Raw genomic sequence first — 72089 nt, 5'->3', positions numbered from 1 at the left:
TGCATTAGACAGAACCACGTACAGACTGTCTTCCACATACCCTCTGGGTATATCGGAAGCCCCCTAGGCTCCCATGAAACCTCGCCATAGATAAATTGTCGGTCGTCTTGCGGCTATAGTACACTGAGAACAACACTCAGAGAGATTACTCGCCCGTACGATAGGGTAGTCGGGTTGTACGGCTAAGGGTACGGTCGATCCTCCTTAGTTAGAGCCTTGAAACATTGGGCCGAGTACTACTACCAGACCCTTATGTATATTGCGATCGGTAGCACCTGACACTCCTCAAGACCATAGTTCCCTTTTCTATCAGGGGATCACACATCATCTCTTCCAGATCCGCTTGTGCAAAGGGGTGCAGCAGTAGCAAACATCAGTCCCGCAATATCAAGTTCACAGATCAGCCATTCCGATCTATTAGATCCATCAAATCCGCAGAAGCAGTCTATTCCGCCGCCCAGAGCTATCAGATCCGCCGCCCAGAGCTATCAGATCCGCCATTCAGATCTCAGATCAGAATCAGGACGACGAGCTGAGCACGGTGGTACCATTCACTTCTTAGTGAAAAAAAATTTAGGCGGTCCCAATTTTCAAAAAAATTAGGTTGGTGTATGGTAGAAACTAGAGCTCAAGCGATGGCCAATGAAAGGATGGACAAACTTGAAGAATCAGTGCAAAACCTTCACATTCAGCTTACCGGACTATGTAGCATGGTCGAGAAAATAGTCCCGAAGGGCAAGGAGCAAGCCCACGAGGAGGCGTATAATGGCAATGAACACAATGAGTGTGAGTCTAGCCACTCTCCTCACGTTTGGCACACCCACCAACAACCCAATCAGCGACCTCCCAAGTTGGATATGCATAAATTTAACGGTTCTCACCCGTCGGCATGGATAGCACAAATGGAGCAGTATTTCAAACTGAATCACATCTTCGATGATGAGACTCAGCTTATGTTGGGGAGCATGTACTTGGACAATGAAAGGTGGCAATGGTGGGAATGGCATCAACGTTGCACTGGACCTTTTAGGACTTGGACCAAATTCACCAAAGCTCTTCAAGACCGCTTTGACCAGGAATCATCTTTTTTGGGTCGTCTTACTAAGCTCCGATAGACTGGTACAGTGGATGAATATATTACAGCTTTTGAAACCTTAGCCTTCCGCACTTGGGGTCTCTCAGATGTGTTCTACACGGAATGTTTTATCAGCGGTCTTAAAGAAACTATCAAAGCCCAAGTCCTACTGCACCACCCTCCCACATGGACGGAGGCTTGCAGGGTAGCTCGTAACGTGGAATGTGCATTAGTAGCCCAATACAGTCGCCCAAATATCTACGCTAAAGGTCGCCCCCCACAGGCTCACAACACGACTCACACACTTAAGGTCCAAAAGGTGTCACCTGCAGAAATGGCCGAAAGAAGAAAGCAAGGCCTATGTTACTACTGTGATGAAAAATACTCCCCAGGTCATAAATGCAAGGAGCCCAAATTTTTTCAAATTGATGCCACTGACTACAGCTCAACAGAGGAAGATCCACCACTGGAGGAACATGAGCCGCTAGAAGAAGACACCCAAAAGGACAATGTCTCTGACAAACCAGTTATTTCGTTGCATGCTTTGGCAGGAATTTCTTCCCCTCAAACTCTCAAAATCAGAGGTTTTATTAAACATCGCCCAGTAGTAGTCTTGATTGATAGTGGAAGTACACACAATTTCATCCATCAAAAAGTTGCAGAAGTAGTGCATTGTTTTGTACGAGCAGTTTCTAACTTCCAAGTTCAAATTGCGGATGGAGGCACAATGAAATGTGAAGGCCACTGTGAAAATGTCAAACTTCAAATGGGGGATTATCAGTTGAAAACCCACATTTTTGCCATACACATGGGGGGTTGCGACATTGTCCTCGGCGCTGAATGGCTCCGCACTCTTGGGCCAATCACAATGGATTTCCAGGAGTTATATATGAGTTTTAAGCAGAACAACTACACACATACCCTCCGTGGACTCCAGGCGGGAGCCCCCTCTATCATCAGCTCGCATAGGATGGAAAAATTGTTAAAAAAAGGGAAATCATGGAGTTGTAGCTCAATTTAATGCCATCCAGGCAGTCGAATCCAAGCCTCTGCCAATTCATCCTGAGATGCAACAGATTTTAAATAACCATCTGCCGTCTTTGAAAAGCCTCATGAGCTTCCACCCTCGCGAGGGGAACATGATCATAGCATCACCTTGGTTCCAGGGGCCCAACCCCCAAATGTGCGCCCATACAGATATCCGTTCACCCAAAAGAATGAAATAGAAAAAATCATCAAGGAACTTTTGGAAGCAGGTGTCATTCGTCCCAGCATTAGTCCTTATTCATCCCCAGTGGTCATGGTGCTCAAGAAAGATGGGGAGTGGCGGATGTGTCCTGACTTTAGGGCCCTCAATAAGTTGACAGTCAAAGATAAATTTCCCATCCCGGTGGTTGATGATTTGCTGGATGAACTCAATGGGGCTCAATTCTTCACTAAGTTGGATCTTCGCTCAGGCTACCACCAAATTCGCATGAAGGAAGTCGACATTCCCAAGACTGCTTTCAGAACTCATGAAGGCCATTATGAATTCCTGGTCATGCCATTTGGTCTTTGTAATGCCCCCTCTGCTTTTCAGAGCCTTATGAACCACATTCTCAAACCATATCTCAGGAAATTTGTCCTTGTTTTCTTCAATGACATCCTCATCTATAGTTGCACTTGGGCCGCACATCTTCAGCATGTAGATCTACTCTTGCAACTGCTCCGCAAGCATAAATTATTTGTCAAGATGTCCAAGTGTTCCTTTGGCATGGCAAAAGTAGAGTATTTGGGCCACATTGCAGGGCGTGAAGGTGTCAAGGTGGACCCCAAAATGATCCAGGCAATGCAGGAATGGCCTCAACCTAAGACCTTGAAGAGCTTGAGAGGATTTTTGGGTCTCACAGGCTATTATCGTAAATTTGTCCGCAACTATGGTCGCATAGCGAAGCCCCTCACCCAACTCCTAAAGAAAAATTCATTCTTCTGGAATGAGGAAGCACAACAGGCCTTTACAACTCTAAAAAATGTCATGTGTTCCACTCCAGTCTTAGCACTACCTGACTTCACCAAATCTTTTTTCATTGAATGTGATGCTTTGGGTATAGGTATTGGGGCGGTCTTAATGCAGGAAGGGCGACCGTTGGCCTTCACAAGCCAACAACTCAGTGGGAGGAATCTGGGCCAATCTACCTACAAGAAGGAAATGATGGCCATCTTACATGCCGTCGAGACCTAGCGACCTTACTTATTGGGGCGACGTTTCCAAATCCGCACAGATCATCACAGTCTTAAATATTTTTTGGAGCAACGCCTATCCTCCCCACAACAAAATAAATGGCTCGCCAAAATGCTGGGATATGATTATGAGATCATTTACAAGAAAGGGAAAGACAATAGTGTAGCAGATGCATTATCTCGCCAATTTGAGGAGGAAAGTACTCTGCTAGCAATTTCCCTCCCCATTCCAGAATGGATTGAAGAGGCTCGCAGGGAATGGTTTTCACACCCCGGGCTCTCCCAACTCATTTCTCAATTGCAGGTAGATCCAAATTCCACCAAGGGCTACTCGTGGCAGGATGATATTCTTCGCTACAAGGACAGAGTAGTAATATCACCAACATCCACCCTCAAAAGTCGCATTTTGGCAGAATTGCACTCATCTCCCATTGTAGGACATTCGGGCTTTCAGAAGACGTATGCTCACACCAGAAGATCATTTTTTTGGATAGGCATGAAAAATGACATCCTTACTTTCGTAGCAGAATGCGATGTCTGTCAATGCCACAAAGGGGAAACTGTCAACATACCAGGCCAATTACAACCATTGCTCATTCCGACATCAATTTGGACGGAGGTTTCTATGGATTTCATTACAAGTCTTCCAAAGTCAGGGAACAAGTCAGTCATCATGGTGGTTGTGGAATGACTGTCGAAGTATGCTCATTTCTGCGCCCTACCCCACCCGTTTACACCAACTTTGGTTGCTCAATCTTTCATGGATCAAATCTTCAAATTGCATGGCATGCCCACTTCTATTGTGTCCGACCGCGACCCGATCTTCACCAATAATTTTTGGCAGGAACTCTTCAGAATACAAGGCACTCAACTAAAACTCAGTACTTCCTATCATCTGCAAACAGATGGTCAAACCGAAGCCATCAACAAATGTATAAAAACCTACCTTAGGTGTTTCACTTCAGAAAAGCAACACCTTTGGGTACAGTGGTTACCTCTGGCTGAATGGTGGTATAACACCAACTATCATGCCACCACCAAAATGACTCCCTATGAAGCAGTATATGGTCAACTCCCGCCTTCACCTATTTCGTATCTCAAGGGATGCTCAAAAGTACAAGCAGTGGATCAACTCCTACAACACCGCGCAACCATGCTCGCCCATCTTCGAGAGAATCTTCATCAAGCTTAGAACTGCATGAAGCAACAAGTAGACCAGCATCGCTCAGAGCGCCAATTTCAAGAAGGGGATCAGGTCTTTTTACGGCTACAACCATATAAGCAAACATCACTCAAAGACAAGGGGTGTCAGAAACTCTCTCCCAAATTCTACGGACCATATCAAGTACTTCAGCGCATTGGAGAAGTGGCCTACAAGTTGGCCTTGCCACCTACTACAAAAATCCATCCAGTTTTCCATGTCTCATGCCTCAAGAAAGTGATTGGGAACAATTGCAGAATTCAGACCAGTCTACCTGAATTGGACGAAGAAGGGTCCATCTGGCTTCAACCCGAACAGGTCCTAGACACACGAGACAAGCAACTGCGCGGCCGCATGATTAAGGAAGTCCTCGTCAAATGGAAAGACACCTCTCCGGAAGATGCAACTTGGGAACCAGCCACTATTCTTCAGCAGTTTCCGCAGCTTCAGCCTTAAGGACAAGGCTAGTCTTAAGGGGGAGGGCATGTTAGGGTCCCACCCTAACCCCCTTATTTATGTAATGGGATCACGTCATAGTCAAGAGTCAATAAAGCCCATATTAATAATTATAAGTGGTTAATCCGCAATTAATGACGGAACCACAGTTAGTTGCAAATGGGCCATAGTATTAGATAGATGGTATTAATAAAACCCACGGTATTGGCCCGTGGTATTGCATGTATGAGTCATATATATAGGATAGAGACTCCCTGCGAGGAGCATCATGTCTTATTTTGTAATCGAGCTCTGCTCTATTGGAGGTTGCCCCCTCGAAGAGGCAAGTGAACATTACTCTCTGAATAATAAAATCATTGCTATTATGTGTTCTGGGTATCTTTTCTTCGCATATTCTGTATTTGGGTATCATTTTGCAGGTTAAGAGCATAACACATCAGGTAAACCAGGAACACGCACACAACCCTCCCTATTGGCTACTACATCCCTATCCCTCCCACCCATCCATCATCCCAATCTAATCTTGTTGCTTGCTCGCTTTTGCATCACTCCTTTATCTAAGGAAGTTGGTGGGGTGGATGGTGCTTTTTGGTTGTTTCGGGTGGTGTGAGTGAGACCTATCTACCTACTCTATTTTTTTATTCCTTTTTTGTTGTGCGCCTCACGTCCACGTCTCAGTTCATTTACTCAGGGATGAGTGGTCTCAGAAAGGTAGGAGTAGTCATGCACAAAACCATAGGTAGGTCCACCCAACCTAATATAGGGTCCAAAAGCAAAATTTTCTGGGGTGCTGCCCCGAACCCCATAGAGTGGGGTTACCTGCACCCTTCAAACCCCATGTGCCCCCTCCCCGCGCTACACAATCGGTGCAACCAAGGGGCGTCTCCGCCCCCCTTCTAACCCCCTAATTAACTACGTGGGCTAGTCGTGGAAAGAATATAACACAACCCAACATTCTCCCACTTGTTGTTTTCTTTCCACAAGGGGTCACAAGAGAGCTTACCCATTTATATAGCCCTGCAACACCCATTGCTTCTCTACACCAAGAGAAATTTTCAGAGCTCACATATTTTGTCAATGCATCTGCAGTATTCTTCATAGTGTCCACCTTTACCAGCAACACTTTTTTGTTTTCTATCATATCCCTCACAAAGTGATATTGGACATCAATGTGCTTTGTCTTTGAATAATATGCAGGATTGTTTGCCAAGAAAATTTCACTTTGATTGTCACGATATATCCTTATAGCTCCCTATACTAACCCCATACTTGAACACAATCTCTGCAACCAAACTGCTTCCTTACTTACATGAGTGGCTGCCATGTATTCTGCCTTTGTAATTGATAGTGCCACTAAATATTGTTTCTTACTCATCCAACTGACTGCACCTCCAAATAGGTTAAACACATACCCACTTGTATATCTTCTCTAATCTAGATCTCCAGCCTAGTCTGCATCACCAAAGCCATGAATATCCAACACTCTATCCAATCCTGGTCTGCCTTAGTAGCACAAACCATAATCACTAGTGCCACGCAAATACCTGAAAACCCACTTCACTGTTGTCCAGTGCTCCTTCCCTGGTTTTGACATAAACCTGCTCAATACTCCCACTACATGTGCAATGTCTAGTCTAGTACAGACCATTTCATACATCAGGCTACTGACTACACTTGCATATAGAACACTGGACATGTCCTCTTCCTCTTCTTGTGTCTTGGGACACTGTTCAACAGATAACCTCACACCTATAGGAATAGGAACCTTCATCGGTTTACTATCCTGCTTATTGAACCTATGCAGTATTGTCTCGACATACTTCCTTTGGTTTAACCAGAGCTTCCTCTTTGCTCAGTCTCTTTTAATTTCCATGCCCAAAATATAGTTTACAGCACCAAGATCTTTCATGTTGAATTTGGAGGACAATTGGGTCTTCAAATCCTGGATAATTTCTTTGTCATTTTTAACTAGCAACATATCATCCACATACAAGAATAGATAAATAACATGGACACCAATTAATTTAAAATACATACAATGATCTGCTTTGCTTCTGGTGAAGCCAACTCCCCGTATAAATGTATCAAATTTCGGATACCACATCCTTGGTGACTGTTTTAACCCATACAAAGACTTCTTTAACTTGCATACCAGTTATTTCTTACCCTTCACCACAAAACCTTCAGGTTGTTTCATGTAGATCTCCTCTTCCAGATCCCCGTGAAGAAATATTTTCTTCACATCCATCTGTTCTACCTCATAATCAAAAGCAACAACAACAGATAACAGTAATCTAATAGAAGCTACGTTGGCAATAGCAAAAAAAATATCACCAAAATCAATTGCTGGCACCTGGGAATAACCTTTTGCTACCAACCAAGCTTTGTATTTCTCCACCTTCCCTTCTGCATTTGTCTTCTTCTTGAACACCCATTTGCTTCCAATGGGTTTCCTTCGAGCCAGAAACTCCACCAGATCCCAAACCTCATTTTTGTGCAAAGATGCCATTTCATCAACCATGGCCTCTTTCTATAATTTGCCATCCTCTGAATCTACTGCTTCCTTCATAGTTCTGGGATCATCATCAGTAATAGATAAAGAAAAATTTGAATAGAAAGCAGATGGACTATACCTTTCTGGTTGCCTTCTTTCTTGAACTAATTTTCTCACTCCTGGAGTTTGTGGCTCTTCATCTTCTGATTCCTTTTCTAATGTAGAGTCTGATTCTTCCTCCTTAAGCTTAAACTCTATCTTCTCAGGTTCCATTTATTGGATTTCATGTTTAATAACATCTTTCACCTCTCTGAACACCACAGCTCGGTTGTACACAACCTTCCTTGTTACTGGGTTCCAAAGCTTATAACCCTTTAAACCATCCTTATACCCAATAAAGATGCACTTTTCAGATTTACTATCCAACTTGGTTCTTTTCTCCTTTGGAACATGTACATATGCATCACATCAAAATACCCTCAGATGTGAAAGAGAGGCTTTCTTACCAGTCCATAACTCTTGTGGAGTCTTATCCTCCAATGTTGATGAAGGTGATCTGTTGACCAGGTAACACACTGTCTCCATCGCCTTTGCCCAGAATTCCTGTCCTAACACGGCACCACTGAGCATGCTTCTTGCCATTTCCATCAACGTCTTCTTCATTCTTTCTGCAACTCCATTTTGCTCAGGTGTGTATGGAGTAGTCTTCTTCCGTGTTATACCACACTTCTTACAGAATTCTTCAAATTCCTTACTGCAAAACTCTCCACCATTATCTGTCCTCAACACCTTTATCTTCTTCTCTGTCTGGTTTTCCACCAAAGCCTTAAATTCTTTAAACATATCAAAGACTTCAGATTTCTTCTTAAGGAAATATATCCATGTATTCCTTGAGAAGTCATCTATAAATGATACATAGTACACAGACTTACCTAGTGATGGAACCTTCATAGGTCCAAACACATCACTGTGCACAATTTCTAATATATGTTTCGCCCTCTTACCACCAGAGGGGAATCTCACTCGATTCTGCTTCCCATATACACAATTTTCACAGAAATCAATATCCATAGAGTTATTACTCATACCTTCTACCCTACCTTTACCATGAAGTATTTGAAGGCCCTTCTCTCCAATATATCCAAGCCTTTGATGCCACAACATGGTCTTCTCTCTAGAGACCACTATATTTTCAAGTCCACTTTCAGGAACCACATAATTATTGCACCCATCAACAACATTTCTACCTTGCAGCTTGTACAGAGTTCCAATTCGAACTCCCCACATCAATACCAGTGCCCCTCGAACCATCTTGTAGGTATCCTTATTGAAAACTATTTTTACACCTGCATCATCCAACTTGCTTACAAAAATCAGATTTATGACCAATGCAGGAATATGCAGAACACCCGAAAGTGTTCTAACCCTTCCACCTTGCAACTTCAACTTTACTTTTCCGCAACCAATGATTCTAGCCTTCCTGTCATCCCCCAAAAAGACATCACCACCGTCATATTTCTCATACTCGCAAAACCACTCTCTATGGAGAGTGAAGTGAAAGGATGCACCTAAGTCAATCAACCATGCCTCATGATCTACATGTGTACTTGAAGAAGCCAAGTACACATCCCCACCTTCATCTGAGGTGGTTTTCGCCTCTACAGAAGGAGCATCATCAGAGTCCTTTCCTTTATCAGGAGCTTTAGATTTACAATCCCTTTTGTAGTGCCCTTCCTTTCTACATTTCCAGCACACCACCTTTATAGGTTTTCCTGGAGATTTATATCTCCCTCTAGATTTAGATCTCCCATTTGATGACTTATTTTGGTTTCTATTCTGGGACCGTCCTCGTACAGACAAGGAATCACCATCCTGCCTCTCCATATTTTTCCGTCTCATCTCCTCCGTCAGCAAGGATGAGACTATTTCATCAAACTGCAAGGTAGTTGCATTACTACCTATTGCAATAACCAGACTATCCCACGAATCTGGTAGAGAACACAACAAACTGATGCACTTATCTTCATATGAAATTTTAATATAAATAGATAATAACTGACTTACCATAGTATTAAATGTGTTCAGATGTTCTGTCACCGAGTCTCCATCTTTCATCGTCAGGTTATACAGTTTTTTTCGTAGGAACAGTTTATTCACCAGAGACTTAGATTGGTACAAAGTCCCTAACTTGTCCCACAAAGCCTTCGTTGTAGCTTCCCTTAATACATTTAGCAGTATTGAATCTGAGACACACAATTGTATTGTTCTCTTTACCTTCCGCTCCAACTTCTTCCATTCTTCATTGGACACTCCCATTGGTTTAGTACCCGGATCTACCACGATCCACTGATCTTTATCCACCAACAGATCCTCCATTTTGAGTTTCCATAACTCAAAATTCTGACCATTAAATTTCTCGATCTCCATCTTTCCACTGCTCGCCATCTTCTTTCACCACCAAAATCGATCTCGCAGATCTCCCACTGAACAGGGTCTACCACAGGCCCGAGTGAAACCCCTCAACAACAAAGGCATCCCCTTGAAGCCAAAATAGATCTGATACCAAATGTAGGTTTTAACCCCTTACAGAAATTACCTACATACGAATTCTAAAACACAGAAAATAAACAATGCGAGAGGATAACACATAAAACGCATATACACAGAGATTTTCTCCTGGATCCCAAAACCGGGACTACCAGCTTGATTTTTCATTATGTTCCTTTCAATGTTACAATACATATTTATACATGTCGAAGCATCTAATACCATGGACCGAAAACCATCGCGTCCAAAACCATGTGTGAAAAATCATGCACAAAACAATAGGTTGGTCTGCCCAACCTAATATAAGGGTTACCTGCACCCCTCAAACCCCCTGTGACGCCCCCCCCGCTATGCAATCAGCACAACGAAGGGGGGTCTCCACCCCCCTTCTAACCCCCCGGTTAACTACATGGGCTAGTCATGGAAAGAATATAACACAACCCAACATTAAAGGCATAGCATCACCAAATGATTCAATTTGATCTTTGAAAGGGATAATCCAAGGATCTGTGGAATCCAAGATCATGTTGACTAAATGAACATGTGGAGGTGGGAGAGTAAAAGTACCCATTAAAGCAGAGTCTATAAAGAGACTTGTGCCTATGCTCTCGTAAGGAATCTCAGTATTACCCACATAAGGAACATTACCATTGGACGAACCAGAAGAAAACAAAGATAGTTGACAAATCGTGACTATTTTTCCTTCATGAGGAAAACGAAGTACGCAGAACAAATAAGGCACCATCATAATAGGAGGACAGTTAATGACTTTCCAACACGAAACTAACATGATGCAGGTCGAGGCACCATCATCAATAACTGTTTGATGAATCATCTTTCCTTTAATAAGGACCTAGATGAGAAATGAAATTTGATGAGGAAGATGAAGTACATGATTCTCTAGATCGAAAGTAATCAGACTCGAATTAGAAGGATTGATAGCACCTATAGCAGACAGCAGTGACTTCCGCTATGTTGGAAGGATTGAAGAACCTCCAAGGCATACATCGCCAAAGGTGCTTGAGCTAAATACTCAACAATATTTTAATGTTGCACAGCTCTAGCATTCAGATTGAAAGATGACTTCCGAAGAACACCTTTAGGGGGTGGTCAGGTGATGGACTCACTGTTAGGGCACTCTATATGGAGCGGACCCGAAGAGGAGTAGAAGTAGAAGGAGCATCATGGGCTTCTTTCTTCATGGTTTGTTTAGATGTATCTTGATATTCTTTGGTTCGAGTAGCGATCGAGATAGGTGAAGAACCTTGCATCATGAACACTTGGGAACCTAAGGAACTTGGGAACCTAAGGAAGTAGAAGACTGAGGTTGGTCCACCAATTGGGTCTGTTGTGACGGAAAGGGTTCTTTTAAGACAGTGGGAGTCCCTTTTAGCAAGTGACTAACTTCATATTGTCAGGGAAAATATTTAGTGTAATGATCCTCCTCACAAATGAGGCAAGCATATTTTGGCTTTCTACTAGAAGCATCGTCAGCAGAAGATTTAGGAAGGTCCTGTTTTGGGGCATCGGCTGTGGCCTTACCTTTTCCTTTCTTTTCACCTTTAGAGGATTTATCTATTGTGGTATACTGGACAAAATGTACCTCAGAGGTTTTACCAGGACTGGATAACTTCTTAGAGGGATTATTGGAACTAGCGTTCGAGACCGATTTCTGCTTCGAAGATGCTTTCATAGGAGTTTGAGACACGGAACCAATCACACCGTCAAAAAGTGGTGTACCCAGAGACTTCAATGCTATCAAATCTGATGATGGTCTCGGAGCATCAGGTAACATATCATACAATGTGCTAGATTGTGAATATACTAGGTCCAAATACTAAGCACAGGCAATAGCTTGCTCTTCAGTACCACATCCACCCATGGTTCTGTCCTTAGCAATTTTGTTGATGAATGATTTTGTGAACCATTCTTTCAACAACTCATCAACAATCTAAAACTTGATGAGGCGACGCTAACATCTCCATTTATGGATATGATCAGAGATGTGGGTCGCGGTGTCTTGCTTTAGTGACATAAGAAAATGGGTGACAGTTACATAATGAACTGGCAGCTGGAAATGAGTGAGAAAAGCCATAGCGAGAGAGTTGAAGTCACTGTAGGTACCTCGAGGTAATTCGATGTGCCACTTGGTGACAACACTTGTTAGTGCCTAAATCTACCTCGGGCTGAAGGAAGGCAGGTCTAGGGTAACATCAAACCACGTTTACCCTGGTAGCTAGCCCTACCAGGTCGGGAGAGGGCTCTCTCCTTGTCAATCTCAATTAGGATATTGGCAACTAGGGCTTGAGATGACTAAATTGAATGTTGATTTTAGGCTAGGTATAGTAGATTAGGGTTTCTAATTTGATTTTAGGTTTTGGTTGCTGGATCAATTGGAGAAGGCAGATTGGGTCGGGGAAATCAACTCAAGGATACAGTCATGTTCTGTGGGACAAGGTAGACAAGCATTTATGTACTAGAAATGGATTAAGATGGTATCTTAAGATCGCTGAGGAGTTGAGGAGGGCATAAAGATACTATGAATCCTCTTCAAATAGTTGAAAACATTGAAAACTAAATGAATTCCCAAGACAAAGCACTGTAAATTAGTGTATTTTGTCTATTCACCTTGATTCATTTAGTTTAGAAGAGAGAGAGAGGTGTGGATTCATATAAAACATCAGAAAAACTCATTACAAAGAAGAAACAATACATAAAATCACTGTCACAAGAATCCCACAAAAATAGTTGTGAAACCTGGTTTTATTCCTTGCCGAACTACTGATACAAATGTTCAATGAGAGCCAACACTTCTGCCAAAGTCAAACCTTTACAAATGAATCAAAAAGTACATGATATAGGCAAGGAAACTACTCAAGCTAGCTATTAGGGTTGAATCCATGAGAAGAGGGGTGGTTTCAACCATATCTAAACTAGGAACACAAAAGTAGGCAGTGGAACAGCTTGCCTCTAAAACTTAGGAAACTAATTCATTCATGATCAAAACCACTTGAAACTTGATGTATCTACCCTATGAGGTGTTTTTCATCCATATTTACATCAAATACATAATTTACCATGCATGCATTTACCACAGAATGAGGAAAAAGTCAACTTCCAAGAAAACTAGGAAAAATCTGGAAATTTGAGCAAAACTGGCAAAATCAGTTTAATGTGCAGCGCCAAAAATTTAATGCGTAGTGCTTTTTTAGGGCCAGTTTTGGAGGCCTTCCCGGTGTCCAAATCAGGTGCAGGATAGCTCGTTGGAAATATTTTCAAGTCTACTTTCTGGAACAACTTGAATTTTTGAATTTGGAGTCTATTTTCCCCTCCAAAAATTGATTCTCCCAAGACCGCTTCCTGCGTGGGAAAAAAGTGGCAGAGAGGGCACTTTTTGGGTGTTTTTTTCCCTTTTAAAGACCTAGAACATGTCCAAAAATCCTCACTATTTCTGAGCTTTCATATTTTTCCATGCTGCTTCCAAAAATGTAAACCATTTTTCAAGAAGATGTCCCCAACAAAAGCATAGCGCCAGTGGCACTGTGCACCTTTTGGAAAAGCCTGTTTTTTAATTTCAAAAATTCAAAAATGTCAAAAATTTCTCCAAATTTCTTGAAATTTGGCATGAATGATCCTTGTTAAGTGCTTTGATGAGCCAATGATGCTTCAGCCAAGATCTTGAGTTTATCTTTCTCTTTTTTGCTCCTCAAAGCTCTTTTTAGCTTGGCTTTTAGCCTCTTTACCCTTGCTTTGCAAATCTCGTTCCGGGTTAGGTAGTGATAGGCCATATGGCACATAATTTTCTTCTCTTTGTTGGCTTTCTCAAGATTCTTCTCTAGAAGAATCACTGAGAGTTTCCTCTTCCCTCTCATAATCTGAATCTGTCTCCATGCTTTTGGTAATATGAGGGGTGATGAAATTTGAAGTGAAAGCAGATGAGTATGAAGAGATTTTGAAATATGAAGGAATGTGTAATGAGGAAGTGAATGCTTGGTGGAATAGCAATTTTGGTTTATTTTGGGCAATGAGGGGAGTGAATGGTGTTATGGATGTGGAATAAGGGTTTGAGAATAGTGTAATAGGGTTAGGGTTTGGTAAATGAGAGTGGGGTTTGGGCAGTGAACTATGATGATTTAGGGGATAGGGAATGTGACTATGAAAACTCAATATGAATGGAGTAAGAGAGAACAACAAATATCTTTGATAACTTGTGAGAGGTGATTTAGCAATTAGTTAGGGTTTGTGTTTACCATTTAGCTAGGGTTTGCTCTAAAGGAAGCCAAACACACTCAAGCAACCAAGCATAACTCTTCTTACCAAGAAGAAGTGATATACTTACTTGGAACGGGCATCAATTGGTTTTAGGAAGTTTGGAGGTGATTTGAGGTGATTCTGGCTTCTCTAACAGGTGCGCAGCTCCAAGGAACAGGTGCGGAGTGCACTTTTAATGCGCAGCGCCGAACCAAAGATAAACTGTAAAACTACAATAGGTGCTCAACACCGATTTAACGCGCAGTGCCAAGGAACAGCTACACAACGCTAGGAAGATGCTTTGATTTTTTCCCTGTTTTTCCTTCTTTACTCAAAATCGCGATTTTCTCCCTTTGGCTCTTTCAATTATCTGACTTTTACCTTTTTGCGGGTGAACTTATACATTGACTTTTTGCAGTGGCAGGAGTTGGTTTTGTCACCAAGTCACTAGGAGCAATTCAATTACATATTAGGACAATAAATTTACATAAAATTACATCAAGTGATTCATTAATTGCAAATGCTCAATTTCACCTCAAAACAGAGTTTTGAGGTAAAAGAGTTTTATTTAGCATAATAGAAGTAAGCTTATGACTCTATGAACCTTTTTATCTTCCTCGTGTGTCTGCAGACCTTTTTATTCAATTAGGATGACCATGATGACAAACCCTAAGACCTAATGAAACTAAACCCTAAAACTGGTTTTTATAAATGAAATGGAACAGGATGACAGTAAATGACTAAAGAAAATGTGTAAACAGGTCAGCAGGTGAATGTCATGATGGAAATTGACATGAAACCACTCCCATCAGTTGATCCATGACCTAATGGAATGCATCTAATCGAATGAGACACCTAATATGCATGCAAAAGAGCAATTTGATCATTGATGGAAGTGTGAAGACACTGACACTAACATTGGCTCCAATGGGGATGGTAGCTCTTGGGAGGTGCCAAGAACACCGTAGACCTAGTAGCCTTATCCATTGGGCATGGAGTAAAGAACTCAAACTGAAATGCATGACTGAAAACTACAAGAGATAACTACTAAAAGGCAACTCCCATGAAAACTTGTAAATAGATCCATTAAATAATATGGATTCTCTATTTGACTCCAAAAATATTGCATAAGGATCTTGAAATTCATGTGCACTAAGACTTAGCTCATCCAATGGATTACTTTGCTTCTCCTCATACCATGAATGCAAACTTTCATTTAAGCTTTGTGACGAGACTCCTACTGAAAATGACAAAGAAACTGGCTGTTGGATCAAGAATTTTGTAACAATACTTGCTTCAAGCTCACAGGTAGCTAATGGAGAAGGACTTTGACTGCAGAAATCATCCAAAACATCAGCTATTGGATCGTGAAAAATTTGAAAAGACTGTTGTAACCCATTTTCTATTGGTTCCAATGAGATTGCATGATTTTCTACAGGCTGCTCATTTGAAGATATATTATGGAAATTTGTTGGAAATAATACTGAGAGGGGGGGTGAATCAGTATTATCAAGACAAATATTTCTTTTTTCAACTTCAGATAATATACGCTACTTCAGTTAATAAAAACCACGTATATACGTAACTTCAGATAAGGAAAACCGCTTGTATAAAGCAGACTTATAATTTGATTTATCTTTCAGATGTCAGTTATTAATCTGTGAATCAGAAGCAAATAAACAGTACTAGAACCAGTGAAACAGAGCAGAAGACAGTCACACACATGAACACAAGATATAAGGAGGAAACCCAATGTGGGTGAAAACCCCCTGCTGCAATTCGTCTCTATCTTCTTTTTAATTAGAAACTTCTCTTTACAATGTTTTGCACTGGTGCAGTCTTTACTAGTACGCAGGCTGCAACCTGCAGAGAGCTACAACTCTCTCTCGTTCTCCAGCTTTCCTGGAAGGCAACTCCAACCCCCTTAGTTCTTGTACTAGCTTGAGATACTAGTACACAGACTCCTACCTGCAGAAGGCTGCAACTTTCTTTCTGCTTTCAGGGACCTCGTTTCATTAATTTTCAGACTGGATCCACAAGTAATATCAATCAAACATCAAGTATTTCTGCATCAACCAAACCCTTTTCACCAATCAAAAACTGAATCAGATAAACACTTCTCTGTCAGTTGTACCCAGAACACAGTAACTGTAATCAAACACCAATTCTGAACCCAAAACACTGCAACAATAAAATAGAAGCAGCTAGAACTTAAATCAAGATATGTACGCTACTTCACTATTCATCAATCTGCGTGTATACACTTCTGTGCCACAACCAACCTACTTATACGCCTCTTTCATTCACAGAGAAAGCATGTATACGCACTTGCACTTCACTGAACCTGCGTATAGATCTATAAAGGATAATTTATTCTTTTAAACATTCAGACATTAGTTAACTCAGATTTATAGATCAAGAGTGCGCCACATATAACAGATCAAAATCATACAGAGATACCAATGTTCAAGCCTTGAGATTTTGATCCATCAATAGTCCTTATACTTCTCGCGCTCAGGTTCCTCCTTCATTCAGATCTAGATCTGCACCATAACCCAATCACCAGTATTCCAGTTCTAGCCCAATATCAGATATTCAATAAATCAGATGATCTCTTTCCACATGATCTCCTTCCTCTTTTATAGTCTTAGGCCTTCCACAATACCACGGTCCAAAACCATAATAAACCAATACCACAGACCCAATACTTGGAATCAACACGTCTGACGAGGTACCATGGTCCGAAACCATAGGTTCAAATACCAAGGACTAACTACCACGAACCAAAGGTAAGTTCTCCAACATATATGTGCTTTTCCTTGCATGAAAGTGCGTGTATACGCACACGCGCCTTTGAAACGTCTAACCCGCGTGTATACGTGACTTCGCCTAGATGAACCTGCGTATATGTCTTTTCCTTCATTCTGAAAGCCTGAACAGAGATCTGTTACCAAAGAGAGTTGCCATCAAGGACAACACCTGTGCCATAATGCCAACAATCTCCCCCTTTGGACTTGATGGCAACCCAACAGCCTCAAAGACATTCTCCCCCTTTGTCATCAAGGGAAAAGGGTTGTGCTCCCCCTGAGTACCTGGTGAAATTTCTGCCCTGTTGTGCTAACCATGCTCCCCCTGACTGTAGGCAAGATCTGCAAAAGATGTTCTTCAAGAAGAACCATGACTTATAAATCATAAAAGACCTTCCTATCACCAAAAGACTCAATACATACATCCATCACCCATCAAGTGGGGATCATCCACCCAACCAAGTGGGGATACATCAGAAATTTACATATGACAACCAATTGCATCAATCATCTCAGGCATAGTGGGGAAACCAAAATAGGTCGTTACATGACCTTGATAAAAAAAAATATATACATGACATAGAGACGAAATATCAAGACTATGCAAATCACCAATAACTACTATCAGCAGCATCTGACAATCACTGTATATATCAGCAACCATGTTCCCCTTCTGTTCTTGTTTCTGCAGCTGATCCACCTGAACCAAAAACAGCTTGAGTACTAGAACCAAGAGATTCTAAGGTAATGCAAACAATGCATTATTAGAAGATTATTTGCTCCCCCTGAACCTGTGCCTGATGGTCTCTGACAGACCCATATCAGACTCTCTTCAACCAGAGTCTGTCCTTGCTGATTTTCTTCAGAACTCCATATACGCGACTACACCTTCATAAATCAGCGTATGTACGCGGATTCCCCTCATCCAACTCGCATACACCAACTTTTCTTTGAAATAGACAAGCTTCAACAGCAAGATGAAGCATCAACTACTCCCAGCTTCTGTCTGAGATATTCAAAAGTTTCCCTGGGTAGTGGTTTGGTGAGGATATCAGCAATTTGTTCCTTAGAAGGAACATACTCCAACTTGACTTTTTTCTCAAGCACTTGTTCCCGAAGAAAGTGATATTTGATAGGTATGTGCTTGGTCTTTGAATGCATGACAGGATTCTTTGAAATGCTTATTGCACTTGTATTATCACATAAGATAGAGACAGGTGGAGTACAAGTGATTTGAAAATCCTGCAAGGTTTGCATCATCCAAAGAAGTTGAGTGCAACAAGATGCAGCAGCCACATATTCCGCTTCAGCTGTAGATAAAGCAATCGAACTCTGTTTCTTGCTAAACCAAGATACTAATCTGGAACCCATAAAGAATGCAACACCACTTGTGCTCTTCTTGTCATCCATGCTTCCAGCCCAATCTGCACCTGTGTAAGCGTGAAGTGTGAGATCTGTATCTCTAGGGTACCATAAGCCATAGTTTTGAGTTCCTTAAAGGTACTTGAAGATTCTCTTGACTGCCTGAAGATGAGTTTCCTTTGGATTTTCCTGAAATCTTCCAACTATTCCCACTGCATGCATGATGTCTAGTCGGGTACCTGTCAAATAAAGTAGACTTCCAATCATAGATCTATAGGTTGGTTGATGCACTGCTGCCGATTCATCATTCACACTGAGGCTGCATCCTGTAACCATGGGGGTACATACTGGTTTTGAATCTTCCATGCCATACTTCTTCAGAATCTGCTTGAGGTACTTGGTTTGAGACAAGAAGATATCGCCTTCATTTTGTTGGATTTGCAATCCAAGAAAGTATGTCAGTTCTCCAAGCAAGGACATTTCGAATTCTTTCTGCATCACCAAGGCAAAGCTTTGACTCATAGCTTCTTCATTGCTTCCAAAGATAATATCATCTACATACACAACAAGTATTAGCAATTTGTTATTTTCAATTTTTATATAGAGATTACTATCTGTTCATCCTTTTGAAAAACCTTGTTGATGAAGGTATTTATCCAAATGATAGTACCAAGCCCTTGGAGCTTGTTTAAGCCCATAGAGAGCCTTTTTAAGTCTGCATACAAGATTTGTATCATTCCCAAGGATGAAACCATCTGGTTGCTCGATGTATACTTCTTCTTCTAAGTCTCCATTCAGAAAGGCTGACTTCACGTCCATTTGAAATACTTTGAACTTCTGAAAGCTTGAGAGAGCAAGGAACATTTGAATGGATTCAAGTCTAGCAACAGGAGCAAAAGTTTCTTCAAAGTCTATTCCTTCTTGTTGAGCATACCCTTTACAAACAAGCCTGGCCTTGTTTCTAATAACTTCCCCATTTTCATTCAACTTGTTCTTGAAGATCCATTTTGTTCCTATGACATTCTTATCTTTTGGTCTAGGAACCAACTCCCAAGTGTTGTTCTTTTCGATTTTCTCAAGTTCTTCATCCATTGCCTTGACCCATCATTCATCTTTGCACGCCTCTTTTACATTTTGTGGTTCAGTGGAGGAGAGTAATGCCAAATAGCTTGAGGCTTCTGCAATTGTTCTTCTAGTTTGTACACCTGCTTCTTTCTGCCCCAAAATCTAAGATTTTGGATGATTCTTCTAAACGTACCTGGATGGAGTCTTCTCTTCTATCCTTGTCTATCCCTCTAGTGCCTCTTGAGGTTCTTCTTCATCATTTGTCTGATTTGGAGAGTAGTCTTCATCCTCATTGATATCTTCATGATTTACTTGCCTAGGGATGTATCCTTTTTCATCAACCACTACATCAATGCTGTCAACAATTCTTCCAAGTCTTTTATTGTAACACTTATATGCTTTGTTGTGAGGAGAATAACCAAGGAGAATGCCTTCATCTGCTCTAGGTTCAAGTTTGCCAAGCTGCTCATTAGTATTCTTAATATAGCATTTGCTCCCAAAAATTTTGAAATGCTTTACTGAAGGAGTCTCACCATACCAGAGCTCATGAGGAGTTTGAGTGCTGTTCACTCGGACATTTGTTTTGTTGAGAATAACAACCGCAGCATATGCAGCTTCACCCCAGAAGGTTGCGGGAGTTCCAGACTCATCAAGCATAGCACGAGCCATTTGTTGGACTGTTCTGTTCATCCTTTCCACCACTCCATTTTGCTGAGGAGTCCTAGCCGTAGAGAATTCCCTTCTTATTCCATGTTCTTCATAGAAATCGAAAAATTCATTTGAGGTAAACTCCCCACCTCTGTCAGACCTGAGGCACTTAATTTTGTAATCTGATTCATTTTCAGCCAAGGCTTTGAAGGATTTGAATTTTTTGAATGCTTCGTCTTTGTGCTTCATAAGTCCTATCCAAACAAACCTGGAGAAGTCGTCAATGAATAATATCAAGTATTCTTCTCCTCGAGGTGACCTTGTCCTAAATGGACCACATACATCTGTATGGACTAGCTCAAGAGGCCTACTAGCTGATCCTTCCTTCTCAGGAAAGTTAGTTCTGGTTTGCTTACCAAACTGACATGATTTGCATATGGTGTTGTCTGGTATTTTGATATCTGGAAGACCACGAACTACCTGGTATTTGCATGCTTTCCTTATTTGTGAAAAGCTTAGATGCCCCAACCTCTGGTGCCATAACCAGTGTTCATCATCTTTGCTCAAATAGCATTTTTGTTGTCCTTCTTCAAATATGTATAGATTATTTGGAGTTCTTCTGCCTTTGATCACTATTTTTCCTGTATCAAGATCACGAACACTACATCCATTTGATCGAAATATTACCTCGGTTCCTTGATCACACATCTAACTAACACTTAGTAGATTATGCTTCAAGCCATCAACATACAAAACATTTCCAGCTTTGACCTTTTCTTTCAACTGAGCAGTGCCTTTTCCTTTTATGGCTACAGGGGTATCGTTTCCAAAAGACACCTTCTTTCCCTTTTCTAATGCAGTATATGATTCAAGTTTTTCTTTATCCCCTGTCATATGCTTCGAACATCCGCTGTCGATATACCATATATTTTCCTGTCCTTTTGCATAGAAAGCTATCCCACATCTTTCTGGTTGTGGTTCCTTCATTCTCCATGTTCTGGCACTTGAGGTATGTTCCTTCTGAGTTGTCTTCCAAAACCTGTGCCTACATTCAGAATCTTCATGACCAAAGTTATTACAAATAGAACATTCAACTTCATTTTCAAGGGCCGAAAAGTTTTTATAAGTCCTTTTCGTGATTCCAGCCATATTCCTCTGTTTTTGAGCTTCTCTAGTCATGATTGTCTTATAGGCAACACATTGAGCTGCTTTGTGACCAAAATTATGGCAAGAGAAACATTGGCCATTGAAGAAACTCCTACGATTATCAAATATATCATCCAACTGATTGTAGTTTCTACTGACATCCATTATTGAGGCAATTTGGGAAGATTTTACCTGTGGCTGATTGTAGCTTCTGTTTGTCCTTAAGGTAGCTTGTCCTCGATTTTCTTGATAGTCTTTATTTGTTCTTGAGGTAAACTGTCCCTAATTTACCTGATGATTTCTATTAGGCCTTTGCTCGCTCCTCCTTGTTGCATCAAGATAAATTTTGGAGGTAGAAGCTTGAGATGTTTCTCCATTATATCCCAGACCTGTCTTGATTAGTCGAGAACGCTGCACATTGATAATCTCATCCAAAGTTTCAGATCCTTTAACAAATTTAAGATTAATAGCTTTTGTTTTCTCAATCTCCTTTCTAAGACAAACAATTTCACATTCCAATTTTTCAAGATGTTTTTCCTTTTCAGCCAATTGACATTGTAGAGAATCAATAATTGCATTTTTCTCTTCTAAGCAGATTTTGAGATTAGTCATCCCTTCACAAAAACCTTCTACGCCTATAGCATCCATGTAGTCATCATCTTCAAAAGCCATTAAAAGTTTATATTCATTACCTCGTTCATCTTCGTCACTATTTGAAAGACCATCACTATCTTCATGAGTGTAATAGCTTTTCTTAATTGCATTTTGTTTCTTGTTCCATATAATAGGTTCCTTTCCCTTATCCTTATGAGGACATTTGGCAGCATAATGACCTACTCTTCCACAAGCAAAGCATGAAAGGTAACTTACCTCGGAATCGTCCGGCACCCCTTTGAAGATTTTTGACAAAATTTGATTCTTCTTCTTCTTCTGACACGTGTCCTGATTCATAGTATTCTCCTTTGCCTGAAGCCTTGAAGGCAGCTTCTCTCCTGTTTGATGGACCTCCTTTCCTCATTTCATAAGCAGTAAGAATTCCGTGCAGTTGTGACATTTTAAGACTTTGTAGATTCTCCTTTTCTTCTATTGCAGAAACTTTAGATTCAAACCTAGGTGACAAAGATCTTAGAACTTTTTCAACCACAACAGCCTCTTTTATTTCTTCTCCCAAGTTTTTCATACAACTAACAATCTCATCTACACGAAGAAAATAGTTAGCCACACTTTCATCATTATACATCTTGAGATTTTCATACTGAATCCTGAGGGTTTGAAGTTTTGCTCATTTTACCTGATCATCTCCTTCATAGCTTAGGACAATCTTGTCCCATATTTCTTTTGCTGATTTTAACTACATAACTTTCACGAATTCTGATTGAGATAGACATCCAAGAAGAGTATTGACTGCCTTTGCATTTGTTTCATATTTCTTCTTCTCAGCTGGATCTGTAGGGGTAGCTGATGGAAAAGTATACCCTGTTTCTATGATGTCCCAGACTTCTGTACCCAGAGATTGAAGATAGGTAGTAACTCTTACCTTCCAATATACGAAGTTTGTCCCATCAAAAACCGGTGGCCTGATTGATGCTTCCCTCTCGTAGTTGCTCATGATGAAAGATCTTCCTTCAAGCGATCAAGCTTCTTCAGAAGGACCTGCTCTGATACCAATTGTTGGAAATAATACTGAGAGGGGGGTGAATCAGTATTATCAAGACAAATATTTCCTTTTTCAACTTCAGATAATATACGCTACTTCAGTTAATAAAAACCGCGTATATACGCAACTTCAGATAAGGAAAACCGCGTATATAAAGCAGACTTATAATTTGATTTATCTTTCAGATGTCAGTTATTAATCTGTGAATCAGAAGCAAATAAACAGTACTAGAACCAGTGAAACAGAGCAGAAGACAGTCACACACATGAACACAAGATATAAGGAGGAAACCCAATGTGGGTGAAAACCCCCTGCTGCAATTCGTCTCTATCTTCTTTTTAATTAGAAACTTCTCTTTACAATGTTTTGCACTGGTGCAGTCTTTACCAGTACGCAGGCTGCAACCTGCAGAGAGCTACAACTCTCTCTTGTTCTCCAGCTTTCCTGGAAGGGAGCTCCAACCCCCTCAGTTCTTGTACTAGCTTGAGATACTAGTACACAGGCTCCTACCTGCAGAAGGCTGCAACTTTCTTTCTGCTTTCAGGGACCTCGTTTCATTAATTTTCAGACTGGATACACAAGTAATATCAATCAAACATCAAGTATTTTTGCATCAACCAAACCCTTTTCACCAATAAAAAACTGAATCAGATAAACACTTCTCTGTCAGCTGTACCCAGAACACAGTAAATGTAATCAAACACCAATTCTAAACCCAGAACACTGCAGCAATAAAACAGAAGCAGCTAGAACTTAAATCAAGATATGTATGCTACTTCACTATTCATCAATCTGCGTGTATACGCTTCTGTACCACAACCAGCCTGCGTATACACCTCTTTCATTCACAGAGAAAGCATGTATACGCACCTGCACTTCACTGAACCTGCGTACATATCTATAAAGGATAATTTATTCTTTTAAACATTCAGACATTAGTTAACCTAGATTTATAGATCAAGAGTGCGCCACATATAACAGATCAAAATCATATAGAGATACCAATGTTCAAGCCTTGAGATTTTGTTCCATCAATAGTCCTTATCCTTCTCGCGCTCAGGTTCCTCCTTCATTCAGATCTAGATTTGCACCATAACCCAATCACCAGTATTCCAGATCTAGCCCAATATCAGATATTCAATAAATCAGATGATCTCTTGCCACATTATCTCCTTCCTCTTTATAGTCTTAGGCCTTCCACAATACCACGGTCCAAAACCATAATAAACCAATACCACGGACCAAATACTTGGGATCAACATGTCTGACGAGGTACCATGGTCCAAAACCATAGGTTCAAATACCAAGGACTAACTACCACGGACCAAAGGTAAGTTCTCCAACATATACGCGCTTTTCCTTGCATGAAAGTGCGTGTATACGCACACGCGCCTTTGAAACGTCTAACCCGCGTGTATACGCGACTTCGCCTAGATGAACCTGCGTATATGTCTTTTCCTTCATTTTGAAAGCCTGAATAGAGATTTGTTACCAAAGAGAGTTGCCATCAAGGGCAACACCTGTGCCATAATGCCAACAAAATTTCCCTTCAAAAACTGAAATGATTCAAAACAAAATGGTATGTAATTATCTTGCATCATTTGATCATATGTTCCAGCTTCCAAGTCTTCATCTACAACCTGACATTCAATGGCATTTGGGGGCTGCAAGTCTAGATAAGAGAAGTCTTGAACAAGGATTTCATTTCCCTCTAGATGGTCCAGATCAAGACTTGTCGACAGTTGATTTCTGATTGCATGAAAATTGTCTCTGATGAACTGAAATGAAGAAAAACAAAAAGGCAAAGATCCTTCACTTACTTCAAAATTTGCTGCACTTTCCTCCTCACTTCCATAGCTGATATGTATTAGCTGATCACTATACTCGAACTGTTGAAAGTGAACTTCCTCCTTCCACAAACTAGCTGTTGATTTGTCTGCAGGAATAGCTTCTGTTTGGAGAACATAATCCTCATCATACTGATAAAACTTAGGGAATTCATCAGTATAAAACACATCATCAAGCATACATGTCATATCAACAGATCTCTCTTCTCCAAGATGATCTATAAAACAATCATTATCATATCTATGACAAGTGAGATAAGAAAGAAGATGTTTTGGATCAGCAACTTGTTCTTTCTCAATCAGCAAGCCATGATCTTGAACATCATACTCATTCCTTGTGATCTTTTTCATCATCTCTTCCACTGCACTTACCAAAATGTCGAGCTTTACCTATAAAGATGTCGATTCCTCTGGGTCTATGTTTTTCATCTCTTCTTTCTTCAACTTTGCCCTTCTGATCAACAAATGAGCCTCTACATCTACTTCATTGTTTTTCATCTCTTCAAGAGTTGCAAGGTTCCTTTCCCTCAACTGAAACTCCATTTCTAGATCAAAGGCACCCGGGTAGTGCAAGAGAGCAGATCCAAGAGGAGGTCTTATATTAACCGGCATCGACAAATAGACTTGGTTAAATTTGGCAGAAAACTGTTGTACTGTCTCCCCTGGCAGTCTTTTCAGCTAGTTATACTCTTCTAGAATCAAGAAAGGGTTCTGTCTGACCACCCACTTGTCGAGGAACACCTTGACGAACTGCTGGAAATCTGAGATGCTCACATCAAGCAGGGTTTTGAACCAACTCTTGACTTTGCCTTGCAAATAAAGAGAAAAAAGCCTAATACTAACATCCTCTTCATCAACTTCAAAAAGATCAAGAAAAGACTCAAAATTCAATACATGTCTCTCAGCAGTGATGTTGTCGCATTCACCATCAAATCTTGGTAGATATAGGTCATGATTTTTAGGGAAAGCATGGGATATAGGAGTTAAAATCAGAGGCTTGTATCTATCTGCAATTTTACAAGGTGTAGGAATATGTACAGAAGGTGTAGAACCAGTCTTGGTCTCTTGAGGCTCATCAGTTTGAAGACGGTCATCACAAGATTCGGAAAAAGGGTCTTTATCAAGATCAAAGGCATGTGAACATTTTGTATTCACAATCTTCAAAGGGAAGGAATCAAATGCAAGTCTGGGATCTTTTCTCAAACACAGTATACTTTGTAAAACCATCTTGACATTCTCGGGAAAAGAGAAGAAATAATTTATAACAAAGAACATAATGTATTGGATGAAATTCCAATTTGAATACCTGATCTTTCCATATTGTCCTTTCATAATTCTGCTGGTCTGGTTCATCCTCCAGTGGAGTCCTTGGATCTGATCTTGAAACTGATTTGGAGTTGCGAGGTGAATGATTTTAGATTTAGGCAGGTCTAGGCTAACATCAAACCACGCTTAACCTGGTAGCTAGCCCTACCAGGTCAAGAGAGGGCTCTCTCCTTATCAATTTCAATTAGGATATTGGCAACTAGGGCTTGAGATGACTGAATTGAATGCTGATTTTAGGCTAGGTATAGTAGATTAGGGTTTTTTATTTGATTTTAGGTTTTGGTTGCTGGATCAATTGGAGAAGGCAGATTGGGTCCGGGAAATAAACTCAGGGATACAGTCATGTTCTGTGGGGCGAGATAGACAGGCGTTTATGTACTATCAATTTAAAATGGTAGCTTAAGACCGCTGAGAAGTTGAGGAGGGCATAAATAAACTATGAATCCTCTTCAAACAGTTGAAAACATTGAAAACTAAATGCATTCCCAAGACAAAGCACTGTAAATTAGTGTATTCCGTCTATTCACCTTGATTCATTTAGTTTAGAAGAGAGATAGAGGTGTGGATACATATAAAACTACAGAAAATCTCATTACAAAGAAGCAATAATACATAAACTCACTATCACAAGAATCCTACAAAAATAGCTGTGAAACCTGGTTTTGTTCCTTGCCAAACTGTTGATACAAATGTTCAATGAGAGCCAACACTTCTACCAAAGTCCAACCTTTACAAATGAATCAAAAAGTACATGATATAGGCAAGGAAACTACTGAAGCTAGCTATCAGCTTCGAATCCATGAGAAGAGGGGTGGTTTCAACCATATCTAAACTAGGAACACAAAAGTAGGCAGTGGAACAGCTTGCCTCTAAAACTTAGGAAACCAATTCATTCATGATCAAAACCACTTGAAACTTGATGTATCTACCCTATGAGGTGTTTTTCATCCATATTTACATCAAATACATCATTTACCATGCATACATTTACCACGAAATGAGGAAAAATTAAACTTCCAAGAAAACTACGAAAAATCTGGAAATTTGAGCAAAACTGGCAAAATCAGTTTAATGCGCAGCGCCAAAAATTTAATGCGTAGCGCTTTTTCAGGGCCAATTTTGGAGGCCTTCCATGTGTCCAAATCAGGTGCAGGATAGCTCGTTGGAAATCTTGTCAAGTCTATTTTCTGGAACAACTTTAATTTCTAAATTTGGAGTCCATTTTCCCCTCTAAAAATTTATTCTCCCAAGACCACTTCCTGTGTGGCAAAAAAGTGTCAGAGAGGGCACTTTTTGGGTGTTTTTGCCCTTTTGGAGACCTAGAACTTGTCCAAAATTCCTCACTATTTTTGAGCTTTCATATTTTTCCATGCTGATTCCAAAAATGTAAACCATTTTGCAAGAAGATGTCCCCAACAAAAGCGCAGCGCCGGTGGCACTGCGCACCTATTGGAAAACCCTGTTTTTTAATTTCAAAAATTCAAAAATGTCAAAAAATTCTCCAAATTTCTTGAAATTTGGCATGAATGATCCTTGTTAAGTGCTTTGATGAGCCAATGATGCTTCAGCCAAGATCTTGAGTTTATCTTGCTCTTTTTTGCTCCTCAAAGCTCTTTTTAGCTTGGCTTTTAGCCTCTTTACCCTTGTTTTGCAAATCTTGTTCCAGGTTAGGTAGTGATAGGCCATATGGCACAGCATTTTCTTCTCTTTGTTGGCTTTCTCAAGAATCTTCTCTAGAAGAATCACTGAGAGTCTCCTCTTCCCTCTCATAATCTGAATCTGTCTCCATGCTTTTGGTAATATTATGGGTGATGAAATTTGAAGTGAAAGCATATGAGTATGAAGAGATTTTGAAATATGAAGTAAGGAATGTGTAATGAGGAAGTGAATGCTTGGGGGAATAGGAATTTGGGTTTCTTTTGGCAATGAGGGGAGTGAATGGTGTTATGGATATGGAATAAGGGTTTGAGAATAGTGTAATAGGGTTAGGGTTTGGTAAATGAGAGTGGGGTTTGGGCAATGAACTTTGATGATTTAGGGGATAGGGAATGTGACTGGGAAAAATCAATATGAATGGAGTAAGAGAGAACAACAAATACCTTTGATAACTTGTGAGAGGTGATTTAGCAATTAGTTAGGGTTTGTGTTTACCATTTAGCTAGGGTTTTCTCTAAAGGAAGCCAAACACACTCAAGCAACCAAGCATAACTCTTCTTAGCAAGGAGAAGTCATATACTTACTTGGAACATGCATCAATTGTTTTTTAGGAAGTTTGGAGGTGATTTGAGGCAATTTCGGCTTCTCTAACAGGTGCGCAGTGCCAAGGAACAGGTGTGCAGCGCACTTTTAATGCGCAGTGCCAGACTAAAGCTAAACTGTAAAACTGCAATAGGTGCGCAGCGCCAAGGAACAAGTGTGCAGCACCAGGAAGATGCTTTGATTTTTTCCCCTGTTTTTCCTTCTTTACTCAAAATCACGATTTCCTCCCTTTGGCTCTTTCAATTATCTAACTTTTGCCTTTTTGTAGGTGAGCTTATACATTGACTTTTTGCAGTGGCAGGAGTTGATTTTGTCACCAAGTCACCAGGAGCAATTCAATTACATATTAGGACAATAAAATTACATAAAATTACATCAAGTGATTCATTAATTGCAAATGCTCAATTTCACCTCAAAACTCTGTTTTGAGGTAAAAGAGTTTTATTTGGCATAACAGAAGTAAACTTATGACTCTATGAACCTTTTTATCTTCTTCATGTGCCTTCAAACCTTTTTATTCAATTAGGATGACCATGATGACAAACCCTAAGACTTAATGAAACTAAACCCTAAAACTAGTTTTTATAAATGAAATGAAACAAGATGACAGTAAATGACTAAAGAAAATGTGTAAACAGGTCAGCAGGTGAATGTCGTGATGTAAATTGACATGAAACCACTCCCATCGGTTGATCCATGACCTAATGGGATGCAGCTGATTGAATGAGACACCTAATATGCATGCAAAAGAGCAATTTGATCACTGATGGAAGTGTGAAGACACTGACAATAACAGCACCTGTGAGAGTCCTTTGGAAAAGTCAAAGATGAATAGAATCATCTACGTATGAATTGGAGGAGCACTAGAGGCGATATGTCATCACATGGGTTTGCGGATCCTCCTTCGCTTTTCCCTCAAATTTGGGGCAATTGCTCGGAATCTTCACTGGAACTGGAGGCCAGTACGGCAAATGAAGAATGGGATCATTCACGAGCCTCGAAACATCGGGCAGTTCCAATGTAGCCAAGAAAGGAAATTGCATGTTAAATGGCATATAGGGCCTTTGAGGAGACCCAAACTGCGGAGTCCATCCTTGTTGGTAAGGATTTTACCCCCATAGTGGCGGATTTTTTCCATATGGAATCTGATTTTGTCCCCACTGAGGGTTACCTTGCCCATAAGGATGATTCGGTCCCGGGTAGGTTTGATACTGCCCCGCCATATGCCATTGCTGGCTTAACAAGGTGCTACAAGTGATCATCGTGGTTTTGAGCTTCATAAGGGCGATGATTCTCATTTTAGGCTTTCATGAGCTATTTCTTCAGGGAAAGCTCTAGATATTTTCCAGGCAAATTTAAAGGACAGATCTAAGCTATATACATTGATGAGTATACTATATAATGATCATGTTTCAAGCACTTCAGGGTATGTCACAGGGAAGTGCAGGAGGCGTGACAAAATAATGTGTAACAAGCCCCTCGACATTAAAAAGTCTATAAGGTGTTCAAGAAAACCTGTCATGAGAAGTTTAATCAATTGGAGAGCAATGGTCAAGACTATTGTCATACCATCTCATAGGGGATCATTTAGTTTAGATGCTTCGTAAAAGTTAGCAGGGGAGATTGCAAATTAACCCTTGGATTGGGGATTTGGAGAATCCTAGATATCTAGGGAGTTAATGGACAATCTTCAATTTCAAAACTATTATTCCTAAATATTTTTATGATAAAAACCATGCTTTGGTCTCAAATTGGAAAAGAGTATATCAGTTAGGGTTGCAAGATGATATGGTTGAGGAATGGAGAGCATATGTATCAAACTCATAAATAGTATTAATAACATATCAAATTGATCTAGGATACAAAAATGTTAGAAGGTGAATACATAGCCAACAAAGGTTGTGATATGGATTTACCACCTAGTAGAACAAGGGAAGGGAATGGAAATTTGGAGGTGGAATCTAATTTGGAATTTACATAATCATCTAAAGATAAGTATCTTTCTATAGCTTATTCTAGAATCTAAGCAACAAGGTGTTGACCTGGGACAATCTAAAAAAGAGGTCATGGCAAGGTTCAAGATACTATACATTGTGTAAGGAAAACTCGAAAAGTGATCTTCATGTTTATTATTGAACTGCCACTTCATTTTAGAAGTTTGGACAAGGGTAAAAGTACTAACTAGAGTCAAAGGAAAATGAGAAGGAAACTCAGTGAAGGGAGAAATTGAAGCCTGGCTAGAGAGCAATGAGACAAGGAAAGACCATCATTCTCTTCCCCTTTTTGTGCTACGAGACATATCACTATCCAGAAATGCTTCTCTCTTTCAAGATCTGAATGTAACCCCTACCATAACCTATTATAATATCAAAGGAGCTTACAAATCATTTGAGAAGAGATAGAGATGAGGGGGCTGAGGTAATGTTCCCCCCCTCATGTTTTCTTTTGTCCCCCTAAAAAGAGAGCATGGGGAAATGTTTCAAATGATGTTTCCTCATCTCCTAGGGTTGCAGGGAGCATGCCCCTACCTTGGGGAATGCATCCTCTTATAAAGGATAAATCTAAACATGTATTGAACAACTCAATGTATGCCTATCAGCCAACAAAAATCAACTGTCATTTTACAAAGTGGTAGTTCTTGGGGGAGAGAATTTAATCTAAAAAAAAGAAGCCTCTTTTTAGATCAAAGAGTTTAATGATAGTATGAGGTATCTTTGATACAAGCTTAAAGAAAATGAATATACATCCAGGGACAGGTTATGAATATGAGAAAATCAAGAAAATATTTTTTTGCTAAAATGGGTGGAGCTTGATGGGGGAACACTGCCACTGCTCAAAAGTGTTAGAAATTCTACCTGTCTTTTGCATGTTCCTCTTTATCGTTTCAAAAGGTAATCTGAAGTTTAAACACATTTAGAAAATTATTTTATCGCTACCAGTGTGTTGGAAAAAGTGAAGAGTAAGCAATACCCCTTGTTAAGTGGAAGAAAATCGTTAAACCAAAGAGAGAGGGTGGATGGGGCTCAAAGATCTAATCCTTTTTCAAATGCTTTGGAAGCTAAGGGGACTTGGAGGAATCATCACTTGAGAAGGATTGTCACAATCTATCATGACAAAGAAGTACGTTGAGCCCCTCGACATTGAAAAGTCTATAAGGTGTTCAAGAAAACCTGTCATAGGAGGTTTAATCAGTTGGAGAGAAATGGTCAGGACCATTGTCATACCATCTCATAGGGGATCATTTGGCTTAGATGGTTGGTAAAAGTCAGCAGGGGAGGTTGCAAACTGACCCTTGGGTTGGGGGTTTGGAGAATCCTAGATATCTATGGAGTTAATGGATAATATTCAATTTTAAAATTGTTTTTCCTAGATAATGTTATGATAAAAACAATGCTTGGGTCTCAAACTGGAAAATAGAAGATCAGTTAGGGTTGTAGGATGATCTAGCTGAGGAATGGAGAGCATATGTATCATACTCGTAAATAGTATTAATAGCATGTCAAATTGGTCTGGGATGCAAAAAGGTTAGCAGGTGAATACACAGTCAACAAAGGCTATCATATGGCTTTACCACTTAGCAGAACAAGGGAAGGGAATGGAAACTTGGAGGTGGAATCTAATTTGAAAATTACAGAATCATTTGAAGATAAGGATCTTTCTATAGCTTATTCTAGAATCTAAGCAACAAGGTGTTGACCTGGGACAATCTAAAAAAAGGTCATGGCAAGGTCAAAAATACTAAAAATTGTGTAAGGAAAACTCGAAAAGTGATCTTCATGTTTATTACTAAACTGCAACTTCAGTTTAGAACTCTAGATAGGGGTAAAAGTACTAACTGGAGTCAAAGGAAAATGAGAAAGAAACTCAATGAAGGGATCAATTGACGCCTGGCTAAAGAGCAACGAGATAAGGAAAGACCATGTTAGGCAACCAGCTCACAAAATAGAAGAAAATATAGATCGACGACTTCAAAATCAGCCTCTTTGAGGGGGAAACCTACTTTACATTACACAAATGAACAATTCTTGGATGATACAAATGATAAGACCTCCTTTCTATATATAGGAGTCTAAGGGATAACAATATAGTCAAAGCCAACATAAAAATAATAATTTAAGGGCACAACAATAACAATAGTGGGCTTCTATGGGGCACAATAACAACAATATGGGGACAACATGGGCACAACAATAACAATAATGGGATACAATGAAAATAATAATAAGGGAATACACTAGTATTATAGGGACCTAACATGTCCCTCTCCTTCAGAAAAGTGTTTTCCTCAATGCTTGAGTAGTTTTGGATGCTTCTGTATAAAATTCTCATCCTCCCATGTGGAATCTTCAACGGGTAAGTTCTTCCACTTGATGAGATACTCTTAAATTGATCGATTTCGTAGTTGTCAAGTTCTTATTTTTGTGACTACTTTAGGTTCCAATATTATTTTTTCTTCATCACCAAGTTCTAGCAATATTGTTTCAATTAGGAGATTGTCACCTATAACCTTCTTTAAGCATGAAACATGGAAAACTGGGTGCACTCGGGAAGCTGTAGGAAGCTCCAATTTGTATGCCATAGTACCACTCTTTTGCAAAACCTTGTACGGACCATAACACTTTGGTGATAATTTATTATCCTTATTAGCTTGCTTGAGGGACATTTTTTTGTATGGTTGTAGCCGTAGAAATACCCAGTCCCCCACATCAAAACTTCTTTCGTTGTTATGTTGATATGCCTGTTGTTTCATTCTATTTTGCGCCAAAGTGAGGTTATCCTTTAAGAGTTGGAGAACTTGTTGTTGATGCTCGATGTGATCTTCCATTGCTAGAACATTACAATTTTCTCTTAAATGTGATGTGATGGACAGTGGATGATATCCATAAAGTGTTATAAATGGGGTCATTTTTGCTGCAGTATGGAAGGAAATGTTATACCATCATTCAGCTAGAGGAAACCATTTGACCCATTATGTTTGTTTATCAAATACAAAGCAATGAAGATATCCTTCCAAACATTTCTTCACTATCTCAGTTTTCCCATCAAATTGAGAATGATAAGATTATCTATGAGCTAACTGAGTACCCAAACAAGAAAATAATTATGTCCAAAAATTTCCAATGAAAATGGGATCTCTATCTCTTACAATAATCTTTGGGTTTCCATGTAGCTTTTGAATTGTTTCCATAAATGTAGTAGCAATTGTACTGGCTTTAAAGGGATGAGATAATTCTCAAAAGTGTGCATACTTTTTAAGTCTATCAACTACCACCATCATGACACTCTTTCCTTTAGACTTGGGTAAACCTGTGATAAAATCTTTTGAAACCTCCTCCCAACATTGACTAGGAATGGATAAAGGTTGTAATAGGCTTGGGGTCTTAATTGTTTCAAATTTATTTTGTTGGCAAACCAAACATTCTGCCACAAACTTTTGAATATCAGATTTAAGGCCATCCCAAAAAAATTCCTTCTTATCCCTATAGTAAGTTTTTAAAAATCCTGAGTGCCCTCCTAAGGGAGAGGTGTGAAATTCCATAAGAATCCTTTGTTTGAGTTGGGAATTCTTACAAAGGTATAAGTGATCTTTGTACCATAACGAATCATTTTTCCAGCTAAATGTATCAGATGTACTAGGGTCTGGTTGTAACTTTTGAATGAGTACCCAAACTTCTTCGTCATTCTTCCATTCATCTCTTGCTTCGTTTATCCCATTTGGTTGGATAATAGAAATGGTGTAAAGCAATGCTTCCACATCCTCATCCTTTCTTGAGAGTGCATCTGAAACACCATTTTGCTTCCCTTTTTTGTTGATGATTTCAAAGTCATAACCCAACGTCTTTGTGACCCATTTTTGTTTCTCTTCTGAAGATAATCTTTGTTCTAAAAAGTATCTAAGACTATCATGATCTTTTTTTACCTTGAAGTATCTTCCCATTAGGTAAGGTCGCTATTTCCTAATTGCGTGTAGTATTGCCAACATTTCCTTCTCATAAATAGCTTTGTGTAAATACTTTCCTTTGATTGGAGGACTTTTGAAAGCAATGGTTCTTTCCTCTTGCATTAAAATAGCACCAATTCCATTTCTTGAGGCATCACATTCCACAATAAAGGTTGTTTTGAAGTTTGGCATAGCTAAGACCGGTGCTTGGCACATTGCCTCTTTAAGATGTTCAAAGGCTTTCGTTGCTTCTGGAGTCCAAGAAAATGCATCTTTCTTTAGTAATGTTGTTATAGGTTCTGATATTCTCCCATAATTCTTAACAAACTTGCTATAATACCCTGTCAACCCGAGAAATCCTCGCAGATGCTTTATGGATGTGGGGATTTTCCATTACTTAATGGCATTAATTTTGCTAGGGTCTACCTTAACACCTTCATGAGATATAATATGGCCCAAATAATCCACCTCTTATACTCCAAAGAAACATTTGGAGGTTTTTGCATATAATTGTTTCTCCTCCAATAGTTTGAGCACTCTATCAACATGTTGAACATGATCCTTCCAAGACTTGTTGTAGATTAGTATATCATCAAAAAATACTAACAGAAATTTTCTAAGGAAGGGGTTTAAAATGGAATTTATCAAACCTTGAAATGTAGAAGGTGCATTGGTAAGGCCAAAAGGGATGACCAAAAATTCATAATGACCCTCATGAGTTCTAAATGTTGTTTTCGAAATTTCTTCAGTCTTCATTCTAATTTGATGATATCCTGAGCGAAGGTCCAACTTGGTTAATTAAATTGCTCCATGCAATTCATCCAATAATTCATCAATGACAGGAATGGGAAATTTATCTTTAATAGTGAACTTGTTGATCTCCCTATAATCCGGATACATGCGCCATGATCCATCCTTCTTGTGCACCAATACTACTGGAGCAGAGAAATAACTTTGACTAGGTTGAATTATACTAGCCTCTAGCATTTCTGCAACCATACATTCAATTTCACCCTTTTGGGCATAGAGATATCTGTAAGGCTTGATGATTAGAGGAACACTTCCTGGAATCAAATGAATAGCATGATCATGATCACAAATAGGTGGGAGGCCTTTGGGAGTCTCAAATACCTTGGAATGATTGTCCAAGACTTTTTGGAGATCTGGAGAAATATGTGATTTCGACATGGGAATCTCTAGCGAACATAATTGTGCAATTACGCCATGTTGTTATTTATTTATAAGATTTGTCATGTCGTTAGAGTTGATTATATTTCTTGGTTTCCATATGATATCCCTTAATTCAACTTCCTTTCCTTCTGAAAAAAAAATTCAAGAAAAGTTCTTGAAAATTAAAAGCTATTGTACCCAAAGATTATAGCCATTGGACTCCTAGTACAACATCAACTCCACCCATTGGAATGGAAAGAATCGGACTATTCAAAACATATTCTCCCATGGATAGCTTGATATTATGGTACTTTCTAGAGAAATTTATGGTTCTTCCATTTGAAACCATCACTTGACACTCTGGTGCTGGATATAGGATGCCATTCAATTCCTTCGCTATCTTACAATGAATAAAATTATGGGTACAACCTTAATCAATCAACAGTATTGCCTTTTTCTTCTTGATATGTCCTTCTATCTTCATAGTTTGAGGAGTGGTTATTTTGGCCAATGCATTACAAGATATGGTTGGATTCATTTCTTCTTTCTCTAGGCTTTGTTCCTGGTGTGTATCCTCTTCTTTTGATGTTTCTTGTTCCTTTTCTTCTTCCTCTTCACAATCTATGTAAAGTAATTTCTTCTCAGCATACTTATGACCTTTAGTGTATTTTCTATCACAACTATAACAAATCCCTTTTTCTCTTTTTTCTTCCAATTGTTGTGGTGTCAACCTTGTAGGTTGTGGAAGGCTAGGAGCAACAACACTTCCATCTTTATAGTTTTGACTGGTAGGCTTCCTTGTTGCCATAATTTCGCTTTCAATTTTTCTTGCCAACCTGGATGCCTTCTCCAATGAATCAGGTTCCCAAAGGCGAACCTCATGTTGGATGTTATATTTTAATGTCCCTATGAACACATCAATCCTATGCTCCTTTGGAATATCTTTTACCCTTATATTCAATTTTTGGAAGTCCTTAATGTGCTCCACCATTGAACCATTTTGTTTGAGATTTATCAATTGGCTAAAAAAGGTGTTGCTTTTTGTATCCTCATAATGTGCTATCATTTCTTCTTCTGTAAAAATTGCCCAAGTGACAATTTGTTTACGAGAGCAAAGTTGTCGATACCATACAAACTGATTGGGTTCCAAATATAAAGTCACAATGTGTACCTTTTGTGTGTCTTGCACATTATGGAGATCGGAATATTGCTCCATCTGTAGTATCCATGTTACGAGATCCTTGCCATCAAACTTCCTCATAATAATATTTGGAACATGGTGGGTTTTCAATCCAATTTTAGAGTCTACGAAATCATGACTAACATTTCTTTTGTTCTCGTCATGAGTTTCCTCTACTATATTTTCTCCATTAGGAAGCATTTCCTGTAGCAACTTTGTCAAACCTCCTTCCAAACCTTCCATGTATTTCTTCAAATATTCAATGTTTACTTCTAAACCATCCATCTTAACTTCCATCCCATTCTTTAAACCATCCATATTAGCTTCCATGCCTTTCTTTAAACCATCCATCTTAGCTTCTGCTACTTTTTGTGAGAGTGAAATTTGTTGCACTTCATCTCGTAATTTTGATATATCATGTTGCATTTCTTCCTCTTCTTCATGAGTCATGCTAGAGATTTCAGGTTTCTTACTAGGTGTTTCCATTTTATTTCTTCAGGGCATCAATTAATGATAATTATGCTTCACTATGTCCTTTGAATTCTTTCAAACTAATGTTTCAAACCAAACTTATGCAAAATTTTAAAAAGACCACACCATTTTTGGCTTTGTAGGAGCTTGATATTGAATCTATTGTATCTATGTAATTTTGGATCTCCAAGGTCTGAAATTTCTTCCTGTGGTAGCCCTCTGAGTCCTCGTTCCAACCCCACAATTCTGATCAAGATTGGATTCTCCAAGAAGTATTTATTCCAAATCTCCCACGATGACCTGATTATAGACTCGTTTAGTAGAGTGAACTTGTACGAAGTTCCACCTGTCATTATTTCAACCTTCGGACCTAAAACCAATATAAAGAAAACTATAGTCCATCCTCTTTCTGTACCTTTTTACGAAATTTCAATCTGATGCTCAGAGAGAACTTTATGACACTTTTTCTCAAGTCACTTGTTTGAGATATAATTCGGGAGCCTGCAAAAACTCTAACTTTTGGATCATATATCTGAAAATATAGCAAGACAAGATCTAAAATTTGTACCTGAGGTTTAGCAAGATTTCGTCTCAAATGGGTTTTAATTTTAGCTTCTGAAGCATCGTAGAAAAAAATTATAGTGAAAATTCCAAGATGACTTGTTTGAAGCAGAGAAACCCTGGAATCCAAAGCTCTGATACAAATTGTTATGCAACCAGCTCACAAAATAGAAGAAAAGATAGATCAACGACTTCAAAATCAGCCTCTTCGATGGGAAACCTCCTTTACATTACACAAATGAAAAATTCTTGGATGATACAAATGACAATACCTCCTTTCTATATATAGGAGTCTAAGGGGTCACAATATAGTCAAAGTCGCCATAACAATAATAATGTAAGGGCACAACAATAACAATAGTGGGCTTCTATGGGGCACAATAATAACAATATGGGGAAAACATAGGCACAACAATAACAATAAGGGGATACAATGACAACAATAATAAGGGAATACACTAGTATTATAGGGACCTAACAGACCATCATTCTCTTCCCCTCTTTGTGCTATAGTCCATATCACTATCTAGAAATGTTGCTCTCTTTTAGGATCTAAATGTAACCCCTACCATGACCTATTATAATATATATGGCAAAACATAGGGTATTGGGATTTGCAGTTGAATAGGACCATTCCTTATGGGATTTTTTATGGGGTCGTGAACCAGGATGTTATAGAAAGTGGTGTAGAAGGCATTTTACATATCTATGATCAGCATGTGATCGCTTTTGATTGTGTCTTGGGCCCGAGTAAAAATAATTCAATATAAGTATGAGCAAGCCACCTTTTGGGTACCACTGCATTGCAAAAAGGTATTCAATAGAAAGGTATTGGAAAAAGATATTCAAAAAAAATATGCTCTCTTTCAAGATCTGATTTCAACCCTTGCCATGACCTATTATAATATGAAAGGAGCTTACAAATCATTTGAGAAGAGACAAAGAAGGAAAAAGAAAGGGTATTAGGTGACTTACAGTTGAATATGACCATTCCTTATGGGATTTTTGATGGGGCCAAAAATCGGGATGCCATAGAAAGTGGGGCATAAGGCATTTTACATATCTCTGATCAACATGTGATCACTTTTGATTGTGGCTTGGGGCCAAGTACAAATAATTCAACAGAAGTATGGGTATGCCACCTTCTAGGGACCATTGCATTGGAAAAATGTATTCAAGAGAAAGATATTGGAAAAATATATTTCAAAGAAAGGTATTAAGGCCCTTGGCTTCCATGTATCCAGTCCAGACTTTCCAAAAGAACATTATTTTCTAGATATTAGATTACATATACTTTTGGTTTGTACAAGAATGGCCTTTCCACTCCTATAGTGTATTCACACTAATGTACTTAGCATCCCGATTGACCTATTTGTTGTCACTTGTTGTACATTGATAAAATTATCTTACTTATAATAGGAACTAAAGAGAATAGGTGTATAGGGCTTAGATCTGAAGGCCCAGTTTTAGTCCATCCATTTTCATCATATTTTCAAGAAACATGAACAGGAAGAAGACAAGCTATCAAAGTAGGATTGAATTCGTACTACGAATTCTTTGCTAGTGACATCATCTCAGGACGAGGTTGAGGTCCTTCCTTTGAGTATGATTGTGAAATGAAACTTTCGTCATGGGTTAAATAAGTGGAGACAATGTTTGTTTTTTGTGGGGTTTATAAACTTTCATGACATTTTGTATATGATTTAGTATTCATGGGGTTCTTCAAGATTCTCTTGATGCCTTGGATTGGACTAATCTATTGTATCTCTTTTATTTTAAGTAATGGAAAGAGATACGTTTCTTTTCTCTGGATAAAAAATATATACTAATCTGTTGTAGGTTAGTTATTGGGTGTTTTGTTTTTTTGTAAAATGTAATTAGGTTCGATCTTCATAATGACTTGTAATTATGAATTCATGTAATGAAGAAGACAAAATAATAAAATGTATTTTGTAATACTTGCATCCTGGGTTTCATGAGCAAGGAGTTTTTATTATATGCCAAATACTTCTTCTTGATGTATTTAGGGATTTGTAATTCAGAGTCATGTATATGAAGTGTTGTTATACTTATAAAAGTCCTCTAGAATAGACAATCACAACCATCCTTAATTCAAATTCCTCGTCGGCTCATATATATATATATATATATATATATATGCTCAAATGTGACATGACGATTTTCATATATAGACATGTCGGTTCAATAGTTCAGGTCAGCTCAAATGTATGACCCAACAACTATATAAGGGATTTTATACCCTCGTTGTCCGAATATCTAAAGCTCATAGTTTCTCTTAGTTTTTCGGAGGTTATTACTGGAAGTGTTACCATGGGAGCTCAGATAACACAGCAAGAAGTTCGGACCTCCTTCTGTGATTCTCGAATGGGTAGATCAGGTTCGGATCACATAGAAATGATAATTTTGCAACTTCAACTAGATCACAGTGTTGTAATTTGAGATGGAAGTCTCAGTGCTACAACTTTTCATGGGTGATACAATTCAGATGGGTAACACAGTGATACATATCAGATACAGTTGACATGGCATACTTCAGTTCGGATAAGAACTCATTCTATTTCATAAGGGCTCGGTGATGATCAATTTGGTGCTCAGTGCTACATGATGATTAGTGATGATGATGCTTCACCATGATGATCGGTGATGAGACATGGTGCAGCATGATGATGGCAAAAGAACCAAGGAGGATGATTATGTCTTGAGGCATCATTTGTATTAGGTTGGTCATGATCTTTTTACTCATCTAGTGACGAATCTATGAGAAGAGGTTTGTGGTTTTTCCCCTCAAGAGGAGGGGTTTTAGCCCTAGCTTGTAGCCTAATCACTGCGTCACTGTTCTTATTGTTTTGATTGCTATTTGATGTAATGCACATAAATAATAATAATAATAATAATAATGGACAAAGATAATCTAAGAAGATTAACACAAGTAGTAATTAAGTAAAGAGAATTGAATTAAATGTTTCCCTACCCTAATTCTCAACATGGTATTAGAGGTATGGTTAAAGTCAAACTAAGGGAATCTAAGTTGTGTTTATAGTAACTCTCAAGGATTGGTTCACATTCTAGAATGAAGAATTGTCTCAAATGGATTTACCACAAAGATAAATGAGACAATTTATAATAAGCCATACAGCGGAACAACTCGAATAGATACCTTAGGTTCTCGGTTGGTGATATAACTACAATCTCAGGTTCGAATCAGGTGACATACTACCCACAGTCCTGGTACCTTCCACAGATCATTCATGGCTCAGATAGTTTATCTTAGGCTAAGATTCAAACTCCCTTTTGAAATATTTGGATGGTGATTACAGACCTACAATTCGGGTATGATCACATTCTCCCATAGTTTGATAACTTATACTTGTCAATCTCAATCAAAGTGAAGTCCCAATGCTAATGCTCAAAACTTGAATCACAATCAAAAGAAGAGAAGGAAAATTTTTGTATCTCTCACAGTCTTGGTGCTAATTCAGTCTTGAAATCGCCACGGTGCTAGCCACAAATTTAGTGTCATTACAATCTCTGTCATACCACATTGATCTCAATAACTTATAGTCTGGAGTATTTTCGGTGCTTGGAGTTGGACAGTGCAAGAAGGCCTCAAAGGAGATATTTGAAAAGGGATTTCAGTTGTTCATGCTAGGAAACTCAAGCAAGGATTTACAATTCAAAGTATCTAGTATTCTACACCAGCAAGGAGCATTATAACAAGACCACAAGGATCTAAAATAAAATCACATCAACTCGAAGATCAGCTAGAGCAAGCATCAGTGCATCTTCAACATGATCAAGGTGAGGATTCTATATTCTCTTTCCAAGTAAGTATCTTTCATTCTATGATCAAGTTTGGTTAAATGACTTTGTGTTTGCAAGGAGATATATAAACTAGTTGGGTCATCGAAATTCCATGCATGAGAGAGGAGGATAGATATATTCCCTGAAAGAGAAGTCATTGATATTTATGGAAAAGTCTCTGGAGGTCAAGCATTGTTTGAATGTATGGAAAAGGATCAAGGGACTCATAGGATTCTTATGGCATCAGTCAAAATTCCTCTCATCCCTATGTAGCAGGAGAGGAGACATCAAGAGATATATGAAATTCTAGAAGATATATTCTCTGAAAATGCATTAAAGAAGCTCATATATCTTAGACCTGATCTACACAAAATTGAAGGTATAAAATAATGAATGGATATCTTCATAATATCTCAATTGGGAAATCTTAGAAAGATGATAAGAAGATAATCATATATGTTCTTTAATGCACTAACTGATGAGCAAGGTGACAAGTATCCTTGGGACAAGAAAGTTACCTCATTTAACAACTTGTGGTATCTATGCAAGATGGAAAAAGGACAAGTTTTGGGAAAAAGTGTTAAAGGCTAAAGGACACAAATATTTGCAGAAAGGAAAGGGAAGTTTGTTCCTCAAGCAAGACAATCTCATATAATCAGAAAGATGGAGGAAACTGGAGAAAAAGACAAAGGAAGAAGGAGTAACAGATCTCTACTATGTCCGAGATGGTCTCCTTCACAAAAGGGTCTTATCATAAGCTCCTAAAATTTTTTTATGGAAATTACCATGATAAATAATAAGATGCATTACGACATCATGGAAGCATTGGAAGCAAGATCTTGTGACATCACCATGGGAATCATTAAGGACAAAAGGAACAAGATCCATGGCAGTCAAACATGAAAGATATAGCTCATGGGAACCTCATTGGACATTGAAGGAAAGGAAGAAGTCATCTAGGACAAGGCTCAACATACATCAAGTCAAAAAGGAAACATATGTTGGATAGGGATATGCAATATCCTTAAGATTCTCTGATGAAATCCTCACTAGAGGGTTCACTATTGTAGAGAGGAAGCAAGTGTTTCATCAGAAACTCCAAATTGTGGAATTCATGGATGATGGTATGATGACATAAGAGACGAAGAAAATCAAGGGTTGAGGACACTTCAATCATTGGAGTACTTAATATACCAGGTTAGCGCGCGATCCTGCAGGGCGCTAACTAGCATCTCTTTCCTTATATGGTTATCTGTAACACCTTGTGTTTCCCATATAGCTCTTACAACGAACCAGAATTGGTCCGGATCCTCATTTCCCAGAACTTTGAACACAAGCAACTTCATTGTGTTTTCCATACTGAATCGCATTGGTGGTGGAGTTGGTACGGTGAAGATGAAGGTGATGGCGGTGAAGCCGGTGGTGGTGTGGGCAGAGGTTGGATTCACGGAATTATTTGTCTTATTAGATGAATAGCACTTCGTGGAGATACCTTTGCGAGCTCTTCCTCATCCCCTCGCAGAGGTGAAATCAAGGGGCTATTTTCTAGACCCTTATTTCGTTCGTTCCTGTAAACTTTTCTGCTTCGCGAAACCCCGAACATCAAGGTAACTGGATAACCCGTTTTTCTCACAACAACATTTTAAGCCAAGTATTCAAAGATTTTACGTACTTACCTCGCGGTCCTTTGAGAAAGCACCATTCGGCCTCACTGTAGCTAACTGATGTGTGAACCACAAACTCAGTAACAAATCCTCTTATAATGCGATTGAGCCAATGATCAATAGCGCGTGATCTTATCCTCTGATGCTTCCAACCTTCGCACTAGTTCCAGGGTCCACACAATAAGACCATCAAGCTTACACCTTCCTTGGCTATCTGCTAGCTTCAAAATCCACTCGTATAGCTCTGTAGGGAAGGACGCTAAAAATATTTCATGAATCTCTGTATACAGTTAGTTATCTAACCATTGTTCTTTTGACAGTCGCGGGTTTCTATTCTCCTGCGCCGCGAACTCATGAATTCTTCTGTTCAACCAGCCTTCGATTTCTTTCTTAGTTGGATTCCAATGATACAACATCACACATCTCTTATGCAGATTCTAGTCCCGGCAACAGAACCATTTGTTGGCTTATGGGGGCCTGACCCAGGTTCAGTGTTAGGTAGCCAAAAAAATCCCTACACTACTGGCCCTTTCGGCATCAGTCCACAGAGCGCGAACTGAAGTCTCGCTTGAAGCAGTATGGGGAGATGCTAGAACCAAGTTTTTGCACCCTTTAGATGGTTGTGATGTCATTTTATTCCAACTATACCTGCCTTTGCACAGGTTGCTTCGTGCTCTGTTCCACCCTTCAGTATCTTCGCGACCTATTACAATCGGCTTTCGCGTAGTCCTAACTAGGGGCTAAAGTCCTTTCACGCTACTAGGGCATCGAACTGTGATATTTTCCCAAGCTACACTAAGTATCTTACTTATCATATTAACAGAACTTAGTTAGATTTGCGCAAACATATGTTCTTACTTGCGTTTACTTAACCAATACAATTATACACATTTGTGCATCATATAATCATTAGAAGTGAATTTCATACCCGATATAACAGATGCATACGCAGAGATGATATAAAACTTCTCTTTATTAATACTTCCAAATGATTAGAGACTCAACTCGCCCTGCGCACTCAACTACAGGGGTCACTCAGTTGCAGACTACTAGGCCTCTGCACACTCAATTGCAGAGCCTCTCTCTGTGCTACGACCCAAAACTTAGATTTTACATAGAGCTATCTCTCATACATCATATCTTCTTCATGTTGATGTGCTTTTCAAACTACTTAGAGCTTAGCTCTATTTATACAATTCCATGGTCTGCGGACCATGGGTAGATCTTCTACAATTGACATTACATTATCAAAATAAGGGCGGACAACCCTATGACTCTTTAACAACTACGTGCTCTGCGCCCACAAAATGCAGACACTTTACATTGGAATTACAAAATTGGGCAAAAATCTGGGCTCTAAGCCCTAAAACTTCCCTTGGGGGATCTTGCACCCAACAGGCCCCCAACACAAACATCGTGGCTCACCCTAGATTCACTCTGTAGGTGCGGAGATCTTAGTGCTAAGACCTCCCAGATCTGTTTAGATCACTACAAGTTCGGCAGCGCATTGAGCAACTGCCTGCTGGACTTCCTCCACACACTTTTCGGTGACTACTGTTGTTGAACTACTACCATAAATCCTCTCCTAAGTTGCTTGCAGTTGTGTGAGCTTTGATTCAATGGAGGTTGTAATTGCATATGCCTCATCGATCCATGGCTGTAGGCGTGCTTTCAAGATTACCTCCTTATGTTGAGCGGCATCCACCTATTCCTTGAGCGCCTTTGCTTGATGCATCCGTGCAAGATTTTGTGTAAGGGCAACCATCTGCATGGTCCCTTTTACCTCATCGTATTTTTGTTGCAACTCCTATGCCTCTATCTCTAGGCACCCCACATTTGGGTCCTCCTGTAGGGTGGTTAGGACCTCGAATGACTGTTTGAACAACTTCATGCAATCTGTCACTGCACTGTCAACCGCCGCCATTGTTGTTGTGACCGTGGTGATATGTTGTTCTCTGACCTTCGACGGAGTTGAAGGCTGAGCCTTCAACTGTAGTTCTGCAATCTACAGGTTCAACTCCAGCTGAACCCTGGCCATTTTTGCTCTTGCATCGCGCACCCCTGTGGCTAACTTACGGACACGCACCTCCACTAGTTCCTCTACTTGAATGGCCAACTCCAGGACCATTTGGTAGGCTTCCTCCACAACCTGCATTATCTGTTTGTTTTGCTCAACTGCCTCATTTTTTTGTAGGCTCAACTACTCGATGTTGTTGCGCTGCTCGCTCATTACCTGTAGAGCGTGACTCTCCCTTGCCCGAAGTTCTACGGTGACTCCATCCTGCAAAAGATAGAGCATCTCCTGAGGGAGCATAACCATGTTTAATTTGACCCCTTTCAAACTACTGACCATAGTCCTGTCGGCCTCATTCTCTGTAATGAGTGCTCCATCTGATAGCACTATTGTTTTGGTCATCCTAGCGCACAACATTTCCTCGATAGCTGAAGTGTCGACTGCGAGGTTGGTGACACTGTGCTAGATTGCGGAGTGCGCACCTACAACTCCTGTATTTGTGCCCGGAGAGCCCCCAATACCAACTGATGTTGTTCCTCAAACTACTGGAGGGCCTCTGTGGTGACATCCCTCATTGTTTCGTCAATATCATGCAAATCCTCTTCAGTGAGGGTGATAGGGTCGAAAGATGTCTTTGAGGCCTTTGTTTTCTTTCGCGACCCTACCTGCTCTCATGGTCGCGGACATTTGAGTTGGGTGGACATTGTCTGTGGGTCCGCGTCACCTTGTTCTATGTCTATCTCTGGCTCAGGCGAAGGTGACCTCTATCCTTCACGCTCTTCGTCTGCTATTTTCTGCTACTCCACCAACTTCATAGCGTCGCGCGCTGCCTAGGCCTTAGTCGCTGCTTCTTCTTTCCTGCGCTTTTCCACTAGTTGCGGCATCTGAAGTTTTGTCTCTTCCTTCTTGCGTTGCATGGCAGAGTTCTCTGTTTCCACTGCGGAGTCAGCTGGAGCACGCCACTCCGACGGCCAATACTCTAGGACTGCGAATATCACATCATCAGTCGCCAAATACAGTAAATCGTGCCACGTCTTTGTAGGGTCCTTCCATGCCCTGATGAAGACATGGTGGAAATCTTCTTTGAACTTTTTAAAGCTCTGCAAATTGTTGTAGACTGTGGGAAATAACCACGGCTTGCAATTGATCCACATCCAGATATTCATCTCCATTAGCACCCAAAATGTCTTACTTTCTCTAATTCACTGTGCATCCTTGGTTGCCCACAGCGAAGCGTACTTCGCTGCCTCTGGAAGGTCCGACGTGACCAAAGGGAACTGGCTATCTTCGGGAAGCTCCCATGCCACCAGTACGATCGACAATAGGAGCCATGCATAATGAAGCATTTCTGCCCACTCCTGTGCCTCGCAGCAGTTCGCAAGGAACTCACCACATAGATAGTTCGCCCAGTTGAACTGGACCCCTTTTGCGCATTGCACCACTAGTAAAACCACTAGCACGAGCACTTCACCCGTGCGACACTTCCGCATCACCTTCCCTGCCAATATTTGCGTCACGACCTTAACTGCAGGGTTGTTGATGCTGGAGATGGCATACCCTCGCTTCTTCTTCTCCAGTTTGAACTTCGTCTTCATTGCCTCCGCGAGGGCCAACTTGCCACCTTTTCCCTCTGAAATGTTTGTTGGATCCTCCCCTGATCAAGGTAGCCGTGTAATCTGGTGAATCAGCTGGTCTTGGATGGGGATGGGCTCCTCCAGCCACAAGCACCCATCATACACCAAGTAGAGCAGCTACCTAATGACAAATATGGTCACTGGGGTGCGGTGGTAATGCGGAACCCAGAGCAGGTTTTGCAACCCTTCTTTCTCTACACCTCTAAGCCATTTGCGTAGCTCTAATTCAATCATTATAGTCGTCGCATCCATCTTCTGGCGCATTAGCTTCATAGTCACTAAATGCAAGAACTTCTCGTGGTCCGTGAGGTCCCCATCTTCATATTTCAATAACGGAACCCATCCCAAGTGCACTCCCTCAAAAATAATATCATCTGGGAGCAGCGGAGTTGCAGAGAGCTCTTGCTCTCATCTATATCCTTCAGCACCTTAGCTTTACCCTTTTGCAGAGGAACACATTCAAGTAATCGTGTCATAGGGTCTACACCCTGGGTTTCAACGCCAATCTCTACATCCTCCTCCTCCACCTGGATTTCTGGGCGAGATGTGCACTCGTATCATGGCCTGCTTATCCTTCTTACGTCTCGATGTTTGCGGTGATTTAGGGACCTCAACAATTATTCTGGTGCTCTCTAGGGCTTCCACTTCTGCAATTTCCTGCACGACTTCCTCGGCTGTCATTACTCCTGTGTCCATGGCTTCTTCGGGTGCTAACATAGTGCTATTCCACAATTCTTTCAGTCTCTAATAGTTGTTCAAACAACGAATTCGCTTTCAAGGTCTCGAATAAGTCTCGGTTCATGAATACTTGAGCGTGTAACAACTTAGTTCTCAAATTGCCAAGTGTTTTTTGTTGGACAGCCACTCGTAATTTATAGCACTTGTTTAATTTGAATTCAACCGTTCCCCCCACATTCGGTCCATTTATGCTAGATTGGCAGCACATTTTCAAGAATCTAGCCCATAAAGTTCACCTTAAATGCATGCCACCCTCTCCATTTGGCCTAAAACCAACCATCAAATCGTGAATAATGACTTTAACGGTAACTTTCTGGCTGACCTGTGCACCAGCGCATCTGTCTTCACACTATCGCAGACCCTGTGACACTTCGCTGCTTTGCAGAGCCCTGACATCGCGCAGTTCCCGGCAGAGTAGTTTATAGTCCCACGCCTCCTTTTAGCTGCCTGGAGCGCTAAGACTGTGCTTCTGTCTGCTAGTGAGATGGTTAGACCACCTGTGTATGGCTTCAAATGACTACCATTCACTTTTCCTAAGAAGGGATCTCCATTTAACTTAACCAGCTGTACCGCGCCACCATCGGTAATATCCTTAATAACATACGGCCCCAGCCAATGCATTTTGAGTTTCCCTAGAAATTTATCAAACTTACTATCATATAATAGCACCAAGTCATTCACCTTAAAGGTGCACAGCTTAATATGTCGATCGTGCCATGCCTTTTCGCACTACTTTTGGACCTGCTGGTGAAATCCAGCCAAAAATCTCTCTTCTTCGAGCTCATCCAACTGCGCGAGCCTCTCCTCCAGGGCTTCACGATCCGTCATACCTGTGAGTGCTGCTATGCGCAGACTAGGTATGATGTATTCCATAGGCATTACGACTTCCACTCCATAGACAAGTCTAAAAGGTGTCTATCCCATCAGCTTTTTGCATGTCGTTTGATAAGCCCATAACGCTGCAGGTATGCATAGATCCCAGTCACTTCGCTGCGCATTACATACCTTGGTCAACGTGGTTTCCAATACTTTGTTGAACACATCTACTGTCCCATTAGCTAGTGGGTGATATGGTGTGCTCTTCTGGTGATACACCTGAAATTCTTCAGTTAGTGTGCATATCATTTCGTTCAGGAAGTGTGTACCACGATCACTCATCAAGATCTTCAGACATCCAAATCGTGTCAGTACATATTCAAATAGAAACTTCACGGCAGTCGTGCCCATGCAATCCTTCACTGGCTGCGCTTCTACCCAACGAGTAAAATACTCCGTTGCAGTGATAATATACCTCGCGCCTGTCTTCCCTTGAGGTTTGATGGGTCCTACAAAATCTATTGCCCATTTTTCGAAAGGTTGCAATGCCATTTGTGGATTCTAAGGAATCTTGTCCCTCCACGATGGCCTACCTATTCTCTGACATACGTTGCACGCTTTGCAGTATGCTTTTGAATCCTGATGAAGGGTTGGCCACCATAATGTTAGAAAATTATATATTACAGAGCAATGGAACACATAAAATATTGCAGAAATATAAACACAAAAAACACATAAAACAAGAGAGACACAGATATACATGGTTCACCCAGTTTGGGCTACGTCCACAGAGAAACAACCAGTCCTTCTTTTATTATATTATCCAGCAAACTGAAGAGATACAACCTACAGTAGATCCGCTGTAACTCCCTCTTCTCTCTCAATCTCCTCTCTCTTCCTTACTTAGAATACAGATGTACATAGACGCATTACAATTCCCTCATATATAGTGAGGGGGTTGCCTTCTAGGGAAAAAATCCCTAAATTAAACATAACTTCTACCGTCAGATCATCCGCCTAATGAACATCCCGAATTGACTAGAAATTACTAGATTTTACAAGGCAATTTTACATCTATTTTTAACTTTGGGGGCAGCGCCCGGACCCCCCAGCCGGGGGGATTTACCCCCTCGCATGGAGGGGTGTACAGCCTTCCTGAGGTATACATCCGGCTGAAACCTTTGAATACAGAAGATAATCAGGCTCCACACCCAAGAATCTCCTACTTGGAGACTGATTATAGCAATTCCACCGCTACTTCATTTGCTAGACAATGACCCCACTTTGGACCTGGATGTTTCTCATCTTCTTCATCATACTTGAAGACCAATTGAAACTGAGCAGATTCTCAGTTTCTCCCTGGTTACAACTTTTGTTAGCATATCCGCAGGATTATGGCTAGTGTGTATCTTTTCTAGCTTCAACTGTCCATCTTTCAATGCTGACCGTATGAAATGGTACTTGAGCTGTATATGTTTAGTATTTGAATGAAATGCAGATTTCTTTGCAAAATGTATGGCACTCTGGTTGTCACTGTATAACCTGCCCAACTCTAGCTTTTTCCCCAATTCATCCAAAAACCTTTGTAAACAAATCATTTCTTTACTAGCCTCTATAGCAGTAACATACTCTGATTCTGTTGTTGAAAGTGCAACAACACTTTGGATTTTTGAAACCCAACTGACATCTGTTACACCTACAGTAAATACATATCCTATAGTGCTCCTCTTGTTATCTCTGTCACCTGCCATATCTGCATCAACATATCCCTATAGAGCAATGTTTGAACCACCAAAGCATAATGCTTGATTTGTGGTACCTCTCAAATACCTGAGAATCCACTTCACTGCCATCCAATGTTCTTTTCCTGGATTGTTCATGTACCTGCTTACAACTCCCACTGCATGTGCAATATCAGGCCTTGTGCAGACCATTGCATACATTAAGCTTCCAACTGTTGATGCATATGGAACTTTAGACATATGAGCCATTTCTTCCTGAGTCTTGGGACACGCCTCCTTACTTAATTTGAAATGGCTAGCCAAAGGTATACCAACTGGTTTTGCATTCTGCATATTAAACCTTTTCAACACCTTTTCTATGTATTCACTTTGAGACAATGTTAATTTGTGATTCTTCCTGTCTCTAGTTATTCTCATACCAAGGATTTGTTTTGCAACACCCAAATCCTTCATTGCAAATGAGTTTGCCAATTTCCTTTTGAGCACATTTATTTCCTGCATGTTAGAACCTACAACAAGCATGTCATCTACATACAATAACAATATAATATAGCTGCCATCATTTTGCCTTTTGAGATAAACACAATGGTCAGAGTGACATCTAGTATAACCTTGTTCAGACATAAACCTATAAAATTTTAGATACCACTGCCTTGGAGCCTGTTTTAAGCCATACAAGCTCTTCTTCAACCTACACACTAGTTTCTCCTTCCCTTTTACCTCATATCCTTGTGGCTGCTGCATATATATCTCTTCCTCCAAATCCCCATGAAGAAAGGTTGTCTTTACATCTAACTGCTCATGATGCAAATCTTCAGCTGCTACTAGACTTAGAATAGTTCTGATTGAAGTCATTTTCACAACAGGAGAAAATATTTCATCAAAATCAATACCTTTCTTCTATGTAAACCCCTTCACTACAAGTCTAGCTTTGTACCTCTGTTTTCCTCCATCTTCTTCCTTCAGCCTGTAAACCCATTTATTCTGCAATGTTGTTTTACCTGCAGGTAACTTGACTAAGTCCCAAGTCTAGTTATGTGCTAAGGAGTCCATCTCTTCTTTCATGGCTTGCTCCCACTTCTTCCTGGTTTCTACCTGCAATGCTTCTTCATAACATTCTGGTTCACCAGAATCAGTCAACAATACATAATATAATGAAGGAGAGTATCGTTCAAGGGGTCTACTTATCCTGGTAGATCTTCTAACACCACTTTTAGGTGTTTGAAGTGCTTGTTGTTGTTGTGGTTATTGTTCTGGCTGTTGATCATTATGATTTTCAGGCACCATCACTTTTCATGTGATATCTTCAAGCACTGTGTATTCTATGTTTTCTTTTTCTTGTTTCTTTTCCTGCAACTGATTCTTATACAAGACCTTTTCATTGAATATTACATCTCTGCTCCTAATGATTTTGTGATTTTCATAATCATATAAGCGATAACCAAAATCATTAGCACCATATCCAATAAAGGTACATCTCTTTGATTTTGCCTCAAGCTTTGTTCTATTTTCTTTGTTAATGTGGACAAAGGCTTCACAACCAAAAGTCTTTAAAAATGAGTAGTTTACCTTTTTACCTATCCATGCCTCCTCTGGAATACCACCATCTAAGGAACTTGAAGGCCCTCTGTTTATTAGATAAACAACAGTATCTACAACATCTGCCCAAAATTGTAAAGGCAATCCTGCATGCAATCTCATGCACCTTGCACGCTCCATGATTGTCCTGTTCATCCTTTCTGACACACCATTTTCTTGTGGTGTTCCTGGAACTGTCTTCTCTCTGCGAATTCCATTCTCTGAACAGTACCTATCAAACTCTTTACTGCAATATTCACCTCCATTATCTGATTTGAGACACTTCAACCTTTTCCCTGTCTCATTTTCAACCAAAGCTTTCCATTTCTTGAAAGTATCAAATACATCAGATTTATTTCGAATACAATAAATCCAGGTTTTTCTAGTTGCATCATCAATAAAACTAACATAATAATGAGAGCCACCAAGAGATGACACAAGAGTAGGTCCCCATACATATGTATGCACAAGCTCTAATTTTTCACTCTTCTTTTCTTTCCCAACTCTAAGGAATCTGACTCTCTTTTGTTTTCCATAAACACATTTCTCACAGAATTTTAAATCAACATGCTTCAAACCTGGCAACAAATTTCTTGAGTGAATAATCTGCATCCCCTTCTCACTCATGTGCCCGAGCCTATGATGCCACAATGTCGTATGTTCTCCTGTAGAGGTTAAAGCATTAATAGAATTAGAAATACCATTGCATAAATACAATGTACCAACCTTTTCTCCTTTCGCTATTACCAGGGATCCTTTAGTGACCTTCCAGGTTTTATCTGTGAAAGTACTTACGCAACCTTCACCTCCCAACTACCCTGTTGAAATCAGATTTTTCTTTAGATTTGGAACATGCCTTACATTCTTCAATAGCCATTGATTTCCATTTTGCTATTTTATGAAAATTGTACCCATTCCAACGATTTTACAGGGTTTATCATCACCCAATCAAACTTGTCCAAAATCTCCTTGAACATAATCATGAAAATGTTTCTTATCAGGTGTGGCATGGAATGAGGCCCCTGAATCTACCACCCAGGCATCAATAATATTTTCTAATGAAAGAATCAAAGCATCTTGCAACACATCACCTGTTACATTTGCTTCATGATTGTTTTCTTGTTGCATGTCTCCTTCTTTTCCCTTCCGAGACTTGTAGTCTTTCTTCAGGTGTCCTTTCTTCCTGCATTTCCAGCACACTATCCCCGATCTGGACTTGGATCTACCTTTTCTTGACTTACTGTGATATCCTGGGCTCTTTCCTCTTTCCATTTTTCTTCCCCTAGTCTCTGCAGTCAAAGCATTACCTAATGTCTCACCAGAGTTTTTCCGTCACATTTCCTCGCTAACGATTTCACTGACAACATCATCAAACTTTAAAGTACTAGATCCAGAGATAGAGTTACTAATGGCCATAACTAAACCATTCCAACTTTCTGGCAATGAGCACAGAAATAACAGAGCCCTAACTTCATCATCAAAATTTACCCCTACAGAACTTAACTGACTTGTAACTGTATTAAAATCATTTAAATGGTCTGCAACAGATCCACCTTCTGACATCTTCATATTAAATAAACGCTTCATAAGAAATACCTTATTTGAGGCCGAGGGTTTTTCATATAGTTTAGCCAATGCCGACATTAAACCCTGTGTTGTCATTTCCTTTAAAATATTAAATGCTACCGACGCCACTAGGCACAGCCGTATTGTTCCAAGTGCCTTTCTGTCGAGAATATCCCATTCTGTGTCTGTCATACTCATTGGCTTCTTTGTCTTTCCGCTCAATGGTAGGTACAGATCTCTCTGATACAGATAATCTTCCATCTGCATCTTCCACAGTTGGTAGTTTTGGCTGTTGAATTTTTCGACCCTAAACCTACCATCTTCTGCCATTTCTCCCACTCGAACTAGGAACCCTTCTCTCCTGCGAGTTTATCAGCCAAATAGACCTTCGGCTCTGATACCAGTTGTTAGAAAATTATATATTATAGAGCAATGGAACACATAAAATATTGCAGAAATATAAACACAGAAAACGAATAAAACAAGAGAGACACAGATATACGTGGTTCACCCAGTTTGGGCTACGTCCACAGAGAAACAGCCAGTCCTTCTTTTATTATATTATCCAGCAAACTGAAGAGATACAACCTACAGCAGATCCATTGTAACTCCCTCTTCTCTCTCAATCTCCTCTCTCTTCCTTACTCAGAATACGGATGTACATAGACGTAATACAATTCCCTCATATATAGCGAGGGGGCTACCTTCTAAGGAAAAAAACCCTAAATTAAACATAACTTCTACCGTCAAATCATCTGCCTAATGAACGACCCGGATTGACTAGAAATTACTAGATTTTACAAGGCAATTTTACATCTACTTTTAGCTTCAGGGGCGCTGCCACCGAACCCCCTAGCCGAGAGGGATTTACCCCCCCGTGTGGAGGGGTGTACAGTCTTCCTGGGGTATACATCCAACTAAAACCTTTGAATACAGAAGATAATCAAGCTCCACACCCGACACATAACCCTGCGCGGAGAGTCTTCTGTGCGGTTGCTCTTCCTACATAATGTACTCCCGCAAAGCCCCCATGAGCATCCACGAGGGAGCTTCTTCATTCAAACTCAGGTACATACCTTTGCAGTATCTCATCATTCCCCATCTTGTAGATATGCCTAGCAATTACAGAGAAATCTGTCGCGCGCACCACTAATTCCTTCTTTTGTGGGACAGAGTATCCTTTTGGCACAGTTCCAGTTGTTAGAAAGTGTATTATATCTTCAAAATGTCCATCCGCTATGCGCACAGCAAAGAGCTGCATGTCGGGTAGTCCTTCCTCCAAACTAGTAGGTTCCTCCCCTGTCTCGATGCACGACAGGTGATCTGGTCCCGCATTCAATCGCCCAAGCTTCACAACAACTTCAAAATCATATTCTTGGAATAATAAAATCCATTCGCAGATGCGCCCCCCCAACACAGGCTTATTTACTGGGTATTTTAGCACAAAGTACATGTCCCTCTGCGGAGATTGGGGCTCTTATCCATAGGCCTGTGTCCACTTAGCTAGATGTGTGCACAGATCATCTTGTCCATCATACTTGTCTGTCAGTCACATCTTAGGCTTCCCAAATCATACTCTCATCATTGTCCTACATTCGCGCCAATCATAAAACCTCCCTTTGTGTGTACCCCACCATCTCGTGGGCGTAGCGCGCAATACCTAGTCCAAGGCCTGGAAGCGTTGCTTTTCCAGCACCTCCCTTTCAAATGCATCCAATAAGGTATCTACCTCATTTAGACCATCATAAGTAGGCATATTTCTTACTTATGTCAACACGCAGCGCAACGACCTGGTCATCATATTGCAATTCAGTGTAGTTACTTCGTGTAACCGATTATGTTAGTGTTCTATCTCTTCGTTAGAGTCTAAAGTGCAGGAACTCTCGTGCTCCCATGTAATCCGCCCATCCATGATGGGATTCACCCAGTCTTGGTCTCGCGCTGTTATCTTGTAGATGAAGTCTAGATCATCATCACTCTCATATTCACGGACAGGCTCTGTATAGCACGATCCTTCAACAGGGTCCAGGGGTATAATTACGCATAGTGACTTCTTCTCAAAGATCATTTTTCACTTCTTCAAATTAATTACCCCGTTCATATCAGTGGCCTAGTCAATTCCCAAGAGCGCAAGGTAGGGATTGTTGTCATCAACAATCTCTATGACTTCAAAATCTACCAGTGCACTCGCTCCTTCAATATCCATGGTTACTCCCTGCAACTGCCCCATGGTATTATTTTCTGTTAATTTGCCATCCTTAGCTGAATTGTAGGCCACTACAACGCAAGTCTCCCCATTCGCTCTCATGTCTATTTCAGTAGAACATTCGCATTTGATCCCAAATCCAGGATCATTTGATCCATTTCATATTCTCCAATCTACGCAGTAAGTCTAAGTCTCATTTCTCGTCCTGTTCTTGTCTTATGTTTTCCGATCTTGCGGACTATGTGTGGTTCACCTGGCACGGTCCTAGCACACCTATTGATGAGCTCCTGTAGCCCTTTCGCAACCTTACGGTCGCACAGTAACTTCATACAGGTTTCCAGGAAAGTTGTGAGCATAGAGGGGTCCATATCCGGCTCAGGATTATCTTTGCTTCCTAAAGTAAAGGCCTCAACGAAGCTCTTGTTGGCTTGCATGAAGGTTTCCCGAGCGCGCTCCAAATCAAACTCAGCTTCTTTCGTTGGGCTTTGCGAACCCATGTACTATCTTCTGTCTATTTTCCTTTGTCATCTCCCATCGCGATTCCACTTCAAAGCACTATGTTTATGTTCAGATCTTCCTCACGTGACTCAAACCTCATCATTTGCAGGTTCTGAGTTAGGGGAGGAGGTAGCGCTCCTTTGTCGCATATCCTAGTTATTAGCGTAGGACAATATTCTGTCTCATGATCAAACAGCGTGCAATACTTGCATGACGGGCGTGTTGGATTAGTGCAATCATGAGAATAGTGTCCTGGTCCTTCGCAATTGTAGCGAATCAACTGTCCGGGACCTCTATCAGGTCCTCCTCTACCTCGACCTCGTCTGCGCCCCTGAAATCCTGTCTGCGCAATCCCTGCATTCTGGTCAAGGGGTCACATTTTAGCCTAAACCTTTTAGGTAGGAGTTTTATCCATCATCAATTCATAGCTTCTGCAAGTACGCTCATCATGTCCCACCGACCTACAAAAGTTGCAGAACAACTGTTGCAGAGTTTGTGTATACTTCTGTAACAGCTGGCAATTATCTGTGGCATGTTTTCTGGTTATTTGACAGATCGTGCACCACAGAGCAGGCGCTGCGCTAGGTCCTGCTTGAGCTTCTGGCTTTAAAGGCATCGATCCTCCTCCTACAAGGTAATTTGTAAAGACTGAGTAGTGACTCTTGCATTTCATGCACCATACTTCTTTGCATGCTTTTGGTCGAACCATCCTATCATGTTTCAGACTTTGCACCTCAAGGCACAGATTCTTTAGCTGCGCGTGGGTCTGCTGAACTCCTAGGTTAGCATCTTGCATTGGAGTCTCATGTAGCCTTATAGAAATCTCTAAGGCCTCTGCCTGAGTTTTTATCTTTTGTTGCGACAGAGCACTCCTTAGGTGTGGTAGTAGCGAAGCTACAAACCACTTGTGATGTTGTCCATCTCTCAGATTCATATTGGCTTCGTGGACCATACATTTCAGCCTCTTATCTAGTTCCCAAGGAGTCTCGACTGGTAGCATCGTGACCTCTTTAAACCCCACAGTTCACTGCGCTTCAGACTTAGGCTTGCTAAATTCTCTATTTAGCGTTGTTTGGATATCCGCGACCCTCGCATTGAGGTTATCGTTGGAGTACTTAATGTACCAGATCAGCGCGCGATCCTACAAGGCGCTAACCAGCGTCACTTTCTTTATATGGTCATCTATAACACCTTTCTCTTCCAATACATCTCTTACAACGAACCAAAATTAGTTTGGATCCTCATTTCCTAGACCTTTGAACATAGGAAACTTCACTGTGTTTGCCATACTGAATCGCGGTGATGGTGGAGTTGGTACGGGTGAAGATGGAGGTGAAGATGGAGGTGAAGGCAGTGAAGCCGGTGGTGGTGTTGGCGGAGGTGGGATTCGTGGAATTCTTTGTCTTATCAGATGAATGGCACTTCGCGAAGACACCTTCACGAGCTCTTCCTCATCCCCTTGTGGAGTTGAAATCAAGGGGCTATTTTCTGGACCCTTATTTCCTTCGTTCCTGTAAAATTTTCTTTTTCACGTAGCCCCAAACATTAAGGTAACTACATAACCTGCTTTTGGCACAATAGCATTTTAATCCAAGTATTCAAATATTTTATGTACTTACCTCGCGGTCCTTTGAGAAATCATCATCCTGCCTCGTTGTAGCTAACTGAGGTGTCAATGGCGAACTCAGTAAAAAATCCTCCTATAATACGATCGAGCCAATGATCGATGGTGCGCGTGATCTTATCCTTTGATGTTTCCAACCTTCGCACTAGTTCTGGGGTCAACACAATAGGACCTTCAAGCTTCCACCTTCCTTGGCTATCTGTTAGCTTTGCAATCCACTCATATAGCTCAGTAGGGAAGGACACGAAAAATATTTCGTGGATCTCCATATACAAGTAGCTATCTAACCACTATTCTTTCGATAGTCGCAAGTTTCTGTTCTCCTACACCGCCAACTCGTGAATTCTTACGTTCAACTAGCCTTCGATTTCTTTCTTAGTTGGATTCCAATGATATGACATCACACATCTCTTATGCAGATTCTGGTCCTGAAAATGGAACCATTTTTTGGCTTATGGGTTCCTAGCCTAGGTTCAGCGTTAGGTAACCAAACAAATCCCTACTACTGGCCCTTTCGGCATCAACCCACGGAGCGCAGACTGAAGTCTCACCTGAAGCAGTATGGTGGGATGCTGGAACCAAGTTTCTGCACCCTTGAGATGGTTGGGATGTCGATTTATTCCAACTATACCTACCTTCGCGTAGGTTGCTTCCTGCTCTATTCCACCCTTCAGTATCTTCGCAACCTGTTACAATCGGCTTTCGCGCAGTCCTAACCAGGGGTTGAAGTCCTTTCATGCTGCTAGGGCAGCAAACTGTGATATTTCCCCAAGCTACACTAAGTATCTTACTTATCTTATTAACAGAACTTAGTTAGCTTCGCGTAAACAGATGTTCTTACTTCCGTTTACTTAACCAATACAATTATACACATTCACGCATCATATAATCATTAGAAGTGAATTTCATACCCGATATAATATATGCATAAACAGGAAATGAATACGTAGATATGATAGAAAACTTCTCTTTATTAATACTTCCAAATGATTACAGACTCGAATCGCCCTGCGCACTCAGCTACAAGCGTTTGTGCACTCAGCTACGGACTACTAGGCCTCTGCGCACTCAGCTGCAGAGCCTCTCCCTATGCTACGACCCAAAACTTAGACTTTTACTTAGAGCTATCTCTCATACATCATATCTTCTTCATGGTGTGCTTTTCAAATTACTTAGAGCTTAGCTCTATTTATACAATTCCATGGTCCACAGACCATGGTTAGATCTTCTACAACCGACATTACATTATCAAAATAAGGGCAGATAACCCTATGACTCTTTAACGATTACGTGCTCCACACCCACAAAATGCGGAGTCTTTACATTGGAATTACAAAATCGGGCCAAAATCTGGGCTCTAAGCCCCAAAACTTCCCTTTGGGGATCCCGCGCCCAACAGACATCAAGGATAGAAATTGATCAAGCAATTGAACGACCCATGAAGAAAAATTTGCTGATAAAAAGAGAGTCCCTAGCTGAGAGGGAGCTCTGACATGTCCATAATTAAGAGGGAGCTTAGGCAAGTCCATGATCACAAGGAGCTCTGACAAGTCCATAATTAAGAGGGAGCTTGGTACATTCCTTTACAGGAATGGGCATATGTTCCCTGGTTGAGAGGGAGAGATAGACACAACATTCTTGTTTTCACTTCAGAAGAAAGAATGGAGGAATGGGTAATCATGTATCTGATACTCTTTGAGGATGTGTAGGGCATCCAAGAGAAAAGTAGGCAAGAGAACTGATATTATTTGAGGGTTGGGAACCTAAGATAAGAATATTATTCCTAGAAGGTCATACTCAGTGAACACCGGAGTGGGTATGTACCTTGAGAGACAATGATGAAGGTGTTTAGAATCATTGGTCTCACTAGCATTGTAGCTCATGATCTCATGGAGAGATGGAGCTATTATTCAAGGCCTTGCACTGTGACAATGTTGGTTTATATTATGTTATACAAATGGGTTACTAATCCGACTCTTCTAATGAGAAATTATTCAGATTGAGAATGACCAAGTACCATTATGAATACCTCCCTAGTTAAGAGGGAATGTTGTATAATGTAACTAGGTTCGGTCTTCATAATTACTTGTAATTATGAATTCATGTAATGAAGAAGACAAAAATAATAAAATGTATTTTGTAATACTTACATCATGGGTTTCATGAGCAAGGAGTTTTTATTATATGTCAAATACTTCTTCTTAATGTCTTTAGATATTTTTCATATTGCCATAAATGTATAATTTGGAGTCATGTATATGAAGTGTTGTTGCACTTGTAAAAGTCCTCCATAATAGACAAGCATGGTCATTCTTAAGTCGGCTTCAACATGTGCAGAAAGAAGTTCCATGTCGGCTCCAATATATATATATATATATATATATATATATGCTCAAATGTGACAAGAGGGCTTGGATATATAGACACATCGGTTCAATATTTCAAGTCACCTCAAATGTATGACCCAACAACTATTAAGGGAGTGTATACCCTCGCTATCAGAATATAGAAAGCTCGCAGTTTCTCTAAGTTTTTCGGAGTTTATTACATGAAGGGTTACCATAGGAGCTCAGATAGCACAGCAAGAAGTTAGGACTTCCTTTTGTGATTCTCAGATGGGTAGATCAGTTTTGGATCACATAGAAAGGACAGTGTTGCAACTTAGGATAGATCAAAGTGCTACAATTTTAGATGTAAGTCTTAGTGTTGCAACTTTGGATGGGTGATATAGTTCGGATGGGTAACATAGTGATATGAATCAGATATAGTTAACATGGCATACTTCACTTCGGATAATATCTCAGTCTATATGATAAGGGCTCGGTGATAATCCTTATGGTGCTCAGTGCTACATGATGATCAGTGATGATGATGCTTCAGTATGATGATCAGTGATGAGACATGCTGCAGCATGATGATGACAAAAGAATCAAGGAGGATGGATGTGTCTTGGTCTAGGTGAGGTAGCATTTGTCTTAGGTTGGTCATGGTCTTTGTACTCATCTATTGAAGAATCTATGAGAAGATGTTTGCGGGTTTTCCCCTCAAGAGGAGGGGTTTTAGCCTTGGCTTGTAGCCTAATCACTATGTCACTGTTCTTATTGTTTTCATTGTCATTTGATGTACTACACATAAATAATAATAATGGGAAAATATAATCTAAGAAGAGTTACACAAGTAGTAATCAAGTAAAGAGAATTTAATTAAATGTTGCCCTACCCTAATTCTCAACACGTTTCGATTTTCTTCTCAGTGATATCAGCCTTTGAACGACAACCCCAGTGATATCAGCCATTGAACGACAACCTATCTCTTTTTAATATTCTCTCCAAAATCAAACATGCATATATAATAGAATTTTGAAGAATATTTCATTTAAAAGGAAAGCTTCACAACATAAAGCAACTTTGGGTGCTCCATATCTAGTAGTTGAAGTATAGGGAATGATTTACACATAAAACTCTAACCCTGGCCCTAACTTATAGATGATAAGGGGATTTATACAAAACGAGGATCAGGTCCTTTGGGATAAATGGTGCATATTTGTTGGTTAGTGCATCCCTCGCAAGCCTCGAATTTTCATGTCGTTTCTTCCTCTGGCCCTAGGCAATCTATCATTACATGAAATAAAAAGACCACATTAAAATTATTTAAAGTCATAAAAAATGCACAAGAATAAAAATTACTTGAAACAAAGTTAAAATTTATTATATTATGTCCATTGACAACCAAAAGAGTCTAGTGGAACTGCCTAAGTAGAAGACCTAAAGTGGCATTCTCTCAAATTTTAGGTCTTCCTAAGTAGAAGACCTAAAGTGGCATTCTCTCAAATTTTTCTCACGGGAAGGGGCTCTCAATTGGCATACTCGAGAGCCATGCCAACCTCCATACTGCGTGTTTATAGTGTGTCTATGAGAACCGACGAGATTATCATGCCTAGATCAATTTAATCAATCAATGTCCCAAAATTAACTAATTGGTCTCAATTGTTATTATAAATTTTTTTTGAGCATCTTCCACTGCCATTAAAGGGGTCTCTAAATTTTAACATTGTAAATAGATTTAGAGACCCCTTTGTCTCTAAATTTCAACACTGCATATGGATTCAGAGACCCCTTTAGGGGGTCTCTAAATCCATCTACAATGTTAAAATTTATGAAATGTAACACTTCAGTATCAAAATTGAAATTTTCCATTTCCGGAGTGACACAATTAGAAATTACTAGCATGAATGACTAATTCATATACGTGTTGTACTTGTTAGGTGGTCATATTTTTATTCTTGGACTATAGTAGTTGTTTACATTAATCATTTTTTATTTTTTTCACTTATTATCTAGTCATATATTTTAGTTCTGGACTAAATTAGTCGTTTAATTTAGTTGTTTTTAGTTAGTTCACTTATTATCTAGTCATATATTTTATCCCTAGTCTAAATTAAGCATTTAAGTTAGTCATTTTTAGTTGGGTCACTTAAAATTGCTCAAATTTAGTAGTAATTCACTTGAAATAATTACGGTGACTAAAATTTTTAGTCGCATAATCACTAATCTCTCATTTTTTACTAGTGATATCATCAAACCTAATATCCACTTAACATGACATTGTTGGCCCCAAGATCACACCAAGAGTGGGGGTGTGAATAAGTGTGAGGTAAATTTCACAATTTAAAAATATTTCTTAACCATACATCCACATAGCAGTAAACATTATGTCATTAGTTATATCAATATGTCATCATATCAGTAACATGACAAGAGGCACACAACACAAGAAAGCACCACATCATAATGACACAAAAAATTTTAGGTGGAAACCCAAATGGGAGAAAACCGTCAACTCTTCTTTTGCTCATTCTTCAATTCTTTACATCTGAATTTTCAAGCCCCAACCTGCAAGAGTCAACTACCACCAAAATATTCAAGTTGCTACTTATGGTAGGATACAACTTGATTGAGGCACCAACCTATAAAAATGCAAGAAACTTCTCATTGTAGGCTACAACCTGATTGAGGCTCCATCCTCAACGATGAGTAGGTTCCAACTTTCTCTAGGTTATAACTTGAACGTGGCTCTGACCTCAATAATGAGTAGGCTCCAACTTACTTTAGGATCCAAATTGATTGAAGCTTCAACCTCCTTCCTCTTCTTCTTTATGGACCCCAAGATAATAATATTATTCCTAGAAGTTCATACTCAGTGAACACCTGAGTGGGTATGTACCTTGAGAGACAATGATGAAGGTGTCTAGAATCATTGGTCTCACTAGCATTGTAGCTCATGATCTCATGGAGAGATGGAGTTATTATTCAAGGCCTTGCACTGTGACAATGTTGGTTGATATTATGCTATACGGATGGGTTACCAATCCGACTCTTCTAATGAGAAATTATTCAGATTGAGAATGACCAAGTACCATTATGAATACCTCCCTAGTTAAGAGGGAGTGTTGTATAACGTAACTAGGTTCGGTCTTCATAATGACTTGTAATTATGAATTCATGTAATGAAGAAGACAAAAATAATAAAATGTATTTTGTAATACTTACATCATGGGTTTCATGAGCAAGGAGTTTTTATTATTTGTCAAATACTTCTTCTTAATGTCTTTAGAGATTTGTCATATTGTCATAAATGTATAATTTGGAGTCATGTATATGAAGTGTTGTTGCACTTGTAAAAGTCCTCCATAATCAACAAGCATATTCATTCTTAAGTCGGCTTCAACATGTGCAGAAAGAAGCTCCACGTGGGCTCCTATAAATAAATAAATATATATATATATATATATATAGATGCTCAAATGTGACAAGAGGGCTTGGATATATAGACACATCAGTTCAATATTTCAAGTCACCTCAAATGTATGACCCAACAACTATATAAGGGAGTGTATACCCTCGCTATCAGAATATAGAAAGCTTGCAGTTTCTTTGGGTTTTTTGGAGTTTATTACAGGAAGGGTTACCATAGGAGCTCAGATAGCACAACAAGAAGTTAGGACATCCTTTTGTGATTCTCAGATGGGTAGATCAGTTTTGGATCACATAGAAAGGACAGTGTTGCAACTTCAGATAGATCAAAGTGCTACAATTTCAGATGGAAGTCTTAGTGTTGCAACTTTGTATGGGTGATACAGTTCGAATGGGTAACATAGTGATACGGATCAGATATAGTTAACATGGCATACTTCAGTTCGGATAATATCTCAATCTATATGATAAGGTCTCGGTGATGATCATTATGGTGCTCAGTGCTACATGATGATCAGTGATGATGATGCTTCAATATGATGATCAGTGATGAGACATGGTGCAGCATGATGATGACAAAAGAATAAAGGAAGGAGGATGGATGTGTCTTGGTCTAGGTGAGGCAGCATTGGTCATAGGTTGTTCATGGTCTTTGTACTCATCTAGTGAAGAATCTATGAGAACAGGTTTACGGGTTTTCCCCTCAAGAGGAGGGGTTTTAGCCCTAGCTTGTAGCCTAATCACTGTCACTGTTCTTATTGTTTTCATTGCTCTTTTATGTACTACACATAAATAATAATAATGGGAAAAGATGATCTAAGAAGAGTTGCACAAGTAGTAATCAAGTAAAGAGAATTTAATTAAACGTCGCCCTACCCTAATTCTCAACACGTTTCGATTTTCTACTCAGTGATATCATCCATTGAACGACAACCTATCTCTTTTTAATATTCTCTCCAAAATCAAACATGCATATATAATAGAATTTTGAAGAATATTTCATTTAAAAAGAAAGCTTCACAACACAAAGCAACTTTGGGCACTCCATATCTAGTAGTTGAAGGATAGGGAGTGATTTACACACAAAACTCTAACCCTGGCCCTAACTTGTAGATGATAAGGGGATTTAAACAAAACCAAGGTCAGGTCCTCTGGGATAAATGGTGCATATTTGTTGGTTAGCGCATCCCTCACAAGCCTCAACTTTTCCTATCATTGCTTCCTCTAGCCCTAGGCAATCTATCATTACATAAAATAAAAAGACCACAATAAAATTATTTAAAGTCATAAAAAATGCACAAGAATAAAAATTACTTGAAACAAAGTAAAATTTATTATATTATGTCCATTGAAAACCAAAATAGGCTAGTGGAACTGCCTAAATAGAAGACCTAAAGTGTTTAGGTCGATTGTAGCTATATTGTTTTTCTAGTTAAGAAATCGACCTCTTGACTTACTAATAAATGAATATGCAATAGAAATAAATAAGGTAAGCACACGTTTGTTGGCATTCTCTGGAATTTCTCCCATGGGAAGGGGCTCTCCATTGGCATACTTGAGAGCCATGCCAACCTCCATAATGTGTGTTTATAGTGTGTCTATGAGAACCAACGAGATTATCATGCCTAGTTCAATTTGATCAATCAATGTCCCAAATTTGAATAATTGGTCTCGATTGTTATTATAAATTTTTGTTGAGCATCTTCCACTGCCATTAAAGGGGTCTCTAAATTTTAACATTGTAAATAGATTTAGAGACCCCTTTGTCTCTAAATTTCAACACTGCAGATGGATTTAGAGACCCCTGTAGGGGGTCTCTGAATCCATATGCAATGTTAAAGTTTAGTGAAATGTAACACTTCAATATCAAAATTGAAATTTTCCATTTCCGGAGTGACACAATTAAAAATTACTAGCATGAATGACTAATTCATATACTTGTTGTACTTGTTAGTTGGTCATATTTTTATTCTTGGACTATAGTAGTTATTTACATTAATCATTTTTTAATTTTTTTCACTTATTATCTAGTCATATATTTCAGTTTTGGACTAAATTAGTCATTTAATTTAGTTGTTTTTAGTTGGTTCACTTATTATCTAGTCATATATTTTATCCCTAGACTAAATTAGGCGTTTAAGTTAGTCATTTTTAGTTTGGTCACTTAAAATTGCTCAAATTTAGTAGTAATTCACTTGAAATAATTATGGTGACTAAAATTTCTAGTCGCATAATCACTAATCTCTCATTTTTTACTAGTGATATCATCAAACCTAATATCCACTTAACATGACATTGTTGGCCCCAAGGTCATACCAAGAGTGGGGGTGTGAATCAGTGTGAGGTAAATTTCACAATTTAAAATTCTTTCTTAACCATACATCTACATAGCAGTAAACATTATGTCATTAGTTATATCAATGTGTCATCATATCAGTAACATGACAAGAAGCACACAACACAAGAAAGCACCACATCATAATGACACAGAAATTTTTAGGTGGAAACCCAAATGGGAGAAAACCACCAACTCTTCTTTTGCTCATTCTTAAATTCTTTACATCAATTTTCAAGCCCCAACCTGCAAGAGTCAACTACCACCAAAATATGCAAGTTGCTACTTATGGTAGGATACAACTTGATTGAGGCACCAACCTATAAAAATGTAAGAAAATTCTCATTGTAGGCTACAACCTGATTAAGGCTCCATCCTCAAGGATGAGTAGGTTCCAACTTTCTCTAGGTTCTAACTTGAATGTGGCTCCGACCTCAATAATGAGTAGGCTCCAACTTACTTTAGGATCCAACTTGATTGAAGCTTCAACCTCCTTCCTCTTCTTCTTTATGGACCTCTATTTCATCACATTTTTAAACTAGATCCATGAACATAATGTATGACTGAAATTTGCATATAAAGATATTGTCACAAATTGCAACCACATCCTACACACTCTACAACCACTACTCTCCCATATAACCTGCAACCACTTATGTCATAAAATTTTAATTCAATCTCTATTATTGGTTGTCATAATGTTTCCTCAATCTCTGCTCTAACTAGAACCACATTCTAATCATTCAAAACACTTCCTAGGCACCTGTTTATTTCATGTATCCAAAACATTTGCACACATGCTCATAGATTTTCCAAACACACAAAAGATCCCTTGGTCATTAAAGTTAAGTCAAAATATTGTTAGACCGCTCTTACTGCACTCGTCTCTGAGCCCTAATCGCCCAAATTCTTCTAGATACCAATTTGGATAAAAATAATGATTCTAAAAATAAAAAAATAACCATAATAAACCATATATAAACTTAAATATTTGATAATTTTCCCCTTTCCAGGAACACTTCAATCAAGCCATTATATTTCGATGCTAGTCACTGGAACCTGTTAATCATTTCACAAAATGCCCCAACATAATTAAAAAATTACCAACCTATTCCGCCACAAGTCAAAATCTTGACCACCAATACACAATGCCAACAACTTATCGAACGCACTCCTTGGTGTGACTTGTTATTTAACCCATGTGGCTTCCTTTTGTAATAATGTTGATTGAAAAGAGTAGAAAGAGTTATGACCTCAACTATGCCAACTCACACCAATATGTCTTGGATTGAATGGCTCCAATTTAGGAGATCTTATGTGCATGAGATTTGGCTTCCAATCAAAAATTGATGAGTCACATGATCAATCAAACAACATTACCCTTTGATATTTGATTCTAGAAATATTCAAGATATTTGGGGTAGTCACCAATAGACTATCTATAACAATTATGTAGCTTCGATCATTCAAAACAAACATTTTGGCTTTAGTCTTACATAAGCATCAAGGCTTTGGCCCTTCACACAAACATCATGACTTTGATTACATAAAAAATTTAGCTTTGCCCCTTCATATAAATTCCATGGCTTCAACCCTTCATGCAAATTCTATGACTTCAGTTTTTTACATATACTCTATCAAAATTCGGCCCCTTCAGTCAAACATATATGGTTTCGGTTAAACATTGTGGATTTGGCCCCTTCAATCAAGTGCATGGCTTTGACCCTTCATACAAATATTTTGACTTCATCCTCTTTAATCAAATGCATATGCATGGCTTTATCCCATCAACTAAACAATACATGGCTTCATCTTTTCAAATAAGCATTATGGCTTTACATGGATTCGTCCCTTCAATACGTGGCTTTGGATTTTGCAAACAAACATTGTGGATTTTCCCTTAAAACAAACACACTGAATTTGACCTAAATGTGTAGACCATGTGTGCCTTCATCAAACTATGCAAAAGACCATAGAAGGCTTTATCAAACTTGGCAGAGACAATATGAGGCTTTGGCCTATCACATTATTGCATCGAAAATTACAAGGTTTCGGCCCATCACATTATTGCAAATATCATATAATGTTTATCAAACTATTGCAAAGACCAAATGAGGCTTCGACAAGCTATGGTGGAGTTCATACGTGGCTTCAACCCACCACATTATTTCATTGACTATTACAAAGCTTTGACCTATCACATTATTTCAAAGATCAGACAATGCATATAAAACTATTGCAGAGACCAAGTCTTTGGTTGTTGTCATCAGTTGATTCCATTTTTCCTTTATAGATCAATTTGCATGCTCAACTACAAGAATGTGTTTTGCATGTCTTCCTCCTTCATATCCTTCTTCATGATCCCGCGAGGTTCTTGTATCTACAATTCACTCATCACAAGATGACATCATCCCAAAAACCTCCTATCCTGAAGGGAGATTGGTCCCCTATGAGATTTCACAGTTCAGGGGCATAGGGAGGTAGCTTGTTTCTTTTTCTTGCACGATGCGTAGTTTGGGATAGCCTAACTGAAAGGATTGCACAATTATGAAAGGCAAGGTTGGGTCTTAGGCTTAAGAATTGCAAAATGCAACAGTCCTGGGGGATAGGAAATATGCATTGTATAGATCCAAGGGTCAAGGTCACAACCTGCTGACTAGAACTGCATAATGCACAATCTAAGTAGGCTAGGTGAAACCAAGTTGAAGGGTGGAGGAGATTCTTCTAAAAAGGCTAAGTGTTGAACCCGTGATACCGAAAGTGAAGTGATGAAGCTTCGATTGTGTCCTAACACTTAGAATACTTGATGACTCAACAACATTGATCACCCATGACACATGAACAATGCTTTCTCTTGTGTGTGATCGCTTCATAACCAACTACGACAAGTGCGACACTTAAGATAGACTTTATGATGGCTGTGATGACACTTGTGTGACTGTGCTCAAAAATTTGTGAATGAGTGTGAAAGATGTTTATATCATTAGGAAAACTCATAAACACAAAAATGAGCTTATGCATAAAGTGCAACAACCAGCATGCGAAAAGATGACATCTTGCCTATCTTGTGAAAGGGAGAAAAACACGTAGAGAAAACACATGGAATGACTTTCATTGTTTGTGACCATTCATGTCATTGAATACATAATGATTTGACATTGATAAGATGCCATCCATACTACACTAAGAGGTGCATTTCAACTTCATGAAAGATGTGATTTGTTCTTCATACCTACCCTCTAAAGGATTGTTAATCAGATGGAGTCTTCATGCGGTCCTAACCTTTGATATTCTATCATACCCGAGGGTTGATTGGTCTTCTTATATGATGATTATATTTTCTCCTCATCTCCTTAAGTGTCATCTAGCATGTCCTCTTTCTTCATCTCCTTCTTCAGCATCTTGCCATAGCATGATAGAATACTTGTATTTGCAATCCACTCATGACAAGATGATATCAATTTGATAAGCCCCTAGTCTAAGATGTTGTGTGGTAATCTAATGACTGAGATGGAACTAGTAGTAGGTTAAGGAGGAAGGCTTAGTGACTAGGCTTGACAGAGGGATAATATTGCACAGTGCCCACTAAGGGAAAAATTTGTGCAATGCCCACTGAAGGAAAAATTTGCGCAATTCAAGCAAGCAGTGGGGTCCAGCTAAGGAAAGGGTCACTTGAGGAAGAATCTACGCAGTTTTGGAGGCTAAGGGAGGTTGGGATTCTATGTACTGTGTAGGTCTAGTAGGAAAGGAAAAGGCTTGAGGGTTGAATATGCGAAATTCATAGTCCAAGGTTGACTAGGAGACACAACTGCACAATTCAGGAGGTTAAGGTCAGGAGTTGGACTCAAGAATTGCACAAAGCAACAGACCTGGAGGACAGGAACTATGCACTGCACAGTTCCAAGAAATAGTGTCACGGACTAGAGGGCTAAGACTACACAATGTGTAGTTCAGTCCAGGCCCGGTAAAGCTAAGTTTCCCGGTTGGGAAGATTTTCTGAAAATGGCTAAGTCTGGGATGGGAGATGGACTCATGATGGGCCCTTACTCTGGTCACACACTTAGCATACTTTGACCAAACAAAAACATAGATCATCGAAACATGTGAAAAATCTATTTCCCTCTCTATTACTGCCTCGTGACAAGATACGACAAGTGCGACACTTCAGATAGGCTTTAGGATGACCATGAGGACACTTGTGAAATAGTGATCAAGACTTTTTGTATGGATGTGATCGATGTTTACATGGCTCGGATAACTCAAATACACAAGTACCGACCTTCAAAACTATCAGAAAAGGCTCTCAAAAATTGTATGATAGTCAAACACGCAAAAAGACGACAGTCAATCCAACATGCAAAAGGGACCAAATAACTTTGAGGAAGCTCATGAAATGAGCTCTAGTGTTTGCAACAGCGAATGAAAATACCAAGGAAGGCTCCGAAATTTGAATGCAAGCCAAAATTTTGGAGGGTCTTGCTATAGCTACAACACTTGGCAACACATTGGTTGAACTCCAACTTCTCTTTCTTGGTTAACTTCTTTTGTGCAGGGCCTTGGTTCTTGAGATAGTGTTGATTCATCATGCAGATTACCTTGGCGTTCCCACTTACTCCATGAACAGACATGGTCCCATATATACATTCGCAGTTGAACACAACATAAGATTAAAAATAATCACAATGTTTTGAGTTAGGAAGGGTAATGCAACTCGCGAGCCTAATAATTTCATAGTATAATTTTTCATCTCTAGTGTTTCTCCACTTCCAACAGGCTTGGACATTAACTCGGCGAAGTCACACAGGAACACAAACATTTCTCCACTTCCAGCGAGCCTGGACAGTACACTGACGAAGTTTCTTGCTTCACCTCTCTATGAAAGAATCCTTTCTCTTCTTTCGCCTTTATTTATTTATTTTTAAAAGAGAATTTTTCATTTACACTTACTCATTCTAGGCTAAAGAGGGATCCCGACTTATTGAGAGGAGAATAGGTTGATCCTTCAGAGAAGCGTATAAAGACCTCTGATTTATGTTTTCTCATTTAGATTTTCCCCTTCTCTATTTCTACTAGTTTGATATGCTTGAGAACACCAAAGAAGAAAAAACCGACTATATGCATGAGGTTTTTGGACTAGACATGGGTTCATGGTTGGACCAAAACTCTCCTTACAAATGGATCATATTTTCCGTCGGAAATTCATCAACCAAAATATGTAACCTTACAAGGAAGACGGAAAGTGGGCTAACTAAATGTTGAAGTTCACAAGACTCTTTATAGTTTTCCCACACACATAATAAGAAGCCACAACATGTCCAAGAACAACACTTATTCACACAATGAAAATAAGAGGAGAAACTCAACAAGAAAGAAAACAAGACGAAAAGAGTGAAAACACACAACAAGGAAATAAAACCATAAGACAAGAGAACAAAATGGCTAAAGAAAACATGATGTAGAATCAGAATAAGAAAATGAGGACATACTATAGGAAACAAGTGCAGAATGAGTGTAAGAGTGGGCAAACTAGGATGCATCTAATCCTACTCCTAACCTAACAGCTAGAAGTTTGGGGTCATGTATAATGAAATTTCTAGTGAAGCCACCGTAGTTTTTCTCAACCTGAATTCACATAGATACGAGCAGTTAAAACAAATATTAGGAAATGTGCAAAAGAAAAGATAAAAACTTAAGTCACCTACACAACAAAAGGAAGGTCTTTCCTGCGAGCAGAAAGATGTGTCACAACCACTACTTTCATCCAATTTGCATTATTAAATTTTCGATGAATACCATCTTTCAACAAACCTTGGAAGTTTCTCATTGATGTGTCTCCATCTACACTAAACCCTTTAGAAAGCATGAGGGAAGATCGAAACTTGTTGTTCATGACAGATCTTGGCAGGTAAGATTGTTCCAACCATTCAGCGATTAGATTTTACAATTCGTGACAACCCTCTTGAAATCTTTAAAAAGATGAGATTTTAATTAGAAGCATGGGATTATGATGAGAGTCTTGTAGGGGAAAATAGATTTGATCATTTTCAACAGTCACATTGAGACAGTGAGGACCCAACATAGCTATCAATGAAGGCTGAAGTATTTCAACTACTCGGCACAAATCTGAACAATGAGATATTGAACGATGAAGGTCAAGAGATGTAAACCCACTATCCTTGGATGTGTTGATAGGAAAATGATAAGATGAATGGAAATCATCAAGGACATGAGAATGATCATATGAGCTAATCGAAGCATCAAATTCCCAATTTGCAATCAACAAAGATAAATCAATTTGAACATTTTCGTGAATGTTTTGAATAATAGAATAATCTTATTTGCGTGATGAATGTTACAGTCCATTTCTTTGTAACTAGTGACACATATCGCTAGCATCATAATCGTCAGGAGAAGT

The sequence above is a fragment of the Pinus tabuliformis genome, chromosome 2_1 (genome assembly GCF_031772625.1).
Source record: "Pinus tabuliformis cultivar Carrire ecotype Pingquan chromosome 2_1, CPIR1, whole genome shotgun sequence".
Classification (NCBI taxonomy): domain Eukaryota; kingdom Viridiplantae; phylum Streptophyta; class Pinopsida; order Pinales; family Pinaceae; genus Pinus; species Pinus tabuliformis.
Note: the sequence above shows the minus strand (reverse complement) of the source record.